The sequence below is a fragment of the Mytilus edulis genome, chromosome 11, assembly GCF_963676685.1.
Source record: "Mytilus edulis chromosome 11, xbMytEdul2.2, whole genome shotgun sequence".
NCBI classification, from domain to species: Eukaryota; Metazoa; Mollusca; class Bivalvia; order Mytilida; family Mytilidae; genus Mytilus; species Mytilus edulis.
The window spans coordinates 80,153,526-80,225,614 of NC_092354.1; the positions used below are offsets into that span (position 1 = coordinate 80,153,526).

Consider the following 72,089-nt stretch of genomic DNA (forward strand, 5'->3'; position numbering starts at 1 on the left):
TTTACATTTACAAAAATATGCTAAATTCTACTCTACCACATATGTAATAAGAATGTATCATCCACATGAAGGGGCGCAACTCCTAATACCATTCTGTCACACTTAACGGATCTTAACCCGATCTGAAAGTTTTGAAAGTAACTTTGTATTAATGGTCTGAATTTGACAAAAACAGTCTTAAAAGACTGGATTTAACTCTAGGGCTTTCCATCTTGAGTATCTTGACATGATTAAACAGACTGAACAAGACATATCTGAACAGCGTCTTAAAATCTTAACGTTTTTCTCTAGCGTTAAATTAAGTCGAATAAGACTTGATCAGACCAAAATGACCGTTTCAGACTTAAATCTGGCTACTAGTGTTATAAAATTGAGAATGGAAATGTGGAATGTGTCAAAGAGACAACAACCCGACCATAGAGCAGACAACAGCAGAAGTCCACCAAACGGTCTTCAATGCAGGAAGAAATTCCCGCACCCGGAGGCGTCCTTCGGCAGGTCCCTAAACAAATATATATACTAGTTCATTGATAATGAACGCCATACTAAACTCCAAATTGTACATACGAAACTAAAACTAAAAATAATACAAGACTAACAAAGGCCAGAGGCTCATGACTTGGGACAGGCGCAAACATGCGGCGGGGTTAAACATGTTTATGAGATCTCAACCCTCTCCCTATACCTCTAGCCAATGTAGAAAAGTAATCGCAGAACAATACGCACATTAAAATTCAGTTCAAGAGAAGTCCGAGTCTGATGTCAGAAGATGTAACTAAAGACCTTACCTGACAACAGTACCGTATCTATATCCCTTCTTAATAAGTCAATTTAAAGGTTTTGTTAGCTTCTGAGGTGAATAATGACATTTTTGTGCTTGATAAAGAATATTTCCATAAAATATTGGATGTGAAATACCTGAACGTATAACATGTATAAGAAGTCTGCATGTTGAGCTATATTTACAAATGATGTCTTTATACCGATGATAAAATTTAGTAAATGTTTTGACTAGTTTGTGATATCAAAAACCCTGGTGTAATAAATGGGTTTAGTATCATACCATCATAATATATATGAGAAGAACATAACCCGTGTTATGTCAACAACTGGTTTTTAAATAAAGGTGTTTAGTTCCAATGCAAAGACCCTATAGGTGAATCAATTCTTACGCCAAAATATTCAATCTTTAATGACCTGACAACAGTATTGTATCTATATCCCTTCTTAATAAGTCTATTTAAAGGTTTTGTTAGCTTCTGAGGTGAAAACTGACATTTGTGTGCTTTATACAGAATATTTCCATAAAATATTGGAAGTGAAATACCTGAATGTATAAGAAGTCTGCATGTTGAGCTATATTTACGAATGATGTCCTTATACTGATGATAAAATTTAGAAAATGTTTTGACTAGTTTGTGATATCGAAAACCCTGGTGTAATGATTTTTCAGTAATACATACATTTCTATTGTTAAAATCTAAAACATTGTTACAATACATGAGCGAATCGTAAAAATTGAGATATATAAACACTGTAAGATGGTGACAAAGGAACGTCACCATCTAAAAATAGATAATTAACGATAGGAAATGAGAAATCATCTTTTGTATCATAAATTTTAGTATTAAGCTTTCCGTTAAATTAAATGATATAAATATCAGGATCGAGGAAAGGGCAGTGTTCATTGTTAGTATTAGCTTTATTTAAAGTAAGTTAAACAGGATACACTTCTTTAGTATACATACTGAAGTCGTCATTACTGAAGCCAAAATATCATCCAAATATCTAAAAGTATTATTAAATTTGTGTATCAGAAGTTGTTTCGATTGGTCTTTGCTGATTTTTGTCATAAATTGTAACTCATAGCAATACAAAAACAGGTCCGCAATAAGTGGTGCACAGTTAGTCCCCATTGTAATTCCGATAACCTGACGATATACGGAATAACCAAAGCGAACACAAATGTTATCTAGTAAAAATTCAAGGCCTATTCCGTCTGTTTTGTTCACGCATTGTTGTAAATATAACGGAATTTGAAACGACTGTCATACAAGTGAAAGGTTTAGCGCTATAAATTCAGGTTCAATCCATTACTACATTTGAAAATGCCTGTACTAAGCAAGGAATATGACAGTGGTTGTCCATTCATTTGATGTGTTTTATCATTTGATTTTGATATTTGATTAGGGAATTTCCGTTTTGAATTTTCCTCGGAGTTTAAAATGTTAGTGATTCACCATTTTTCTGTTAACAATTAATTGTGACTAAGCTGGATTATAAATAACACATCAAAACGGTCATGGTGTGATCATTAAGAGTATAGTACTCTAATAAAGTATATCCTGATATATATTAACTGTGACTAAGTCGGATTATAAATGACATAAACCGCAGAACCCCAAAAATCATATTTTTTACATTTCAAAACATGACAACTAGCAGGAGAGATAATAAGATATTAGTTATTATCAATGGGTATTCAAAATTATATAAATGGTTAAAAGGCATATTGCATGTTTTTTACACGGTTTAGGTGAACATCATTGATGACAACTATATATTACCACGTCAAATGAATTATTTCAAAGAGAGTACATCAAACCGTTTTAGAAGCAAACCTTTGAACGAAAAACAATTACAAAAATCACACATGTATCCGTATATATGTAAAATGACACATGTATCCGCATATATGTAAAATGACACATGCATCCGTATATATGAAAAATCACACATGTATCCGTATATATGTAAACTTGATTAGGGATTTTACAAAATCACTGAAATACTAAACATCTTTTGTACAGATTTCCTGATTAAATTCAGGGAATTTGTAAAAAAAAAGGTGATTTCTTTTATTTACAAACCCTTATAAAAAAAAAGTCCACAGCAGTAACTTAACAAGTTTGAGGTTAAATTAACCTTTGATATTAATACTAAATGAGCAATGTTCACCAAACAACTGACAAACTGAGAAAAATTACTCATGGAGATATGTCTCTTAATCAAGAGCAAAAGTTTCTCGCAAGAGTTTAATTCGGTGCCAATATAATGTCCAGTTATTATAAATAATAGAAAGCATATTTCCTCCATATTGATTCGTTACAGAACATCCACATTTTGAATGCTTGTAGAAAAGATATATACCTATTAATTGATAAAAGGTTCCTTCCTATTTTTACCTGGTGATATATATGTTACATTTTTATTTTCCCTCAATAATCAAACATAACATCACAAAAATACTGAACTCCAAGGAAAATTCAAAAGGTAAGTCCCCAATCAAATTGCAAAATCAAAAGTTCAAACACATCAAACGAATGGATGACAACTGTCATATTCCTGACTTGGTAAAGTTATTTTCTTATGTAGAAAATGGTGGATTGAAGCTGGTTTTATAGCTAGCTAAACCTCTCACTTGTTAGACAGTCGCATCAAATTCCAATAATATCATTTACATTTTTTTTTGTATTTCAAAATCATATATATGTACTCTTAGTACCGCCAAAGCCAAAGAGTACTTTGGGTTTGCACTCCATCCGTCTGCCGTCTTTCCATCCGTCAGTCCAGCAAATTAGTTTTTCACATGTTGCTATCATGCTTGAAGATATTGATTTGAATAGGATGAATTGTTTTATCTTGGAAAGTTATAGATCGTGTTAGAATCTTCTTCTGGTCTTGGGATTTAATGCAGAGTTATTATGCTTGAAGGTAGAAAAATAACTCAAAATACAATGTTATGCATTTGATTCGGTCATGCTTAAAGGTATTGATTTGACGATTGGTATATATGTTTTATCATGACAAGTTACAGATTCATTTCGAATCTTGGTTCGGACTGATGATTTTGTTATGGTCACCATGCTTTATTATATTTACTTTAATTTTGTTATATGAATTACACCATGAGTTATAAATCAAGTCAAAATTGGGTTCGATAACAATTACCAAAAGGGGACTATGTGAAGCCAGGCAATACGCAAAGCTAGAATGTGAAACCAGGCAATACGCAAAGCTAGAATGTGAAGCCAGGCAATACGCAAAGCTAGAATGTGAAGCCAGGCAATACGCAAAGCTAGAATGTGAAGCCAGGCAATACGCAAAGCTAGAATGTGAAGCCAGGCAATACGCAAAGCTAGAATGTGAAGCCAGGGAATACGCAAAGCTAGAATGTGAAGCCAGGCAACACGCAAAGCTAGAATGTGAAGGGATTTTACAAACGCACTGAACGTTCAGGGATTTTACAAACTCACTGAACTTTCAGGCATTTTACAAACTCACTGAGCTTTCACAAATTCACAGTAACATATACACTCCACCATGAGTTAAGCACAACGTAAAGTTATTTCAATATATATATGTTGTCGTTAATGGATTATTATAGTAAACAAATTATTTGTACTAAAACTGTAATCAATAGGTAGCATGAAAGCGCGATGTTTGGCTAGCCGCAAAACCAGGATCAACCCACCATTTTTGTTTCTGAAAATGTCCTGTACCAAGTCAGGAAAAATTGCAGATATAATCTTATAGTTTCTTTCTTTGTGTGTATTGTATTGTCATTTTGGTGTTTTGTTGCACTTCAGTGTTTATGTTGTTTCATTGTTTTCCTCTAATAGTGAATGTGTTTACCTCAGCTTTAGTTTGTAACCCGAATTTGTTTTCTTTCAATCGATTGATGACTTTCGAACAGCGGTATACTATTGTTACCTTAATTAAGAAACCTGTCTTGCAAGTTTGTCTTGTTACAGTTAAAAAAAACTGTGCAGGTATAGGGGATCTTAAGCTAGAAAACAAACACTAATTACGTTAGAGTAGTATGTAAATGGGCTAAGGATCTTAACGCTACTGAATCAACGTCAACGGACTGAACGCTTCTGGTAATTTCTCTACAAATATTTTGTTTTTACGATAACTGAAAATTGATATAGTTACCTCCCCTTAAAATGCAAATTTCAAAAAAATATACAGTTGTAAAAATAGTAATATTTATAAGTTTTATCTTGATAAAAGAGTGACGAAAGATACCGGAGGGACAGTCAAACTCATAAATCGAAGAAAAAAACTGGCAACGCCATGGCTAAGAATGAAAAAGACAAACAAACAAACAATAGTACACATGACACACCATAGAAAAAGCACTACGAACCCCACCAAAAACTAGGGTTGATCCAGGTGTTCCGGTAGGATAAACAGATCCTGCTCCATATGAGGCATCCGTCGTGTTAAAATTAGTTTTTTTAAATGAAAATTCACATCAGTTATCTCTGTATTTGGCAATCCAAGATGTCGAAAGACACCCGTATCACCTTAATAACAGTAAAACTATACTTTTAAGAAAAGTGGATATTTCTATCATTGTTCGAAACTAAAAATAGTGTAAAAACAAATTCATAAATTAAAACTTGTACAGGTTTTTTAACTTCTTGTTTGAAACTTAAATTGAGAGTTACGTTTAAAAAAAAATTACCTTTAATTGCTTATTGAAACATACTGGTTCCCAAACGTTGGATAATATACAAAACGGTACTTCTGATTTAAACAACAGGGAGAATGTCACATTTCCTAATGTAAACTAATATACCTCTTTATTATTCCGAAGACACATTTAACAAGGGTTATACGATGATCCCAAGTCCCTAAGCGTTGATCTGATACAAAACAACCCGAACACTAGTAGGAACTATTTTGTTTGAAATATGTACTACGGTCTTTTATGTTCTAATTTATCTTTGGCATATGAATATCCGGTTTAAAGCGTCCTGGTGATGGTTAATCCAGAAAAGTTTGTCAGACAAATGTCACTTATAAAGCGATATATGAAAACAGTAAATACATTTCTTGTATTGTTCGTCAATTTCTCCCTTTCTGCACCCATTAAATTAACTATTTAATCAACGTGTGGTTCGTTAGATCTCAGCTCTTCGTTGGTTAAATTCCAATTATGACGTTTAATTTTCTTGCTTTCCCTGAATTTCATATTGCGACGGCACACAAACAAGAGGACCATGCCTGATGACGTAATAAAGAAAGAACACATATGTTTGCAGACCATTCAAAAAGAAGGAATACGTTTTCCTGCGTATTGTTTGTAAACTCATTAGAGAAACAGATTATATCACCAAATCTCGTGTAATACGATATTTATCGACAGTTATGCCTCGCGTTTAAAATTAAACTGTCTCCGAGTGAATAAATATGGTATCACACTGGATGAGTATTTTTTTTCAATATATATAGAGCTGTTATAAGTTGGTTTAACACAAACGTGCACGGTTTTAAGTGTGTGCATGGTTATTTATACTGTTCATGGTTGTTTCTTTAAATATTCTGTTGTCTATGATGTACTAGTATATTCAAGCCTCAATGAGGACACGGTGTTAAAGGTATTATACCATCCATAGACTTTCTGATGTCTATACTCAAAAACCTTTTTCAGTAAATATTGGTACTACATGTACTAGTCACACATATAAACGATACCCAGCCTTTTTACATATAATACTTTTTAATAACAAACAATTATGTATTGCGATGATGTATGTTCCAAAAGAGTCATAGGTCTGTATATTACTGTACTTTTGTTTTTGTTCTTCCAGAAAATAACGTCATTTTAACTTATTATTTTTGAATTTTGAGCGGAACCACATTTTTGTCGTCGGAACTCGGGTTTTAAATTTAACGAGGGTGATTAAAAATCCGGTCAACACAGGTAAACACAAGGCGATTTAAAGTGACATCCAAAAAAGCCGGTTTTGAATGCCTCATCTACGTCAAAATTAGCGTGATAGAGCAGTGGGATTAGTACAAGCTGGCATAAGCCATATTAATGTTGCAAACAATTTTGGTGTTTCATAATTGACAATAACAATATTAATGAGTCGTTACAGACAGACTGGGTCCTCTAATGACAGACGATGTAGTGGGCGTCTAAAAGAAACGATGTAACGCCAAGACCGTCGATTAAGATTCACTCATCTCAGGGATCGATTTTTGCCAGCTACAATTACCGCAAGACAAACACCTTGGAGGCATAATTCAAGGATATCCGTCCAAACTGTACGTAAAAGGCTAATACAGTCTTGTTTGCGTTCACAACGTGCAATAGTAAGAGCCATTTGAAACCAGCGTCATCGAACTGTACACCTACGTTGGGCAAATACACGTTTGTATTGGAACCGTGTTAGTGATGGCAGAATGAGAGTATACAGACGTCAAAATGAACATTATGCAGACCCATGTGTGCAAAAATGTGATAGCTATGGTGGTGGTGTGATGTTTTGGGCTTGAATCTCGCATTGTGGACGCACTGACTTCACATTTATAAACGGAAGTCTTACTAGAGCTCGTTATCGTGACCTCTGTCCAATTGTACAACAATGCCTTGCAAGGCATGGAAATCGGCATACTGTCCAACAGGACAATGCTAGGTGCCACGTTGCACGTGTATGCATACAATATCTTTGGCAGAATAACATTGACATTCTTTAATATAAAGCCTTATTCCCAGATCTATCACCCATTGAACATTTATGGGATGAACTTGACAAACGTGTAAGCAGACATCATCAGCTACCAGAGTCAGTCAAACAGCTAATTAGATCTATGCGTCAGAGATTGACTGCTGTTATAAACGCAAGAAGTGGCCATACGCGATATTAACTTTTCAGCTTTTGGTTTTTACAATGACATCTTCAAACAGATTATGTGATTGTGATATGTTATATTTGTTAAGTTTGTATTCTTTTATGTTATTGTTCCACAAAATACAAAACTAAAATAACATCGTTGAAAAATAAAATGGAAATTTTTGATAAAAATCTCGGTATCGTTTCTTGTTGTTGCTAGTATATAAATAGAAAAACATAGCCCGTAATATTATATAATATAATTAATTATTACATGGGTTCCTCATTGTTTAATTGACTATAACAATGGGTCGTAACAGCGGTTTTGATGGGGAAAAGTTAACGAGTTAATACTTAGAGACATTATTTGAAGTTTCAAACTAACTGTCAGATAAAAGCGACAACTGATGAACGTTAAGAAAATTTCGTGCATAAGGAAGAAGTTTCATTTAATCTCTGTGGGAAATTTATAAATCAACAAAAGTAAAAATAAATATAATACGTGCAATTGGTGAAAAAATATAACACCCATTATGCAGGTCAAGCTTGAAAAAATTAAATATGCAAACTAAATTTTATTGAAGAAATTCCTTGCACTGTATTCTTCATTTGGGTGTCCTATAAAAGAAAGAGAAGAAATAACTAACGTTTAAACAAGTAAAATGATGTCGTTACATAAGGTAATGCACTTCTTAACCATGTTGATAATGATCTCAAGAATTGCAATAGTGATTGTCTTTATTGTTTTTTGCTCAAGGTATATGTTTTTATAGTTTTCGTACCATAGTCTGAAAATATTCCGCTACGACATGCTTATTTCTTATAATAACTTACAGAAAATTTCGTCTAGAAAATTTCCCTGAGAAAGATGCAGTTCTTATTTCTGTACATTTTAATAAATCAATTTAACGTGTGCAAGCTAAATATAAACACTATGTCCTTGTCTAGAAAACACATGTCATTTTAACATTTGATGTTAAAAACACAACTTTTCTTCAGTGCTGTACAACTTTGTACTTTTTTTCGCTTTCGATCTTTTATATCTGGGCGTCACTGGTGAGTCTTGTGTGGACGAGGCGCGGTTTTTTGGCGTATTAAATTTTAAACCTGATGCTTTTTGTTATTCATTAATCATGTGTTTCTTTGTCTAATACGTTTTCCTATTTATTTGTATTGTAGTCCTGTAATATTATGTTGTCATTTTTATGTTATATTTAAGCATTGCCAATAAAGTGCGAGGTTTGGCATGCCACAAAACCAGGTTCAACCCACCAGGAATATGGCCATTGTTATATTATAGTTCGTTTCTGTGTGTGTTACAATTTAACGTTGCGTCGTTTGTTTTCTGTTACTTTTTAGTGTAAATTGACATTGCGATAAGACGTGTAACGGTACTTGTCTATCCCAAATTCATGTATTTGGTTTTGATGTTATATTTGTTATTCTCGTGGGATTTTGTCTGATGCTTGGTCCGTTTCTATGAGTGTTAGTTACATTGTAACTCTCCTCTTATATTTATGCGTTTCCGTCAGTTTTAGTTTGTTACCCCGATTTTGTTTTTTGTCCATGGATTTATGAGTTTGAACAGCGGTATACTACTGTTGCCTTTATTTAACAATCATATAATTACGATCATCACATGTCACATTTTTCGAAAGATTTGACATAAGTAATATAAATGCAACGGCACATTGTGAGCGCTTCTGGTTGTTTTTCTTATACTTCTATACGTTAAAGTTATCAAAGGCGTTAATGAAAATATTTGACTGATATGATAAATAGAGTCTTGTATGAGCATTATTATATGTGTTTTGAAAAAAAGCTGTATGTTGACCTTCCGATTCTAAACAGTTATCAGCACATTTGCTTTCGCTCTTTAATATAGATTAAGATAAGTCTACAATATCAGATATTAGTACGTGACTTGTCATGTGTACAATAACTTCATATCTGTGACACATGAAAACACATATATGTATATGTATAATTTGAATTGTACATACCATTCAGCTTAATATGCATTTTTTCCACCGCCATATCCGCCGCCGTATCCGCCACCATATCCACCACCGATTCCTACTCCTAATCCACCACCGATTCCACCTCCTAATCCACCACCGATTCCACCACCGATGATGCCACCACCGCCGATGATTCCTCCACCGATGCCACCACCAATACCGCCGCCAATACCACCACCAATTCCACCTCCGTAGTTACGGCTGGTTACCCACCATGGGAACCATTGGCAACATGTATTCCATTGCCATGGGAACAATGGTGTTAGTCTGCATTTTTTGTCCAAAGTAAGCTCCCCTTTACGGCAAAGACCGGGACGGCAGGTACACCACCAACGTCCAGCTATGATGTAGCAAATAATGTCTTATATGTTTGCCTCAGACAGAAACTATGATAATGACTATGCAGACCAATGTAAAAATAAGGAATTGTCTTATCAATGCCTACGATACAAGTCTCCACTTAATGTTTAATGAAATAGGTGTAAGTAAGTTAAGGTAACCGTGGAACCTTCAGTACTAAACAGAAACCTTTATGATATATTCGGCTATAAATGGCCCGACATAAACAATTTAATACAATTCGAAACATTAAAATTTGAGTAAACATGTTAAATATAAGTCTACAATATTTTATACACACTGCACTCCTTTTTTCAGGATAAAAATTTAACAGAATTTTAGTTTGATGATTTCATTTAGCATGAACGACAAACATCAAAATTTTATATTTGGCATGCGTTCAAATAAATTTTTCCGATTTTTCTCTCATAATACCACATATTTGGGTATTAGAGATATCACCAAAAACAACATGAAAACAATACTAAAATTGACCTAAGGTCAGCTTAACTTAGAAATAGTGTTACTTTAGTTTTTTGCAAACAATAATATACATGATCGACTAAAGAGCCCAGCATTAGCATTCACTAACCTCCTCCTCCAATAAGGCCTCCAGCAACACCTCCTCCTCCAATGAGGCCTCCAGCAACACCTCCTCCTCCAATGAGGCCTCCAGCACCGCCTCCTCCTCCTATAAGGCCGCCAGCACCACCACCTCCACCTAGAGCAATGAAATTTCCACCTCCACCTCCGCCTCTACCACCGCCATAACTGCCTCCATAGCCATATCCGTAGACAGTTCCAACAACAGCTACCAACAGTATAGTTAAAACTCCCATGGTTACTCACTTTGGATTTATTCAACCTGATATGATACGTCTTTGAACAGTTTTATTTATACCACCAATGTTTGGAAAAAAATGACCATGCATTGTAATAAACCAATGATAAACGATGAATAATTATGCATTTTTGTTATGTTAGTGGTTTTAAAGTCGATGATTAAAGCAAAAAATGTGACGGAGTAGTCATGTATTGCCGTGTAATCAAAATATATTTCCCGTTTTTTTGATGATGCACAATACGATTCATTTTACGCATTTTTTTTATAATAGACGACAACTACCAATTGTGAACGGTTTTATCGGACCAAGCTACAAAATAGCACAGTTTATTAGACAAAGAAAAGTTAATTTGAATAAGATGCATTGCATAAATTTTATTCCTGATTTAGAAAAAGAACGCATTTTGATTGCAATGGGAAAACAGAAATAGGTAAGATAGAAAGGAAAATCATTTAAGGTAGCACAATACAAAGATTTGTTACTTCCAATCACTAACCTTTGAAATGCTGTAACTTTCTTATGAATGCATATAGAATAATAAAAGAGGTATATATAGATAGATAAAAGATTAATCTTTTAAATGAATGCAATATTTTTATTATGCAATCATTATGTAATCAATTATTATGTAATTAGTGGCAAAATCTGGGTAAGTTCACTTGAATGAATTTAGCTCTATAATCTCTTTAACTATACAGAAAATTTTAACGAAATCTTAATCAACACCTAATGGGCTTCAAAATTGGTGTCTCAGATTGTCTCTATTGTATTCCATTCTCTGATAAATCTCTAATTAGTGTAAACGTCCTAACCACATGAAAGAAGATAATGTTTAATTAGGTGTAAAATTTGTTCTATACATTCTATCTGAAATCTGAGACATCCTTTTGTAGATAATGACCATAGCTGTTACATAACTGTTGCATAATACTAACATTGCATTTTTTTAAGGAGTTATCTGTTAGCTATCCAAAACTACCACTTTTATAAATTTTCAAGCATTATTCAGAAAGTTACAGCATTTTAAAACTTGGGAGTTGGAGTAATAAAATCTTTGTATTGTGCTACCTTAATGACCAAGGTAAATAAATTCCATAATTTTCTAACACTATGTGGTAACTATTTCTCACCAATCATAATATGAATGTTGTGCGTTTTATTTTTTCATTTAATTGTGTTTATTTAAAGATGACAGATTAAAACATCTATTCAAATTCTACCACATTCATAATTCTTTAAAAAAAACAACCATGTCGATGATACATAGGGAGTGTATATGTTACAGGCATTTTCTAAATTAAGGCATTTTGTAAAATGATTGAATTTTTAGGCATTTTCTAAAATGCCTAAAGTTGACAGGCATTTGACAAAATGCGTAAAAAAACCTAGTCATTTTGTAAAATGCCTGAAATTTTTAATAAAAATTTCTCAAATTGCCTGGTCTGTTAAATAATTTCAGGCAAATTGTGTAATTATGAAATATATGAAGGCAATGTTTGGCTGTGATGGTAATTAAAGACTATTGTCATCATCACTACCTCAAGATATTCTTGGGCCTTTACAGACTGAGGAAGATCTGATTCAGCATTTTCAAAGCTCTGATAAGCCAGATGAGACAAACAATGGCAAGCCAAATGAGTTAAGCTCTGATAAGCCTAACGAGCATGACGAGGTTAGCCAGCTTAATGCAGCCTTGAATCTATCCGAATTTCAGGAAACAGAACTAGATGTTCATGTGTGTGCCGTGTGTGGAAATCCATGTTTTTCGAATATCCAGTGTTCGACTTGTGCAACAATACATACATGAGCTGTGTTCAAAAGAAAACATGTCTGATACTATTACTTGTCATCTGTGTTCAAATGAAGAGGTTATCAGACATGAAAAAAGCTTGCATCATAATCCATGACAACATCAGCTGTCAGGATGAGAAATCTATCAGAAATAATTTTGACAGAGATGGAAGTAGGAGCGAATGTGTTAGTTGCAATTCCCCATGTTGATTGTATGGCTGTTGTTACTGGAAAGAACATGGTTATCAAATGGGAATTAAAGATGGAATACTACGTGGACTTTACACCAGGAATCAGTTTAAACTGTCTGACAGTAACTTTATTGCTATTCAATCTGAAAATTATGATAATGAAATAAGCTTTAAAAAAGCTGTCAGTTAAGTTTCTTTATGTGATGGTCAGGGTTACACAAAACGTGGATGTAGTGCTTGTGGTAATACTAGATGTAACACGAAACGTTGTCTTTGCAAAAAGTCAGGACAAATGTGTAACAGTCGATGTCATCCAAAATGAAACATTAGATGTAGCAACAAATAATTGTCATCTTTGGTGTTAATGTAAATGATTTAATTACAATTATAAAACTGTAACTGTATAAATTGCATGCTATATGTAATGGTAAAATAAAATTATCTATTTGATATTTCCAGTCGTTAAATTTTGAGTACATTCCATTCAGTTTTAGTCTTTTAGGCATTTTGTAAAATGCCTTACAAATTTTTACAACAGTCATTTTGTAAAATGCCTTTAACATGTTCTAAAATGCCTAAAAATTTCAGTCATTTAAAAAAATGCCTAAATTTAGAAAATGCCTGTAACATATATATGTCTTAGAAAAATGATTTTCAAATACATTTAGTTGTTCTCAATGTACCAATTGAATTGCATTCCAGGTTTTCTGGTCCGATACAATTATCGTACTCAAACTTAATATTCCATTATCTAAAATGTTGTAATAAGTGCTTAAAGCAACAATTGTGCACTCTGCGTAAACATAAAATTCGATGACTGAGAGCAATGCTGTAATTGGTGTCTAGAAAACAAATTGTATATTTCGATAAAAAAATCATAGTTATAAGACCAAAATCCCATTACAAAAATTAAGTCATCTGCAACACAGCATGTCAAATATTTAACTGCATACCTGAATCTTTATTTAAATTTAATTTGCATTTATTATTGACACATAGTTGTTCAATATACCGCGATTCGAAGCACATCCAACAAAAAATGTTAGATAATGAAATTATCTAGTTACTGTAGATTCATTATTATTCGTTGGATACCAATTTTCGTGGATTTCGTTGATAAAGGTGAACCACACCATTAAGTGTTCACCGAAAGACAAATTTCCTATAGGCTTGTATGCAAACTTTGGCAAAACCACGAAATTAAATATCCAAGGACATGTAAGTTTTCCTTAATCCACGAAAGTTGGTACCTACGACAATAAGTGAATCCACAGTATCCATTATCATAAGTTACAAACGTATTTTAGAAAGTCTTGTAAATTTTCTTAAATAGGTACAAACGTTTCTTATTCGACACAACAAGCGAACAGTTTGCAAATGCTATATAATTAAGACATTTTTGTTCTTATGGATCAACATCTGCAACCAAACTACATTTTATTATGCAATCATTAATGTAAGTTCAGGCCCTCTTTCATTATGAAGAGAATATATTCAATGAGATAAATTACATAGTATTATCCGATTAGTTAACATTTACTCATATCATGTTTAGACTCTCTTTGAATATGAAGATAGAATATATTAAATGAGATGTTTTAAATGTTTTGTTAGTGTTCAAAGCGTGATGGTGTTTCCAAAATAGCGGGAGCATTGATATGACAGACATATCAATTCCACAGAAAATCTTAAAAGGAGGGGCAAAAGATACCAGTTGGACATTCAAACTCATAATTAGAAAATTAGCTGAAAATGCAATGGCAACAATAGAAACAGACAAACAGACAAACAAAAGATAAAAAAAACATAACATAGAAAAAAAGACTAAACGAAACCATTAAAACCTACGAGTTATCGCATGTGCTCCTGAAGGATTTTAAGTATTATAGACTCTTTAGGCTATGACTAGATCATCGTATATGCATTATGCTGAACTTTGACGAACTATGTGTTCTTAATGTTTTCAAACTCGCACTGTTTAGTCCTTTTGATCTATTTGACTAGTGCATTACTACTGGTACATCTGGTACACAAAATGACAAGGTTGGTTTCACGGAAGAATAAATAAAGAGAAAAGTCATTTTAAATGTAGTATCAAATCAGAAAGAACGTTTTATTTGTTTATTTGTCATTCATTATGGTATCTCATCAATTATGCTTGCAAACAATGAGAGAAAAAAAGAATTAGATCGATTCTTCAAACTGCAGTGAACTCGTTCTGTGTAACCTAGAGGAGAACTTGAATAGTATTGCACCTTTTTAATAGTCATTCAAGTGATAAGGAAAATATGATCTTTTAGCCTTTTTCTCTGCAATATCGTTTTAGTACATAATCAATTTTGTACCTATTATGTATGTCGTAGTGTTATGCAGTTTTTTTTCTAAATTGGCTTGAGGTATAGGGAAAGGACTGGTATATCAAAAAACATGTCTAAACGCGCCGCATTTTTGCTCCTGTCCCAATCCAGGAATCTCTATCCCTTGTTAGTCTTGTTTTTGTTTTTAATTTTTGTTTCTTGTTCATAATTTGAAGTTAAGTATGACGTCCATTATCACTAGTGTACATATTCGTTTATGAGCCAGCTGACGGATGCCTCCGGGTGATGGAGTTTCTTGTTGCATTGAAGACTCATTGGTGGCCGTCGGCTGTTGTCTGCTCTATAGTCGGGTTGTTGTCTCTTTGACACATGCCTCATTTCCATTCAAAATTGTATGCCAATATAATGAACACATAATACGACTGTCATACGAATAAGATTTGCTAGGCATTAAAGAAGTAATCTATTATTTTCAACAAGAACAAAATGTCCGTACTTAGTCAGGAATATGACAGTTTTCTTCCATTCGATTGATGTGTTTGAGTTCATCTTTTGTCATATTTTACATAAAGGCAACAGTAGTATACCGCTTCATTTTTGTATTGTTTTATTTATATTTCTGTTAAATTAACAGATTTAGTAAAAGAAAAGTATTCAAATATATGACTGTTATGACTTTCACCACTCCAAAAATTCGTCCAACAACAACTATTATTTTTGTTGATGACACACGTTTTTAGTAACTAAACAAGGAACATGATATTTTTCTGACATTATCAGTTAATTTAATAGAGAACAAACACACAATTAAAGGTGACATTCGACAGTTGTTACATTTTATGCACTAAGAACTTATACATGACATTTGAATAGTTATTTTTGTATAAGGTTTATACCCTCAACATTGATAATGACAGTAGTGCCATTGATGGTTAAAAACCATAACAAAGATACCAGGATTCATACTGTGTTAGCTAGAAGCCAGTTCATCTGCAAAAGAAGGACAACCGATACCAGAGTGATATGCAAACTCAGAGATGACAACGCCATGGCTATAGAAGAAAAAGACCGACAGACACACAAAAGTACAAATAAACACAACGTAGACAAATAAAGACTAAGCAACACAAACCAAACACAAAACTGATACTACGGAATGGTTTCCAGATCAGGCTTCTACATGTGGCGCCAATCGTGATGCTTATGTTATTATAAATCCGGTAAATGGTCAAATATCTGATATCATCTTTGAAACGGATATTTCAAAACGATGAACGAACTCGTGAAGACGTTCGTAAAATTTACGAATGGATGATTTCAACTTCACATTAGGAACTCTTGGTTTAAAAACTTCCTTGTGATTGCAAAATACTCAAGTAACATCAAGTCAGAAATTTAAAATGACCAAATAAGGTAAAACGTTGAGAGGACACAACCCCGAAAGATATTTTTTTTTGTATTTTAAATCAATTCAAATTTTGTAAACAGTTATTTATAAGAATGACCAGATAATGCTTCAAAGATATATGTAGTACATTCAAACCATACTGTGTTTCGATTACAAAAAGACAAAGGTATACTAAAAATAAGCTAGCAAACACCAAATAAAAACAAATCTTATTTTTGCGCCTTTTCTACTATAAATATATACTTTTCTGATGCACAAATCATTTAATTTATGTCTAATTGCACTTCAAGTATACCATTATTCCTGTGCATATTTATTATAATGATTTGGCCTTGTATGTAAGTTTGTTTTTATGTTTTTTTTTTATCTACAAGTTAATTACAACCAAAATGAATGACAGGCGAACATGTATACAAAACTTAATGAATAATTGAAATCAGGATATTTGCTTTATTTCGAAAAGGTTTGTGTTAAAGGAAGAAAAATAAAAAAAAAAAATATGTGGCGCTTATACGCTTCCGAACTATACCATTGAAAAAAGCTTGTTTTGTTTTAAATTGCACAACTGTTCTGAGATATTTATTTTCATTTTCAATCATTAGTAACAGCTACAATTAATTGGCTATTACAGTAATATGTATTTCAATTTAGTCAATATTAGCTCGGATACATCGCTGATGAATAAATCAAGTACAAGTGAATACTACCAAATTATTGAATCCGTACCCTTCAATTTAACCCAATAGCTGGTGATGAATTTTCATAAGCTAAGAGTGTTTGGATATCAAAAGGAAAAGGATTGTCCAAATTGAAATTGAGACAATCGTTAACCTTTCGGTTTACCGATTAGAACCACAAATAATTATTTGTATAAAATAAAAACGTTGATTAATAAAAATGTTCCACCTACAATTAAGGAACGGCTGTGCAATTGATTATATTTAACATAAAAAATTGGGGTGAACACTAAATAATCCGCGTAGAGTGTGGTTTTAAAATGTGCACCACATATGTTATGTTATTTCGAATAGATAGAAAAAATGTTGCTGTCATTTTTTAATTTAATTATAAATTCCATATAAAACCGGAGTAAACCATGAAAAAAACGTTGATGACGTCACGGTCACATGACAAAATTAAGTCTATGATAAACACAACAACGTCAGCCAAGCAGAAAACACGTTACATCCAAAATTAAATTATTAGGGAATCAACAGACCTAGAGGAATTGGGGAATAAGACAGCTAACTGTACAAATCAAATTATGCTGGTATAAAGCAAAACTAATTCAGGACAATTTCAATCATTAGATATCAATTTACATTGGATGTTCATTAATAATGGAGAGTAATAAATCACTGCTGTACTGGTAAACTGCTTAATGTAAACAATGTTAAAATGATTTAAATTGATTACGACAAAATTGTTGCAAATAAAAAAAAAAAGTCATGTTTGATGAAGACATATCAGTTATGTGTATAACCGTTCATATTGTTAAACGATACAGAAGATGTTGTTCTGAAATGGGATTACCACTATTGATGCTATATTGTGGACTAATTACAGCCTTTGAAGCTTCGGTAATTATCATTGCTAACAATTTTTGTTATGACCATAACAAAATGTTTGTATGCCTATACTTACAATCATTGGTATGAAAAAAAAAATGTTTAAACTAAAATACCGATCTGTTGTTTGAAGTTACTTGACTTGTTTATTTAAATTCTGCAGCCGATAAATTTTGCTATATCATGGCGGGTTTGCTTCATTGATTCGAAGCTATGAGTTGACACAATAATGACCACCGTTAAATATTTCCATGTACATATTTACCTAGACTATTTTATATACATCAATTTCATACACATGTATATAACTGTATATTTTAAAAGATACATTATAAATTATATTGGTTATATATTATGAGAAAAAGCTTCATACTGACATTCTAAATAGTTATCAAAAGTACCAGGATTATAACTGTCCCATCTTTTTTTTAAATTGTCCGTTTCCGAATTTTGAAATTATTTTGAATAATAAGGTTTTAATTGATTTTGTTGTTGTTAGGTCCAGTTGGTCGTATATCCTTCAACTATTTTGAGCTTGGCTTACAATTATTTTGCACTGAGCGTTCCTTTCGCAGGGAAATAAAAAAAATGCTTTGATCAGCATATTGCATTCATTACGTGTTATTTTCAAATTCTTTTGGAACATGATGTGTATACTCAATCAAATACAAGGACATGTACTTTATACTCGAACATGTCAAACAACATTGCTATAATTAGGCTGAGACAGTGTTTACACTATAATGGATTGTGATACGCAGTAAACTCTAGTTAGAACCAACTAAGATGTTCTATTTAGAATTGCATGTAAAAAACCGTTAAGTGTTATACATTATCGTAAGGTTAAATAAAAAATGTATGTAAAACAAAGTCAGCAAATTATCTTTAAGTAGCTAACGTGTCATACAAACATGTATGAAGAACTTTGCGATGAATATTGAAAGTTTGATTATGTACTCTAACTAGTTAGGAAAAAAATGCCATATTTAAGTATATGTGTTTTTTTTCATTCTGTAATTATATTATATAATTGTATTGTAAATTAAATAGTTTTAACATGAATAGGAAATGCATTAACATGCTTTGTAGTATATTTGTTTTTAATTTGCTTTGGTCGGGTATAATTTTTGTTCAATTGGTCAACTTATATTACAGAATGAATTATCAATTACTATAAGACAACTATATACAAAAAAACAATCAAACAAACACTAACTAAAATAAAAAAGAAGCAAACAACAACGTATTGTAAATAGAAGACGAGAAGAGAAGACGGACACCATTCCACAGTATATACAATTAGAGCATCAATGATGGAAAACCAGACACCTAAGTATAAATACGGCTCGCTATCAAACAAAATACATACTTTAAGATATATTTAATCTAAGATGCATTAATTTTTGACACATATTTGTTCAAAATAATTTAATATAATTCACAGCATATCCATCCAATGTTAGATCGTGTAATAATCGAGTTATTTTATGTTCAAATCACTTTTAAGTGTGAGTTGTAAATTTTCTAAAACAGTTAAAAACCTTTCAACTTCGAGACAAAAACCAAACAGTTTGAAACTGTTGTTTAATTAAGTGACCATTTACCTATTCTTCTGAATTAAAACCAAATTTTATTATCCATTTATATAACATTTACTTAGTTAATAGTGTGACAAAGAGGAATATTTAGTAAATGAGATGTGTTAATGTCTTTTATTTCTATTTTAGAAAAAAATGGAGTTGTTTTCCAAATTCTTTGGCAATTTGATGTTGATAAATAAAGGTATTCCATCAATTATTCTTGAGGAAAAAAATGTGGATATATCTAGTTCATGTAGTTTTTGGTGGGTCTCGTGTTGCTCAGTCTTAAGTTTGCGATGTTGTTTCTTGTGAATTTGTCTGTTAGTCTCTTTCATGTTCAGCCATGGCGTTGTAAGTTTATTTTCTATTGATGTGTTTCACTGTTCCTCTTGAAACTTGTGTCCCTCTTTTAAAATTGAGAGCAAGGTTACATACATTAAAATTCTCTTATAGTACACTATAGTAAACAAACTGAGCTTCTCTTAATTTTAAAAGTGGGGCGAAAGATTCAAGAGGAACAGTTAAACACATAAATCGAAAAGTACAGTACAAATATTATGGACTTTTCGTTTTGAATTTTCCTCGGAGTTCATTTATATGATTTACTTTTTATGATAAAGAATGTTAAAATTGCAAAACGGTTATTTTGAAAACACAAAAGGCAGGACAATGCAAATGATTCGTTTATACTGGACACACATATTTTACAAACACTCTAAAAAGGATACTAGTTAGTCAATATTAGTCGGAACGTCCTAATGATAAACTGCATCACTCTCTGAATGTATTTTTGCATTTACAGTTTCATAGAACTCAGTACAAATGGCGATATTTGTCTTTATTAAAGTTGAAATCCGTACTAAGGCCTATATCTGCTAATTTTGTCGTATTTGGTCACATCCATTTTTTGGTTTATTCGAAAAAAATGTTCTGATGAGATATATTCAACAAGAGATTTCTATTGTATGTTGATTTATAAAGGGTATTAGATAAGATAAGAAATAACAAAAATAGATATTTATTTAAATCTGTAATCATTAATGAAAGTGATACAGAAAACAAACAAACTTTTCTTTTACAGTCATGTTTGTTTTAATTTAGTCAATGTAAGGTCTGATACATCGCTGATTAATAAATCATGTACATGTGACCAATACATAATTATTAAATCCTTTACCATGTGACCAATACATAATTATTAAATCCTTTACCATGCGACCTTTAATTTACCTGATAGCTAGTAATGGATGTTTATCAACTAAGAGTGTTCGGATATTAAAAGAAAAATCATTGTGCAAATGGAAATAAAAGAAAGGTTAATCATTCGGTGGACTGATTATATCTATAAATAATAATTTCTATACAGTAAAAACGTTGATTAAAGGAAAAAATGAAACCTATTCAACAGACCTAAAAGAAAATACTTTTGCACGTGTTTGTTATATATTTATAAAAGAGGGACAAAAGACACCAGAGGGACAGCCAAACTCATAAATCGAAAATAAACTGACAACGTCATGGCTAAAAATCAAAAGGACAAACAAACAAACAATAGTACACGTGACACAACATTAAAAACTAAAGAATAAACACCACGAACCCCATCAAAAACTAAGGGTGATCTCAGGTGCTCAGGAAGGGTAAGCAGATCAAGCACACGAAACGTTGATACATATGTTCATTCCAACCATCGTGTATTGTCTCTTTTTTTTTTCTTTATTAATTAGATATTTGTTGTGATACTACATAAATTCAATATGATAAATTTAGTAAAATCAGGGAATTTGACAGATATTGACCAAATAAAAATGTGTGAACAGTCCTTACATGTTGCTATCATATGAAGTCGTTTGGTAACTGTATTTAGAAAAAAAAATAAGAAGATATCATAGAGTGCATTGTTTTAATCGAAAACATAGTGGTGGATTTTTATTTCAAGAGAAATATGAAAAAGGTGCTGTCCGAATGGAAACAAATTATTTGACCGTACTTATCGAATTGTGTTTGTGCGCGTATGAAGAAAGTGAATTCAGATTAACGTCTGTCAGAAATAGTTGTCGAAGTTTTCATGCGTTTAGGGACTATAATCCAATTCACTCTTTAACCCACCAACGCCTGTTTTAGATTTAGTAAGGAACTTGAGATTCGTTATTTGAGCGCTCCTCCATGATGCTTTTATTCAAAACGTACCACATTTAATCAGCATACGCCTATAGGAGATTAAAGAAAGTGATATACCTTTAACTTAATTTAAGTATATATTTTGGCCACGAGCATCACTGAAGAGACATGTGTTGTCGAAATGCGCATCTGGTGCAGAAAAATTGGTACCGTTAATGTTATTAGTGTGGTTTAGTGTCTTACTCAATCACTTTCACCACTAAAACCACAATTCATCTCTTTTATATCAAACAAAACATGTACATTAGCAGTGAAAACAATTAAATATCTATTACACTGGATGGTCATTGATAGTAATGACAACTAATACATCACCATACATCATAATGTGTACAAGGTTAAAGTGATTGAAATCGACAACTACAATATTAGCAAACGCTCAATCATATTAACCGAATAGATAACAGCTTTCATATTCCTGACTTTGTATAGACATTTTCTTTTGTAGAAAATGTTGGATTAAACCTGGATTTATAGCTAGCTATACCTCTTAATTATATGAAGTGGCATCAAATGTAATCATATTGACCAGAGATTTTTTATCAAAACCAACAAATAGAAAAAAATATCTATCGGACTATTTTTAACCTTTTTAATTGTATTCGATGATGACTAATATCAGTTATATACATTTGATTATAATACACATGTGACGTATATATGTTGTTCAAACAAAGTGGTCACCCATTAAAATAAATCTAAATGGCCTACCACTATATATGATGCAAGATAAACAGTTGCTACAAATGTTTTTTTAATGTATCGTAGAAGTGAAATGAACACAAAAAATAGTAATATAAGCAAATATATTTTAATTGCAAATTCTTATTCCATCCTATACAATGTAGTATTGTTTCCCATTTCTTTTCTGCACATCTACAAAATATTAAAAGTGTATAGCAGGTGAATTTAAGTAATTTGGAATAAATCAACATAATTCAATGATAATAACATTAAATATGTGTTTCACGATATTCTGTTTGTTTGATTGCCTAACAACAATTGCTCGTAATTCAAAGAATAATCTTCATATCAACATGAAGATTTTACATTCGCTATAATACATGTTCATCATAAAAGTGCACAGATAATTAAAAGATAAACTTGATATTACTTTTTGTTCATGGCTTTATTACCATAAAAGATGTAATTATAAAACAAAAATTGCTTTTTTTGTAATTTTATCGGGATGAAAAATAGTTTTTAATGCAGCCCAACATTTTAACACCACAGTACAATTACAAATGGAAGTGTTATTATGTAAATGTAAAAAAAAATATTCGTATTACCGTTATCAAACCAATCTCCTTAAAATTCAAAACGTTAATCTTGATTTGATAAACATTGGCAGTATGACTTCATAAGTGAGTGGTTTAGCTAGCTATAAAACCAGGTTCAATCCACCATTTTCTACATTAGAAAATGCCTGTACCAAGTCAGGAATATGATAGTCGTTATCCATTCGTTAGATGTGTTTGGACTTTTGATTTTGCCTTTTGATTTTTGACTTTCCTTTTTGGATTTTCCTCGGAGTTTAGTATTTTTGTGTTTTTATTTTTTTCAATGTATACATACATAGTACAAGAAACACAAAACAATCTAGATGACGTACTATGTATATGGTGTAGATACTCGTTGTAACATTTTAAAGATAGTACTAATTTGAGGGGTATGCATACAATTTAATTAAGGCATCTTTCAATTATTTGACAGGTTTACAATACATGGTTTACAAAATCGTCAAAGATTATTAAATTTATTCACTGTTGTTTCGATATGAGAAATATGGCAAATAGTACAGTTATTTCGACAGTGTAACTGACGTTACTAGTGCATCATTTCTATGTGTTTAGCATAGAAGATGTCTTTTGGTGTACAGCATAGTATATAAAACTACCACTTGACTTGTACCCGATACGGTTGATAGACAAATATCTTTTTGCAAAATCCCGTATATTCATCTTCGTAGTGTTACGAGTAATAGGCATGTCAATGAATAATATCGAATCCGAATTCTCATGGTTATAGTTATAAATAAAATAAACATCAAATAATAGAGATTAAATACATATACAATATTTGGATTTGTGAAACATACAACAAAAATTCAAGGAATAAAGTATAAAAAAAAAGATTTTACAAACCATTCAGATTAATATGACTTTTTTCCTCCGCCATATCCTCCGCCATATCCACCGCCATATCCTCCGCCATATCCACCGCCTAATGCTCCGCCTAATCCTCCGCCTAATCCACCTCCTAATCCACCGCCTAATCCTCCTCCTAATCCTCCTCCTATTCCACCTCCTACTACAACTCCCCCACCGATTCCACCGCCAATTCCACCGCCGATTCCACCGCCGATTCCTCCACCGATGCCACCACCAATGCCACCTCCGATGCCACCACCGTAGTTACGGCTGGTTACCCACCATGGGAACCATTGACAACAGGTATTCCATTGCAATGGAAACAATGGTGACAGTCTGCATTTTTTGTCCAAAGTAAGCTCCCCTTTACGGCAAAGACCTGGACGGCAGGTACACCACCAACGACCAGCTATTATGTAACAAACATTATTTTGTATCAATGTTCAGTTTGTATAAGGGAATTCATACAACAAAATACTTAAAACTTATGTACCAAATTGTTCTATTAAAAAACAAACTATTTATAATATACATGTAACAGTATACATTCACTTTAAATAATTAGTCAAAATAGCTTGCATATTTTTTGTTTCAAACGCCCAGAATAATTTGAATGAATTTTAATAGTTGCACTTATGGTATGTGTGTTAAATTTAGTTTAGACCAAATATTACAGAACATATTGATGTTAAACAGTGTATAATTCCCAATCAGAAAACTATCCACCAATATTTAAATGCAATTGATGCAAAAACTGTTAGTCAACAGTGCAGAATTTGATAGTGAGAAAGGCATATACGACCTGAACAGTTGAGTAGATAAATTAAAAAAGAAGAAATTAACAAAGTTTACAAATATATTTAAGGTCAACTAAGCGTTAGGAACTTTTTGAATGTCACTGATAATGAACCCAATATTAACATTCACTAACCTCCTCCGATTAAACCTCCAGCAACACCTCCACCTCCTATTAAACCTCTGGCACCGCCTCCTCCTGCGCCACCTCCAATTATACCTCCATCTACACCTCCGCCACCAAGAACTCCTCCTCCGCCACCGCCACCTCCACCTAGAGCAACGAAATCTCCACCTCCACCTCCGCCTCTACCACCACCATAGCTGCCTCCATAGCCATATCCGTAGACAGTTCCAACAACAGCTACCAACAGTATAGTTAAAACTCCCATGGTTACTTACTTTGGATTTATTCAACCTGATTTGATCGTCTTTAAACAGCTCTATTTATACCACCAATGTTTGGAAAAAAATGACCATGCATTGTAATAAACCAATGATAAATGATGAATAATCATGCACTTTTGTGGTTTTAAATTTAACGATTCAAGCAAAAACTGTGACAGAGTAGTCATGTGTTGCTGTAACCAAAATATGTTTCCCGTTTTTTTATATGATTCACAATACGATTCATTATTTTCAATTTTTTTTACTTCAATATACGAAAACTACAAATTATGCACGTTTCTATCGGACCAAGCTATAAAGCAGCACAGTTTCTAAGACAGAGAAAAGTTACTGTTATTAAATGTAATTTATACCTTTCATTCCTGATTTAAAAGAAAAATGCATTTAAATTCCAATGGATGGAAGAATACAAATATAAAAGAAACGACAGAGAGAACACACACTTGATACGTGTCGTGGTCACTTGAAATTATCGGGCTTTTTCACATTTATTATGAAGCCAAATTTGAGAAAATGTAATCAACAACTGTCTTGTGTCGTATATAAATCGACCTGTATGCAAATTAATACATACATATACATATTTAACAGTTGAATACTTTACAAAGATAAGTTCTCAAGACTCAAAATACGAAAACAGTTGATTTTATGAAGTTCATTGTACTATAGTATTAATGAATGGGTGTTTTATAGTGGCCCTGTTATATGTCCAAGGTTTGTAATAATGGTCGAGGAAGTCTGTAATGGCCCGAGGCAACGCCGAGGGCCATTACAGACTTCCGATGCCATTATTACTGACCGAGGACATATAACAGGGCCATTATAAAAACACCCATTTCTTAATACATTTATTAACCAACTGAACAAAAGTGTATGTGTTACTGCCAACTTGATGTACTCTCTTCTTTTTTAATGACAGTTTAATTTTGAAAAAAAATACTTTGTACTTCACCATAATAAATCTTTTTATATACCAAATATCTAAGATATTAGATTGACAGAAGTTGTGTGTTGATAAGAAGTGAACAGTGATTTCTATATATGGTTCCTCTAATGTTGGTTGCTGGTCACTAAATTAAATAAAATACAAAAAAAAGTCTTGTAATTATATTATTTTTAAAACATAACTAAATTTAATATAACATTAACAATAGTAAAGTTGGTTTGAAAATGTCTATTCCTGTGATGACTCAAATTATTTTTTTCCGGAAAAAATGTTAATGTTTACAGTTCCACCAGTTACAGATGCACCACAAAGAATATTAAATGGGTTTGTTTCCTGTCGATTTTTTACTGCTAATGTGTTAGAGTTAAAACTGTGGAGCTGTGAAGGTGTACAGTACCTCTCAACTGTAATATCATCAGTTATATTAAAGCTTTCATCTCTGACAGCAGTATTACATGTAACATCAGCATTTTCTATATTTGATGAGTGTTCATTTATACTGTTTGTATCTTCATTCAAATCTGGAATAGCAGTGTGTGCTATGATGTTGGAAGCCATATTTTGTTGTTTAATAGAAGGAGTGTTGTAATGAGTGAGGGTAGAAACACTTTTCCATCCTCCTAACTGTGCCACTTCTGTAATTGGCCGTTCCGACTGCAGTAACGAAGAGGCAAATGTTTTCCTTGTTGAGTGGTTTACTTTTCTACCAGACAATTGAGCCTGATTAGCCATCATTTTCATCATTTCCCCCAACTTGCTTTTTCCTAATGGTTGATGGATGTACCAAACTTCAGTATCCACATTAACATTGACAAGTGGTCGTAAATAGAATCTTGAGTTTGGGTCATTTTTCAAATCTGATGGACGCTTTGACAAGTACAGTTTTAATAACCTTATAGGGCAATTATCATTATCTTCTTGTGCAAACATTTTTGGGGCCACAGGTCTTTCATCTCCAGCCTTTGCTCCGGTGCGGGTTTTTGTTGTTCTTTCTGAAATAAAATAAATTTCAATGCAAAACAGTTATTGATAGTTGCAATATAGCTTTTATCATTTGTTCACATCAAAATATGCAGATTAAAATGACCCGAAAACAATGTTGAAGTTATGCAAACCTAACATGCCTAATAAAACAAAAAAAATAAATAAAAATATACCAGCAATCAGTTTCAATTTGTCTTCAATAACCTAATATCAAATAGACCGCCCGGTTATAGGGTCTGTTTTAAAATTGCAAAAAAATTACGGTGAGAAATCTATTTTTCGGTATAACATATAACCTCAACTTTCAAGATATGGAACTGCAATAAAGTCAATGATCCTTTTCTGTAATTTTTGTCTTGTGTATGTTTCGGATTTGTGGCGATTAGAGATTATAGTTTCTTAACCATAAGACAAAAAAAAAATATGTGTTTACTGTACCCTTTCCCTAAATTTTGTTTGACTATTTTTGATTAAGCACTGTTAAAGTCACAATGTTGCTCCCATAGACTCAATGTAAAAAAAATACCTTACCTACATACCCTATTTTTTCAGCATGTAACAGTAAACACACATACTTTTTTGTTTGGCCTAATATAAATATCAATATAATATCTTACCATTAAATTCAACAAATTCTAAGCCTTTTGCATTTTTTTTTATCTCAAGATCACCTAGTAGTAAGGTTGAATGTTCTTGTCGTCCACGGAATGCGAAGAAAACTCCATTATTAAACCAGACAGTATTCAACAAGGATGTTGGATTAGCTAAAAATAGAAAAATAGTACAAATATGTAAATTTTAGGAGTGTGTAATGAACATGTTATAATAACAAAATTTAATCAACAGTTTGAGAGACATTTTTAAATGTGTGCAGAATATAAAAATATCATATATCAGCTTTTTTTTTAAATGGAAATTCAATTCACATAAATCAGTAAAAAAAAATGTTATTCCATGTACTTTTCTTACTTTATAAATGTTACAGCAAAACAACCATACATGATAATGATTGATTTTTTTTAGGCCGACTTCATCAATGTTTTAACTACATTTCTATATAAAAATAAAATGTGGCGAGATCACAATTCAAATTCTTATCCATCCATGAGGGAACTTAAGATTCAGTTAGGAGTAAAATTAGGAACGTTTATCATACAAAAAATATATCTAACATCCAAACTAAAACAAAACAAAATTTAGAATGACATTATAGACATATCAGCTCCAAGTATCTGTTTATTGTACAACAATTTCACGTCTTCAGGCTCAACTGCTTCTGCTCTGTTCTTTTTGTTGCCTTTACCCTGGCCTTTTAACTCCTTACGTTTAGTTTCCAATATTTTTCTTGAGTGGTCAAATAATTTGTCTTTCTTAAAGTCGATCATGCTCTTATTGTCTTTTAGATGCCGATCTATACTATTTTGGACACCAGTTAGAGTCCCAGGCTCAAACTCCTCTCCATCTTTTCTTCGAACTCCTAAAATAAAAAAAATCACATGGATCTTTTTTTTGTACAATCATGCTTACATAAAAAAAAGAGGTACATGTACATGTAGTTACATACAATTTGGGTTCAACACATTTAGTTATTTGATATTTTTTTTGCCTGTTGATTATGGATGTTAAATCCAGTAAACAAATATCAGGTATATTCAAGAGGAGAACAAGTTATAAATTATTAAAGAGATAGGGATTATTATTTTTGACTGCCACGACGGTGGGGCTGAAAATATCATGCATTTTACTGTTTAATGACATGTTTATTAAATGTGTACGTTTGAATAAAACAATAAATACCTATATAAAAACGAGATAGCAACACATCAAGCTCCTCTGCTGGAACATCTTCAACCAATCTTAAATTTCCATTTGATCTACACCAGTCATAAAACATCTTCAAGTCAGAGTTTGTTTTGTAGGTGGTATTTTTGTTTTTGTTGTTTTGGAGGAATTTGTCAGTATCCTCCAAAGTAACTGATTTATAGCGTGTATTTGACACTTGTGGCAGGACTTCTTCCTCTTCCGTAGCTACCACCTCCTGTGCATCGCTAACTGGAACTTCCGTGATAGGCATGACCTTTAATTCTACAAGTTTTACGACATTATCAGTGTTTTCAACTTTGTCGCCATGAATCAAGGCTTCCAATACCATCATTTTATCCATTTCGGCTAAACTTTCATACCGCATAATGTCATCAACTAAAATATCCATCATTTCTGCGCCTGATTTTACCCCTCTGTCCGATTTTCTAGGCGTAATTGTAGGAAACTTAGATTGCCGAGCAAACGAATTTCCTTCTCCTGCATTGCCAGCCATGATCGTCTGCAAAATGTCAACTTCCGGTTTTAAGGTCAATGCAACTAGGTCAACTTATAGTCTACTTCAGAAATATTGATTTTACGAAACCATTGCATTACCGTATCTTACAGAATAAAATTAGGATGACTTTTTTTTTCGAGGCGATCCGTTTTGAAAATCGGCGGCCATGTTAAATTTATTACATTTGATATTAACACTGTTTTCCTGTAATGGCCCTGTTTTTCTGTAATGGCCCTGTTTTTTCTGTAATGGCCCTGTATTAATGCCCGGTTTGTCTATATTAAGCACAGTTAGGATTTTTAATAAATAGTCATTTTTGGCAATAATGTACTTAGTTGGTTAATAAAATGTTGTATAAGGTCAGTTTCTATCCGATACAGCTTACATATTTATGTACACAAACTGTAAAATGCTTCTGATTTTTGAATAGTGATATATTGGATTAATTAACATTGATTTCAAATACAAAAGCATATTCACATGGAGGAAAGAGTTATTCATCGCGCTAATCGTCACGGACTTTTACATGCAACATTATGGTTTACATGTTATATATACAATTCGTTTTGGTCAATATTTGTCGTTAAATACAAGTTCGGAATATGGAATTAAAAAAATACTCTTTTTGTTTCGGTAAATATGAAGTTTAATTGATTTCTTAAAATATTCTTCACTTCGGTCGTCGGCCTCTAAGCATCTTAACAACAACCATAAAAACCCTATTTCGCGTATCAAACATAAACTAAAATAACTAGTCAAGGAATTTGTTTTTGTCCCGGCTGATAAAGCTCCTAATAATATCCTTATTGTTTGACGTAATATTATATTGAGGTTTTGCAAAAGGAAATCACGAATTCACCAACATTCCAACTGACTTCTTTTTCGGAAAACGACAACTGTAACAAACACATACTTGTAGTCACTTATTTACTAGCAGAACCAATACAATGCAATTTCCAACTATCTGCTAGCTTTCGAAGCTACACAAAAAACCTTACAAATATAGATTTTGTTCATCTTCAGGCCATTGTTCTACTAATAAATGTCTATTCTACTTTTAAATAGTACACTTGGTACAATAAAATATCTGATAATAAATTGTGTAAATAAGGCCTTTGACAATAATTACTTTTGGAGTGTCAAAAATTCGTTAGAAGTACTTGCATAAATTGCATGCATATATTGGTGATTTTGAATTTGTTCATTATTATGTCACCCGATCGACAATGTCGGGTGACATATTGCTTTTCTTATGTTTCTTTGTTATTAAGTCACCAAAACGGAGTTTTTGGCGACTTATTGTTTTTGTATCGTTTCTTATTATTATGGCACCCTCAACGGAGTTGGGGTGACATCTTGTTATTCTACGTTTCTTTTTTTTATGGCACCCTCAACGGAGTTGGGGTGACGTATTGTTATTGTACGTTTCTTTTTTTTTTCTTATTATGGCACCCTCAACGGAGTTGGGGGTGACGTATTGTTATTCTACGTTTCTTTTTTTTCTTATTATGTCACCCGATCGACAATGTCGGGTGACATATTGTTTTTCCTCCGTTTCTTTGTTATTATGGCACCCTCAACGGAGTTGGGGTGACGTATTGTTATTCTACGTTTCTTTTTTTTCTTATTATGGCACCCTCAACGGAGTTGGGGTGACATATTGTTATTCTACGTTTCTTTTTTTTCTTATTATTATTTTTCTTCTTGCAACAAATTTTGTCCAGGGGATTTCTTAAAATCCAATGGACCAATGTTGATGGAACTCTACTATAATAAGGACCCCCACGTGCAGAGTTGCAGTAAGCATGGAATGGTTCAAGATGGCTACCGTTTCCATGGAAACAGAACAAATGTGAAAAAATCTAGGTTTTGGTTTTGGTGAACTGTTTGGATATGCTTTAACTCAGAATCATTATATTTTAATACAATGGAGGTGCCCACTATATACAGGTTTTGGATGATTTTGGCTCACATTGGAACTACTCTGTTGCCATGGAAACTACACCAAAAATTCCAAAAATCTCAAAGTGCTCCAAATTTAATGAAACTTCACAGTAACGATGAGCAACATTGTAAGATGTGGCATTTGAAGTTGGAATTTCCAAAATAGCTGTTGTTACCATGGAAACAATGCAAAAAGGTCAAAAATTTCAACACAAAAATTAATATGCTGCAAACTGGATGAAACTTTACAGGAATAGTAGCTAGCATAAGCAGAGTTGCATTTTGAAGTTGGAATTTTCAAAATGGCCGCCGTAACCATGGAAACAGCAAAAATTTCAAAAATTTCAAAATGCTTTTAACTTAATGAAACTTTGCAAAAAGGTTACTAGACATCTGTAGATGCACTCTTTGACTTTGGAATTTTCAAAATGGCTGCCGCTCACCTGGCAATGGGGGAAGGGTGCCATCCGTTATTGCTAGCAATTACAAATCTAGCTATTATTATTTTTCTTCTTGCAACAAATTTTGTCCAGGCGATTTCTCGAAATCCAATGGACCAATGTTGATGGAACTCTTCTACAGTAAGGACCCCCATGTGCAGAGTTGCAGGAAGCATGGAATGGTTCAAGATGGCTACCGTTTCCATGGAAACAGAACAAATGTGAAAAAATCCAGTTTTTTGTTTTGGTGAACTGTTTGGATATGCTTTTTCTCAGAATCATTATATTTTAATACAATGTAGGTGCCCACTATATACAGGTGTTGGATGATTTTGGTGATCATTGGAACTACTATGTTGCCATGGAAACTACACCAAAAATTTCGAAATTCTCAAAATGCTCCAAACTTCAGGAAGCTTCACAGTAACGATGAGCAACATTGGAAGATGTGGAATTTGGCGTTGGAATTTCCAAAATATCTGTTGTTACCTTGGAAACAATGCAAAAAGGTCAAAACTTTGAATTTTCACAGAACATTCCAGAACATCAATGTTAAATTTATTCTAGAGACATCAAATGGTATGTGATTGTATATGATTATGGAGGGAAAGAAGTTGGAATTTTCAAAATGGCCGCCGTAACCATGGAAACAGCAAAAATGTCCAAAATTTAAAAATGCTCCAAACTTAATGAAACTTAACAAAAATGATATTTTGAATGTGTAGAATCATTCTTTGACTTTGGAACTTTCTAAATGGCTGCCGCTCGCCTGGTAATGGGGGAAGGGTGCCATCCGCTATTGCTTGCAATGGCAAATCTAGTTATGGCACCCTCAACGGAGTTGGGGTGACGTATTGTTATTGTACGTTTCTTTTTTTTCTTATTATGGCACCCTCAACGCAGTTGGGGTGACATACTGTTATTCTACGTTTCTTTTTTTTTTTCTTATTATTATGTCACCCGATCGACAATGTCGGGTGACATATTGCTTTTCCTCTGTTTCTTTGTTATTATTATTATTCTTCCAACTATTTTGTCCGCCACTTTTCTCGGAGCCAATGGAACCAATCTTAATGATAGTTAAGTATAATAGGGAACACAAAATTGCGGGTTGCAGTAGGGTCTAAGACCATAAAAAATGGCTGCCGTTTCCATGGAAACGGAACAATTGGGAAAAATTCCACTTTTTGTGTTTTTGGAATAATTTGGAGATGCTTAAACTCAGAATCATCATATTTTAATACAATGAAGGTGCCACCCATATACTGGTTTTGGATGATTTTGGCAATCATTGGAACTACTATGTTGCCATGGAAACTACACCAAAAATTTTAAAAAATATGAAAATGCTCCAAATTTTTTGAAACTTTACCATAACGATGAGCAACTTTGGTAGATGTGGAATTTGGTGTTGGAATTTCCAAAATGTCTGCCGTTTCCATGTAAACAATGCAAAAAGGTCAAAATGCTCCAAAAACTTCCGGGTTTGGTGAATAACTTTGGTATGCTTGAACTTAAAATCATCAAATTTTTACACAATATAGTTATCCACTATATACAGGTTTTGATTGATTTTGACAATCATTGGAACTACTCTGTTACCATGGATACAGGATCAAATATCTCAAAAATTTCAAAATGCTCCAAAATTGATGAAACTTAATATGATAGTTGACTGGCAAGTCTGGATGAGACTTTTGACTTTGGAATTTCCAAAATGGCCACCGTTGCCATGGAAACTGCAAAAAAGTCAAAATTTTTCAAAATGCTTTGAACTTGATGAAACTTGATATTATTGTTAACTGCCAAGTACAGATGACACTTTTGACTTTGAAATTTTCAAAATGGCTGCCGTTGCCATGGAAACGGCAGAAATGTGATTTTTTTTAAAATGCTCTGAATGTACTGAAAATTTACAGAAAGATGTATTGCCATAAATATATGTGCATTCACTGTTTAACCATTTTGAAATGGCTGCCGGTTAGTGGCAATAGGGGAAGGGTGACATCCGCTATTGCTTGCAATGGCAATTCTAGTTTTTATTAATCTTCTTCCACACATTTTGTCCACGCTAGTTCTCGGAATCAAATGGGTCAATGTTAATGGAACTCTACTATAATGAGGACCCCCATATGAAGTTGTGCATCTTGCTATGGAATGGTCCAAGATGGCCACCGTTTCCATGGAAACGGAACCAATGTGAAAAAATACAGTTTTTGTTTTTGGTGAACTGTTTGAATATGCTTGAACTCAGAATCATTATTTTTTAATACAATGTAGGTGCCGACTATATACAGGTGTTGGATGATTTTGGCACTCATTGGAACTACTATGTTGCCATGGAAACAACACCAAAAATTTAAAAAATCTCAAAATGCTCCAAACTTCATGAAACTTCACAGTAACGATGAGCAACATTGGAAGATGTGGCATTTGGAGTTGGAATTTCCAAAATGTCTGTAGTTACCATGGAAACAATGCAAAAAGGTCAAAAAATTCAAAAATAAAAAAAAATCCTGCAAACTGGATGAAACTTAACAGAAATGGTCACTGGCATAAGCAGAGTTGACTTTTGAAGTTGGAATTTTCAAAATGGCCGCCGTAACCATGGAAACAGCAAAAATGTCCAAAATTTCAAAATGATCTAAACTTAATTAAACTTTACAAAAATGATAATTTGCATGTGTAGATTCATTCTTTGACATTGGAATTTTCAAAATGGCTGCCGCTCGCCTGGCAATGGGGGAAGGGTGCCATCCGCTATTGCTTGCAATGGCAAATCAAGTTTTTATTATTTTTCTTCCACCTAATTTTGTCCAGGAGGTTTAATGAAATCCAATGGACCAAAGTTGATGGAACTCTATTATATAAAGGACCCTTAGGTGAAGAGTTGCAGGCACCATGGAATGGTTCAAGATGGCTACCGTTACCATGGAAACGGAACAAATGTGAAAAAATCTAGTTTTTTGTTTTGGTGAACTGTTTGGATATGCTTTAACTCAGAATCATTATATTTTAATACAATGTAGGTGCCGACTATATACAGATGTTGGATGATTTTGGCATTCATTGGAACTACTATGTTGCCATGGAAACTACACCAAAAATTTCCACAATATGGAAATGCTCCAAATTTTTTGAAACTTCACAGTAACGATGAGCAACATTGGAAGATGTGGAATTTGGCGTTGGAATTTCCAAAATATCTGTTGTTACCATGGAAATAATGCAAAAAGGTCAAAACTTTGAATTTTCACAGAACATTCCAGATCATCAATGTTAAATTTATTCTAGAGACATTAAATGGTATATGATGGTATATATGATTATAGAGGGAAAAAATTACACTTTTGGAATATTCAAAATGGCCGCCGTTACCATGGGAACAGCAAAATTATGAAAAAAATCAAAATGCTTTAAATTTAATGAAACTTATAACACACTTTGCCTAGCTTATGTAGACTTAACTTTTGAGTTTCGAATTTTCAAAATGGCCGCCGTTGCCATGGAAATGGATGCCGCTCACCTGGCAATAGGGGAAGGGTGCCATCCGCTATTGCTTGCAATGGCAAATCTAGTTATTATTCTTATTCTTCCAATGATTTTTGTCCGGCAGATTTTTTGAAGGCAATGGAACCAATCTTAGTGATAGTCAACTATAATGAGGAACACAAAATTTCGGGTTGCAGTAGGTCATAGGACCATTAAAAATGGCTGCCGTTACCATGGAAACGGAACAATTGTGAAAAATTCCACTTTTTGGTTTTAGGGAATTATTTGGAGATGCTTAGACTTAGAATCATTATATTTTGATACAATGTAGGTGCCCACTATATACTTGTTTTGGATGATTTTTGGCATTCATTGGAACTACTATGTTGCCATGGATACTACACCAAAAATTTCCAAAATATCAAAATGCTCCAAATTTAATGACACTTTACAGGAACGATGAGCAACATTGGTAGATGTGCAATTTGGCGTTGGAATTTTGAAAATGTCTTGTGTTACCATGGAAACAAGGCAAAAATGGTCAAAACGCTTTAAAAAACCTTAAAAGTGGCATTTACTTCCTTAAAATGGTAGGTCAAATTCATTGAAACTCTGATGGTATGTTCCCTCCCATGTACCAATGGAGTATCTGCCATTAAAAATTTGGAATGGTCTGTGTTACCATAGAAACCAGCCAAAATGTCAAAAATTTCAAAAACTTCAAAATGCTTCAAACTTGATGAAACTTAATATATTTGTTGACTGTCAAGTCTGCATGAGACTTTTGAAGTTGGAATTTCCAAAATGGCTACCGTTGCCATGGAAACTGCAGAAATGTCAAATTTTTTCAAAATGCTCCAAACTTAATGAAACTTAATATTATTGTTTACTGGCATGTATAGATGAGACTTTTGACTTCGGAATTTTCAAAATGGCTGCCGTTGCCATGGAAACAGCAGAAATGTGAAACTTTTGACAATGCTCTTATTGTACTGAAAATTTACAGAAAGATATATCGCAATCAATAGATCTGCATTCACTGTTAAGTTGTTTTGAAATGGCTGCCGCTTAGTGGCAATGGGGGGAAGGGTGACATCCGCTATTGCTTGCAATGGCAATTCTAGTTATGGCACCCTCAACGGAGTTGGGGTGACATATTGTTATTGTTCCGTTCTTTTTTTCTTATTATGTCACCCGATCGACAATGTCGGGTGACATATTGCTATTCCTCTGTTTCTTTTTCACTATTATTATTATTATTATTATTATTATTCTTCCACCTAATTTTGTCCGGCAGTTTTCTCAGAGCCAAAGGAACCAATCTAAATGATGGTACACTATAACAAGGAACCCTGACTTTCCAGTTGCAGTGCAACTTTGGAACTAAAAAATGGCTGCCATCACCATGGAAACCGAAAAATAATGGAAAATTCCAGTTTTTGGTTTTGATGAATTATTTGGAAATGCTTTAACTTAGAATCATTATATTTTGATACAATGTAGGTGCCGGGCATATACTGGTTTTGGATGATTTTGGCAATCATTGGAACTGCTATGTTGCCATGGATACTACACCAAAAATTTCCAAAATATGGAAATGCTCCAAATTTTATAAAACTTCACAGTAATGATGAGCAACATTGGTAGAGGTGGAATTTGGTGTTGCAATTTCGAAAATGTCTGCCGTTACCATGGAAACAATGCAAAACAGGTCAAAATGGTCAAAAAACCTTTAAGTGGCATTTATTTTCTTAAAATGGTAGGTCAAATTGATTGAAACTTTGATGGTATGGTCCCTCCCATGTACCAATGTGGTATATGCCATTTAATTTTGGGAACGGTCTCTGTTACCATAGGAACCATCCCAAATGTCAAAAATTTCAAAAATTTTAAAATGCTTCAAAATTGATGAAACTTAATATGGTTGTACACTGACAAGTCTGAATGAGACTTTTGAAGTTGGAATTTCACAAATGGCCACCGTTGCCATGGAAACTGCAGAAATGTCAAATATTTTCAAAATGCTCCAAACTTAATGAAACTTAATATTATTGTTAACTGGCATGTATAGATGAGACTTTTGACTTTGGAATTTTCAAAATGGCTGCCGTTGCCATGGAAACAGCAAAAATGTGAAATTTTCTAAAATGCTCTCGATGTACTGAAAATTTACAGAAAGATGTACTGCAATGCATATATATATATGTGCATTCACTGTTAAACAATTTTGAAATGGCTGCCGCTTAGTGGCCATTGGGGGAAGGGTGACATCCGCTATTGCTTGCAATGGCAATTCTAGTTATATTTATTCTTCCACACTTTTTTGTCCATACTATTTCTCGGAATTGGCTTGAACAATATTGATGGAACTATACCATAATGTAGACCACCACATTCTATAGTGCAGTGGGGTATGGCACCATCAAGATGGCTGCCGTTGCTATGGAAACGAAACAAATGTGAAAAAATCCTGTGTTTTGTTTTGGTGAACTGTTTGGATATGCTTGAACTCAGAATCATTATATTTTGATACAATGTAGGTGCCCACTATATACAGGTGTTGGATGATTTTGGCACTCATTGGAACTACTATGTTGCCATGGAAACTACTCCAAAAATTTCAAAAATCTCAAAATGTTCCAAACTTAATGAAACTTCACAGTAACGATGAGCAACATTGGAAGATGTGGAATTTGGCGTTGGAATTTCCAAAATATCTGTTGTTACCACGGAAACAATGCAAAAAGGTCAAAACTTTGAATTTTCACAGAACATTCCAGAACATCAATGTTAAATTTATTCTAGAGACATTAAATGGTATATGATGGTATATATGATTATGGAGGGAAAAAATTGCAGCGGGGGTTTGACTTTGGAATATTCAAAATGGGCGCCGTTACCATGGGAACAGCAAAATTATGAAAAACTTCAAAATGCTTTAAATTTAATGAAACTTATAACAAATTTTGCCTAGCTAATGTAGACTTAACTTTTGAGTTTCGAATTTTCAAAATGGCCTCCGTTGCCATGGAAACAGCAAAAATTTTCTAAATGGCTGCCGCTGGCCTGGCAATGGGGAAAGGGTGCCATCCGCTATTGCTTGCAATGGCAAATCTAGTTATTATTATTTTTCTTCCACCTAGTTTTGTCCGGCAGTTTTCTCAGAGCCAAAGGAACCAATCTGAATGATGGTGCACTATAACAAGGAACCCTAACTTTCCAGTTGCAGTGCAACTTTGGAACTAAAAAATGGCTGCCATCACCATGGAAACCGAAAAATAATGGAAAATTCCTGTTTTTGGTTTTGATGAATTATTTGGAAATGCTTTAACTTAGAATCATTATATTTTGATACAATGTAGGTGCCGGGCATATACTGGTTTTGGATGATTTTGGTAATCATTGGAACTGCTATGTTGCCATGGATACTACACCAAAAATTTCAAAAATATGGAAATGCTCCAAATTTTATAAAACTTCACAGTAATGATGAGCAACATTGGTAGATGTGGAATTTGGTGTTGCAATATCGAAAATGTCTGCCGTTACCATGGAAACAATGCAAAACAGGTCAAAATGGTCCAAAAACCTTTAAGTGGCATTTACTTTCTTAAAATGGTAGGTCAAATTGATTGAAACTTTGATGGTTTGGTCCCTCCCATGTACCAATGTGGTATATGCCATTGAATTTTGGAAACGGTCTCTGTTGCCATAGGAACCATCCCAAATGTCAAAAATTTCAAAAAATTCAAAATGCTCCAAAATTGATGAAACTTAATATGATGGTACACTAACAAGTCTGAATAAGACTTTTGAAGTTGGAATTTCCAAAATGGCCACCGTTGCCATGGAAACTGCGGAAATGTCAAATATTTTCAAAATGCTCCAAACTTTATGAAACTTAATATTATTGTTAACTTGCATGTATTGATGAGACTTTTGACTTCGGAATTTTCAAAATGGCTGCCGTTGCCATGGAAACAGCAAAAATGTGAAATTTTCTAAAATGCTCTTAATGTACTGAAAAGTTACAGAAAGATGTACTGCAATGCATATATGTGCATTCACTGTTAAACAATTTTGAAATGGCTGCCGTTTAGTGGCCATTGGGGGAAGGGTGACATCCGCTATTGCTTGCAATGGCAATTCTAGTTATTATTATTTTTTTTCTTGCAACAAATTTTGTCCAGGTGATTTCTCGAAATCCAATGGACAAATGTTGATGGAACTCTACTATAGTAAGGACCCCCAGTTGCAGAGTTGCAGGAAGTATGGAATGGTTCAAGATGGCTACCGTTTCCATGGAAACAGAACAAATGTGAAAAAATCCAGTTTTTTGTTTTGGTGAACTGTTTGAATATGCTTTATCTCAGAATCATTATATTTTAATACAATGTAGGTGCCCACTATATACAGGTGTTGGATGATTTTGGTGATCATTGGAACTACTATGTTGCCATGGAAACTACACCAAAAATTTCAAAATTCTCAAAGTGCTCCAAACTTCAGGAAACTTCACAGTAACGATGAGCAACATTGGAAGATGTTGAATTTGGCGTTGGAATTTCCAAAATATCTGTTGTTACCTTGGAAACAATGCAAAAAGGTCAAAACTTTGGATTTTCACAGAACATTCCAGAACATCAATGTTAAATTTATTCTAGAGACATTAAATGGTATATGATTATGGAGGGAAACAATTGCAGCAGGGGTTTGACTTTGGAATATTCAAAATGGCCGCCGTTACCATGGAAACAGCAAAAATATCCAAAATTTCCAAATGCTTCAAACTTAATGAAACTTTGCAAAAATGTTACTAGACATCTGTAGATGTACTATTTGACTTTGGAATTTTCAAACTAGCTGCCGCTCACCTGACAATGGGGGAAGGGTGCCATCCGTTATTGCTAGCAATTACAAATCTAGTTATGGCACCCTCAACGGAGTTGGGGTGACGTATTGTTATTGTACGTTTCTTTTTTTTCTTATTATGGCACCCTCAACGGAGTTGGGGTGACATATTGTTATTCTACGTTTCTTTTTTTTCTTATTATTTTTATTATTCTTCCACACATTTTGTCCATCGTGTTTCAAAGAATTGAGTGATCCAATATTGTTGGAACTATAACATAATGAGGACCCCCATTTGAAGTTGTGCACCTTGCTATGGAATGGTAAAAGATGGCCACCGTTTCCATGGAAACAGCACAAATGCGAAAAAAATCAAAGTGTTCCAAACTGGAAGAAACTCCACAGGAATGTTAACTGGCATCTCCTGATTTCCAGTTTGACTTTGGAATTTTCAAAATGGCTGCCGTTACCATGGAAACAGCTAAAATATCAAAAATTCTAACTCTTTCGTTATAAGATCCAGCTGGATGAAACTTTATGAAAATGTTCTCCAGTATGCCAAGATGTCAAGACAATATTTGGATAGTTCAAAATGGCCGCCGTTGTCATGGAAACTGGGGCCCAGTTTTGCATTGACCCTATGGAAAAATGCATAAAATCAGCATTTTCTCAGAGAGTAGTGCACCAAAGTCAATGAAACTGTATTGATATATAACATGACATGTGGCAATGAGACGTACGCTTTTAGAATTTTGGAATTATCTACTGTAACCATGGTTGCAGCACAAATGTTCAAAATTTCCAAAAAAAATTAAGTGCTGCAAACTGGATGAAACTTTACAGGAATAGTGACTGACATGTGCGGAGTTCCATTTTGAAGTTGGAATTTCCAAAATGGCCGCCGTAACCATGGAAACAGCAAAAATATCAAAATTTTCAAAATGCTTCAAACTTAATGAAATTTTGCAAAAATGATGACTTGGATGTGTAGATGCACTCTTTGACTTTGAAATTTTCAAAATGGCTGCCGCTCGCCTGGCAATGGGGGACGAGGGTGCCATCCGTTATTGCTAGCAATTACAAATCTAGTTTTTCTTATTTTTCTTCCACCTAATTTTGTCCAGGAGGTTTAATGAAATCCAATGGACCAAAGTTAATGGAACTCTATTATATAAAGGACCCTTAGGTGAAGAGTTGCAGGCACCATGGAATGGTTCAAGATGGCTACCGTTACCATGGAAACGGAACAAATGTGAAAAAATCTAGTTTTTTGTTTTGGTGAACTGTTTGGATATGCTTTAACTCAGAATCATTATATTTTAATACAATGTAGGTGCCGACTATATACAGATGTTGGATGATTTTGGCATTCATTGGAACTACTATGTTGCCATGGAAACTACACCAAAAATTTCCACAATATGGAAATGCTCCAAATTTTTTGAAACTTCACAGTAACGATGAGCAACATTGGAAGATGTGGAATTTGGCGTTGGAATTTCCAAAATATCTGTTGTTACCATGGAAATAATGCAAAAAGGTCAAAACTTTGAATTTTCACAGAACATTCCAGAACATCAATGTTAAATTTATTCTAGAGACATTAAATGGTATATGATGGTATATATGATTATAGAGGGAAAAAATTGCACTTTTGGAATATTCAAAATGGCCGCCGTTACCATGGGAACAGCAAAATTATGAAAAAAATCAAAATGCTTTAAATTTAATGAAACTTATAACACACTTTGCCTAGCTTATGTAGACTTAACTTTTGAGTTTCGAATTTTCAAAATGGCCGCCGTTGCCATGGAAATGGATGCCGCTCACCTGGCAATAGGGGAAGGGTGCCATCCGCTATTGCTTGCAATGGCAAATCTAGTTTTTATTATTTTTCTTCCACCTAATTTTGTCCAGGAGATTTCTGGAAATCCAATGGACCAAAGTTGATGGAACTCTATTATATAGAGGACCCTTAGGTGAAGAGTTGCAGGCACCATGGAATGGTTCAAGATGGCTGCCGTTACCATGGAAACGGAACAAATGTGAAAAAATCTAGTTTTTTGTTTTGGTGAACTGTTTGGATATGCTTTAACTCAGAATCATTATATTTTGATACAATGTAGGTGCCCACTATATACAGGTGTTGGATGATTTTGGCATTCATTGGAACTACTATGTTGCCATGGAAACTACACCAAAAATTTCAAAAATCTCATAATGCTCCAAACTTTATGACTCTTCACAGTAATGATGAGCAACATCGGAAGATGTGCCATTTGGAGTTGGAATTTCCAAAATATCTGTAGTTACCATGGAAACAATGCGAAAAGGTCAAAAAATTAAAAAATAAATAAAAATCCTACAAACTGGATGAAACTTAACAGAAATGGTCACTGGCATAAGCAGAGTTGACTTTTGAAGTTGGAATTTTCAAAATGGCCGCCGTAACCATGGAAACAGCAAAAATGTCAAAAATTTCAAAATGCTCCAAACGAGATGAAATTTTACAACAACGTTAATAAACATGTGTAAAAGCGCTCTTTGACTTTGAATTTTTCAAAATGGCTGCCACTCGCCTGGCAATGTGGGAAGGGTGCCATCCGCTATTGCTTGCAATGGCAAATCTAGTTATGTCACCCCTTTGAAAAAGGGGGGATATATTGTTATTCTACGAATTTTTTCTTCCACACTTTTTGTCCAGCCGATTTCTCGGAGATGCCTTGACATATATTTATAAAACTGCACCATAATGACAATCCCCATGTGCAAAGTTGCAGTAAGCATGGAATGGTTCAAGATGGCCGCCGTTTCCATGGAAACGGCAAAAATGTAAAAAACCGAAAAATGGTCCAAATTTAATGAAACTTTCAGAACTAATAACTCATCGTTAGAAGGCGTGACATCCATCTTAAGAACTTTTAAAATGGCTACCGTTGTCATGGAAACGGTCCAAACGTGAAAAAAACGAAAATAAATCCTTAATTAATTCATAGAAAATAAACCGCTACAGATACGGCAAAAAAAACCGTCAGTAGAAAACAGCAGTATAAACTGTAGAATTCATTGCCGTTGGAATTTTTAAGATAGCTGCTGTTACCATGGAGATAACGCTAAAAGTGCACATTGGACCCATATGGTAAAAAACGTCAAAGTAACATTTTCGTACAAATTTTAAGCTCATTCCCGTTTAAATGCTATTGTATTGTCATCTGTCTTCGAAATTTTCAAAATGGCCGCCGTTGCCATGGAAACAGCCTTAAAAAAAAAAAAAAAAAAAAAAAAACTCGAAAATTTGAGACAAAATTCTGGGATGAAGACTATGTGCAAAACATCTTCTAGAATATGCTAGAAGAAAACGAATATATAATTTAACGTGCTTCTTTCTATTCTATACAAAAATCGTGTTCTGAAGAGAAAATCGCCACTGAGAGAGAGAGAGAGAAACATGAAGAGTACACATAATTGACATTTCTGCACTTGCATTAAAGTACACATCCGTTAATCGAACACCTGCAAAAATATACACATTAGCTGAAATCAATCGATAAGCGTGTAATTAAATTGTACAAGATAAAATACTTGTATCGTGTGATACGCGTGATATTGAAGAATAAAATGAACAGTTAGTATGCCGCTCCGTCAATATATACACATGTTGTCTGTCCAAGGTTCCCTCTAAAAAGAATAGTAATGTACTAACTCCACGATAATATACTTCAGTATCACGTGACAGCACCTTTCTTCCTCAAGCGTGTGTCTAATTTAAGATTTTAAAGAGTTCCCCAACTATAAATAGACATCACTCTTAGTCTCCGAGAAGAGAAAAGGGGGGGGGGGTCAAAGGCATGTATACTAGACGTGCCATGTGACTTTGATACACTCAAACTGGTTGCTGCTACTGTGACAATGTCAAGAACGGGGTGACATCCTCCGCTATTGCTTGCAATGGCAAATCTAGTTATGGCACCCTAAACGGAGTTTGGGTGACATATTGTTATTCTACGTTTCTTTTTTTCTTATTATTATGTCACCCGATCGACAATGTCGGGTGACATATTGCTATTCCTCTGTTTCTTTTTCACTATTATTATTATTATTATTATTATTATTCTTCCACCTAATTTTGTCCGGCAGTTTTCTCAGAGCCAAAGGAACCAATCTAAATGATGGTACACTATAACAAGGAACCCTGACTTTCCAGTTGCAGTGCAACTTTGGAACTAAAAAATGGCTGCCATCACCATGGAAACCGAAAAATAATGGAAAATTCCAGTTTTTGGTTTTGATGAATTATTTGGAAATGCTTTAACTTAGAATCATTATATTTTGATACAATGTAGGTGCCGGGCATATACTGGTTTTGGATGATTTTGGCAATCATTGGAACTGCTATGTTGCCATGGATACTACACCAAAAATTTCCAAAATATGGAAATGCTCCAAATTTTATAAAACTTCACAGTAATGATGAGCAACATTGGTAGAGGTGGAATTTGGTGTTGCAATTTCGAAAATGTCTGCCGTTACCATGGAAACAATGCAAAACAGGTCAAAATGGTCAAAAAACCTTTAAGTGGCATTTATTTTCTTAAAATGGTAGGTCAAATTGATTGAAACTTTGATGGTATGGTCCCTCCCATGTACCAATGTGGTATATGCCATTTAATTTTGGGAACGGTCTCTGTTACCATAGGAACCATCCCAAATGTCAAAAATTTCAAAAATTTTAAAATGCTTCAAAATTGATGAAACTTAATATGGTTGTACACTGACAAGTCTGAATGAGACTTTTGAAGTTGGAATTTCACAAATGGCCACCGTTGCCATGGAAACTGCAGAAATGTCAAATATTTTCAAAATGCTCCAAACTTAATGAAACTTAATATTATTGTTAACTGGCATGTATAGATGAGACTTTTGACTTTGGAATTTTCAAAATGGCTGCCGTTGCCATGGAAACAGCAAAAATGTGAAATTTTCTAAAATGCTCTCGATGTACTGAAAATTTACAGAAAGATGTACTGCAATGCATATATATATATGTGCATTCACTGTTAAACAATTTTGAAATGGCTGCCGCTTAGTGGCCATTGGGGGAAGGGTGACATCCGCTATTGCTTGCAATGGCAATTCTAGTTTTATTTATTCTTCCACACATTTTGTCCATGCTATTTCTCAGAATTGGCTTGAACAATATTGATGGAACTATACCATAATGTAGACCACTATATGAAATTGTGCAATCGGGGTATGGCATCATCAAGATGGCTGCCGTTGCCATGGAAACTGATAAAATGTGAAAAAAAATGCAATTTCTAAATCTTTTATTATACGACCTAGCTGGATGAAAGTTTATGGTAATGTTCCTTGGTATGCCTAGATGTTGTGACAATATTTGGAAATTCCAAAATGGCCGCCATTGTCATGGAAACAGGGCGAAAGTTTCACATTGACCCAATGGGAAAACATATTCAAGCTGCATTTCCTGCAAGAATATTAGATCAAACCTTCTACAACTTAATGAAAATGTTACATGGCATGTCCCAAAGTGGCACCTGTCTTTGGAATTTTGGAAATGGTATCCGTTACCATGGAAATAGCAAAAATTTCAAAAATTTCAAAATGCTCCAAAATTGACGAAATTTTACAAAAATGTTAATTGGCATGTGCATATGTTATCTTTGACTTTGGATTTTTCAAAATGGCTGCCGCTCACCTGGCAATAGGGGAAGGGTGCCATCCGTTATTGCTAGCAATTACAAATCTAGTTATGGCACCCTCAACGGAGTTGGGGTGACGTATTGTTATTCATCGATTCTTTTTTTCCTTATTCTTCTTCCACACATTTTGTCCACGCAGTTTCTTGGAATTGAGTTGACCAATGTTGATGGAAGTATACCACAATGTGCACCAGCATGTGAAGTTGTGCACCTGACTTTGGAATGGTCAAAATGGCTGCCGTTTCCATGGAAACAGCAAAAATGCGAAAATATTCAAAGTGTTCCAAACTGCACGAAACTTCACTTAAATATTAACAGGCATGGCTTGAGCTGCATTTTGATCTTGGAATTTTCAAAATGGCTACCGTTACCATGGAAACAGCTAAAATATCAAAAATTCTAACTCTGTCGTTATAAGACCCAAGTGGATGAAACTTTATAAAAATGTTACCCAGTATGCCAAGATGCCAAGACGATATTTGGAAACTCCAAAATGGCCGCCGTTGTCATGGAAACTGGGGACAAGTTTAACATTGACCCTATGGGAAAATGCATAAAATCAGCATTTTCTCAAAGAATATTGCACCAAAGTAAATGAAACTGTATTGATATATAACATGACATGTGGCAATGAGATGTCTGCTTTTAGAATTTTGGAATTATCTACTGTAACCATGGTTGCAGCACAAATGTTCAAAATTTCCAAAAAAAAATAAAGTGCTGCAAACTGCATGAAACTTTAAAGGAATAGTAACTGACATGTGCAGAGTTTCATTTTGAAGTTGGAATTTCCAAAATGGCCGCCGTAACCATGGAAACAACAAAATTGTCCAAAATTTCAAATTGCTCCAAACTTAAAGAAATTTTACAAAAATGTTAACTTGCATGAGTAGATACACTCTTTGACTTTTGAATTTTCAAAATGGCTGCCGCTCGCCTGGCAATAGGGGGACGAGGGTGCCATCCGTTATTGCTAGCAATTACAAATCTAGTTATGGCACCCTCAACGGAGTTGGGGTGACATATTGTTATTCTACGTTTCTTTTTTTTCTTATTATTTTTATTATTCTTCCACACATTTTGTCCATCGTGTTTCAAAGAATTGAGTGATCCAATATTGTTGGAACTATAACATAATGAGGACCCCCATTTGAAGTTGTGCACCTTGCTATGGAATGGTAAAAGATGGCCACCGTTTCCATGGAAACAGCACAAATGCGAAAAAAATCAAAGTGTTCCAAACTGGAAGAAACTCCACAGGAATGTTAACTGGCATCTCCTGATTTCCAGTTTGACTTTGGAATTTTCAAAATGGCTGCCGTTACCATGGAAACAGCTAAAATATCAAAAATTCTAACTCTTTCGTTATAAGATCCAGCTGGATGAAACTTTATGAAAATGTTCTCCAGTATGCCAAGATGTCAAGACAATATTTGGATAGTTCAAAATGGCCGCCGTTGTCATGGAAACTGGGGCCCAGTTTTGCATTGACCCTATGGAAAAATGCATAAAATCAGCATTTTCTCAGAGAGTAGTGCACCAAAGTCAATGAAACTGTATTGATATATAACATGACATGTGGCAATGAGACGTACGCTTTTAGAATTTTGGAATTATCTACTGTAACCATGGTTGCAGCACAAATGTTCAAAATTTCCAAAAAAAATTAAGTGCTGCAAACTGGATGAAACTTTACAGGAATAGTGACTGACATGTGCGGAGTTCCATTTTGAAGTTGGAATTTCCAAAATGGCCGCCGTAACCATGGAAACAGCAAAAATATCAAAATTTTCAAAATGCTTCAAACTTAATGAAATTTTGCAAAAATGATGACTTGGATGTGTAGATGCACTCTTTGACTTTGAAATTTTCAAAATGGCTGCCGCTCGCCTGGCAATGGGGGACGAGGGTGCCATCCGTTATTGCTAGCAATTACAAATCTAGTTATGGCACCCTCAACGGAGTTGGGGTGACATATTGTTATTCTACGTTTCTTTTTTTTCTTATTATTTTTATTATTCTTCCACACATTTTGTCCATCGTGTTTCAAAGAATTGAGTGATCCAATATTGTTGGAACTATAACATAATGAGGACCCCCATTTGAAGTTGTGCACCTTGCTATGGAATGGTAAAAGATGGCCACCGTTTCCATGGAAACAGCACAAATGCGAAAAAAATCAAAGTGTTCCAAACTGGAAGAAACTCCACAGGAATGTTAACTGGCATCTCCTGATTTCCAGTTTGACTTTGGAATTTTCAAAATGGCTGCCGTTACCATGGAAACAGCTAAAATATCAAAAATTCTAACTCTTTCGTTATAAGATCCAGCTGGATGAAACTTTATGAAAATGTTCTCCAGTATGCCAAGATGTCAAGACAATATTTGGATAGTTCAAAATGGCCGCCGTTGTCATGGAAACTGGGGCCCAGTTTTGCATTGACCCTATGGAAAAATGCATAAAATCAGCATTTTCTCAGAGAGTAGTGCACCAAAGTCAATGAAACTGTATTGATATATAACATGACATGTGGCAATGAGACGTACGCTTTTAGAATTTTGGAATTATCTACTGTAACCATGGTTGCAGCACAAATGTTCAAAATTTCCAAAAAAAATTAAGTGCTGCAAACTGGATGAAACTTTACAGGAATAGTGACTGACATGTGCGGAGTTCCATTTTGAAGTTGGAATTTCCAAAATGGCCGCCGTAACCATGGAAACAGCAAAAATATCAAAATTTTCAAAATGCTTCAAACTTAATGAAATTTTGCAAAAATGATGACTTGGATGTGTAGATGCACTCTTTGACTTTGAAATTTTCAAAATGGCTGCCGCTCGCCTGGCAATGGGGGACGAGGGTGCCATCCGTTATTGCTAGCAATTACAAATCTAGTTATTTTTATTATTCTTCCACACATTTTGTCCATCGTGTTTCAAAGAATTGAGTGATCCAATATTGTTGGAACTATAACATAATGAGGACCCCCATTTGAAGTTGTGCACCTTGCTATGGAATGGTAAAAGATGGCCGCCGTTTCCATGGAAACAGCACAAATGCGAAAAAAATCAAAGTGTTCCAAACTGGAAGAAACTCCACAGGAATGTTAACTGGCATCTCCTGATTTCCAGTTTGACTTTGGAATTTTCAAAATGGCTGCCGTTACCATGGAAACAGCTAAAATATCAAAAATTCTAACTCTTTCGTTATAAGATCCAGCTGGATGAAACTTTATGAAAATGTTCTCCAGTATGCCAAGATGTCAAGACAATATTTGGATAGTTCAAAATGGCCGCCGTTGTCATGGAAACTAGGGCCCAGTTTTGCATTGACCCTATGGAAAAATGCATAAAATCAGCATTTTCTCAGAGAGTAGTGCACCAAAGTCAATCAAACTGTATTGATATATAACATGACATGTGGCAATGAGACGTACGCTTTTAGAATTTTGGAATTATCTACTGTAACCATGGTTGCAGCACAAATGTTCAAAATTTCCAAAAAAAAATAAGTGCTGCAAACTGGATGAAACTTAACAGGAATAGTGACTGACATGTGCGGAGTTCCATTTTGAAGTTGGAATTTCCAAAATGGCCGCCGTAACCATGGAAACAGCAAAAATATCAAAATTTTCAAAATGCTTCAAACTTAATGAAATTTTGCAAAAATGATGACTTGGATGTGTAGATGCACTCTTTGACTTTGAAATTTTCAAAATGGCTGCCGCTCGCCTGGCAATGGGGGACGAGGGTGCCATCCGTTATTGCTAGCAATTACAAATCTAGTTCTTTTTATTATTATTATTTTTATTCTTCCACACATTTTGTCCACGCTATTTCTCGTAATTGGTCATACCCATGTTGATGGAACTATTCCATCATATGAACCGCCATGTGGAGTTGTGCAAGAGACATTGGAATGGTAAAAAATGGCCGCCGTTACCATGGAAACAGAACAAATGAGAAAAAATCCAGTTTTTAGTTTCGGTGAACTGTTTGGTTATGCTTTAAGTCAGAATCATTATATTTTGATACAATGTAGGTGCCCACTATATACAGGTATTGGATGATTTTGACACTCATTGGAACTACTATGTTGCCATGGAAACAACACCAAAAATTTCAAAAAAATCAAAGTGCTGAAAACTTAATGAAACTTCACAGTAACGATGAGCAACATTGGAAGATGTGGAATTTGGCGTTGGAATTTTCAAAATATCTGTTGTTACCATGGAAACAATGCAAAAAGGTCAAAACTTTGAATTTTCACAGAACATTCCAGAACATCAATGTTAATTTTTTTCTAATGACATTAAATGGTATAGGATTATGGAGGGACTAAATTGCAGCAGGGGTTTGACTTTGGAATTTTCGAAATGGCCGCCGTAACCATGGAAACAGCAAAAATGTCCAAAATTTCAAAATGCTTCAAACTTGATGAAACTTTACAAAAATGATAATTTGAATGTGTAGATGCACTCTTTCACTTTGAAATCTTTTAGATTGCTGCCGCTCACCTGGCAATAGGGGAAGGGTGCCATCCGCTATTGCTTGCAATGGCAAATCTAGTTATTATTCTTCTCTTTCTGACCCCTTAAACTGTCCTACCATTTTTTGGGAAGCAGTACAGGATGGAAAATTTATATTTATTCTGGGTATAGGTCTGCATCATGGGGGTTGCAGAACCCAATGTCCATGATACCAGGGTGTCATCTTGGCATAATTAGGGGGGCTCAAAGATGGGTGGGGTCAATTTTTTTTTGCATTTCATCAATTTTCTGCTGTAAATAGAGTAGATGGTATTATATTTTCTTTTATGAATATTTAGAGACACATGTCAGCTTCAACTTGGAACTAATTTTATTTCAGTAGGGGGTCTCCTTGGCATAATTTTAGGGGGGTGAATTTTTATGGAACATTCCAGAACATCAATGTCAAATTAGTTCTAGAGACATTAAATGGTACATGATTGTATATAATTATGGAGGGAACACATTACAGTGGGGGTTGGACTTTGGAATATTCAAAATGGCCCCCGTTACCATGGAAACAGCAAAAATATGAAAAACTTCAAAATGCTTCAAAATTATTGAAACTTATAGCAAATGTTGCCTAATGTATGTAGACTAAACTTTTGAGTTTGGAATTTTCAAAATGGACGCCGTTGCCATGGAAACAGCAAAAATGTCCAAAAATTTCAAAATGCTTCAAAATTGATGAAACTTAAAACAAATGTTGCCTACCATATGTGGACATTACTTTTGACCTCAAAATTTCCAAAATGGCCGCCGTAACCATGGAAACGGCAAAAATGTTAAAATATCAAAATCCATTCGATTTAATGAAACTTTACACATAGGTAATTTGGCATCATTGATACCGCAGAACAAACGATTTGGGGTCCGTTTTGGTGACTTTTGTGTTAGCATCCTAACACAGGATTACTTGTTATTATTATTCTTCCACCTTTTTTTGTCCGACAGGTTTTTTGGAGTGAAATGGAACCAATCTTAAAGATAATTCACTATAAGGAGGAACACAAAATTTCGGGTTGCAGTAGGGTCTAAGACCATAAAAAAATGGCTGCCGTTTCCATGGAAACGGAACAAATGTGAAAAATTCCAGTTTTTGGTTTTGTGAATAATTTAGAGATGCTTGAACTCAGAATCATCATATTTTATCACAATGTAGGTGCCAGCCATATATTGGTTTTGGATGATATTGGCAATCATTGGAACCACTATGTTGCCATGGAAACTACCCCAAAAATTTCAAAAAATTCAAAATGCTCCAAATTTTTTGAAACTTCATAGTAACGATGAGCAACTTTAGTAGATGCGTAATTTGGCGTTGGAATTTCCAAAATGTCTGATGTTACCATGGAAACAATGCAAAAAGGTCAAAATGCTCCAAAAACTTCCGGGTTTGGTAAATAACTTTGGTATGCTTGAACTTAAAATCATCAAATTTTAATGCAATATAGTTGTCCACTATATCCAGGTTTTGAATGATTTTGACAATCATTGGAACTACTATGTTACCATGGATACAGGATCAAATATTTCAAAAATTTCAAAATGCTCCAAAATTAATGAAACTTAATATGATTGTTGACTGCATCAGACTTTTGAAGTTGGAATTTCCAAAATGGCCACCGTTGCCATAAAAACTACAGAAATGTCAAATATTTTCAAAATGCTCCAAACTTAATGAAACTTAATATTATTGTTAACTGGCATGTACAGATGAGACTTTTGACTTTGGAATTTTCAAAATGGCTGCCGTTGCCATGAAAACAGAAGAAATGTGAAACTTTCATAATGCTCAAAATGTACTGAAAATTTACAGAAAGATATATCGCAATGCGTTGATCTGCATTCACTGTTAAATTGTTTCCAAATTGCTGTCGCTTAGTGGTAATAGGGGAAGTGTGACATCCGCTATTGCTTGCAATGGCAATTCTAGATTTTCTTATTTTTCTACCCTATATACATGTACCACTTTGCCTCATGTTCTTATTTAAGAAAAATAACATCCCTAATTAACGGGGCATTTAAAAAGTCAGAATGCGAGTACATATGTTCAAACGCTTTGAGGTATTTTTTTTAGTAGCAATAAACAAAGAAACTATGCCAATAGGACATGCTTTGATTCTATATATATGCGCTTGAATTTTTACTTGATAACATTTTTGTTCGCTTTGGAGATTCCATATATCGTCAAGTTATTGAAATTTTAATGGGGACTAACTGTGCACCACTTATTGCGGACCTGTTTTGACATTGTTATGAGTTACAATGTATGACTAAAATTAGCAAAGACCCATCGAAACAATATTTGATACAAAAATTCAACAATACTTTTAGATATTTGGATGGTATATTGGCTCTCAATAATGATAACTTCAGTATGTATACTAAAGAAATTTATCTTGTTGAAATTACTTTAAATAAAGCTAATACTAACAATGACCACTGCTCCTTCCTCGATCTCGATATCTATATCATTAACGGGAAGCTTAATACAAACAATTATGATAAAAGAGATCGTTTTTCATTTCCTATCCTAACGACGGGTGCCACATGTGGAGCAGGATCTGCTTACCCTTCCGGAGCACCTGAGATCACCCCTAGTTTTTGGTGGGGTTCGTGTTGTTTATTCTTTAGTTTTCTATGTTGCGTCGTGTGTACTATTGTTTTTCTGTTTGTCTTTTTCATTTTTAGCCATGGAGTTGTCAGTTTGTTTTAGATTTATGAGTTTGACTGTCCCTTTGGTATCTTTCGTCCCTCTTTTATCATTCATTTAAGATGGTGACGTTCCCCTGTCACCATATTATGATGTTTATATATCTTAACTTGTACGATTCTGTCGTGTATGTAACAACGTATTAGAGAGAAATTTATGTATTTCTGAAAAATTATTACACCAGGGTTTTCGATTTCACAAACTAGTCAAAACATTTACTATTTTTTATCATCGGTATAAGGAAGTGATTCGCAAATATAACTCAACATTCAGACATAGTATACGTTCAGGTATTTCACAACCAATCTTTTATGGTAATATTCTTTACAAAGCACAAAAATGTCAGTATTCACCTCAAAACTTACAATCTCTTAAACAGACTTAGTACGAAGGGATATAGTTACGATACTGTTGTCAGGTCTTTAAAGATTGCATATTTTTGCTTTAATATTGATTCACTTATAGGGTCTATGCATCGGAACTAAACACATTTATTAAAAAAACAGTTGTTGGCATGACATGGGTTATGTTCTCATATATTTTATGATTGTACAATACTAAACCCCTAACGTGAGGGAGTGTACCTGATATTCATGTGATGAAGACATAATCTTTCAATCAGTTTAATTGAGGTCTGGAGCTGGCATGTCAGTTAACTGCTAGTAGTCTGTTGTTATTTATGTAGTATTGTCATTTTATTTATTTTCTTTCTTCTGGGATCGGACTCGGACTTCTCTTGAACTGAATTTTAATGTGCGTATTGTTCTGCGTTCACTTTTCAACATTGGCTAGAGGTATAGGGGGAGGGTTGAGATCACATAAACATGTTTGACCCCGTCGCAAATTTTGCGCCTGTCCCAATTCAGGAGCCTCTAGCCTTCGTTAGTCTTGTATGATTTTTAATTTTAGTTTCTTGTGTATAATTCGGAATTTAGTATGACGTCCATTATCACTGTACTAGTATTCATATTTTTAAGGGGCCAGCTGAAGGACGCCTCCGGGTGCGGGAGTTTCTCGCTACATTGAAGACCCATTGGTGGCATTTGGCCGTTGTTTACTCTATGGTCGGGTTGTTGTCGCTTTGACACATTCCCCATTTCCTTTCTTAATTTTATAGTGAATGTCATTTGTGTTTAAAAGTCAATAGAGTCGCATTTGTACCTCATTAAAATACAATAATTATATAGTTATATTGAATTAGTTGTATACGGTCATAACATTATATAGTCCCCTGATATATGATGATAACTTATTTTTTTGCAAAAATGGACTTCTTGCGCACTTTTCCAAATGATATGTCTGCATGCAAAATATTTGAACAGATGTTGTCATATTCTAAAATATTAAATATGTAAAGTAGAGAAATGTCTCTATTCTTTGCTGTATAATTAGACGAGTCACTTAAAATATAGTCATAAGAAATAAATAGTGGTTGTCCAACCAATACATATAAGGCAATTGCAACTAAACATATACATTTGTTGGTATTTTATAATGTCAATCCCCTTTTGTTGCCTTGTAACAGAGTTTGTTATTGTTTTGGAATCGATCAGTATTGATGCATTTTATGACGACTGAACTTGCTTTGATAGTTTCAAAAGCAATCTTCTTTTCCCGTTGTTTTCTTACAGAAACATATCTAGGTAACGATGTGATGATGTAAATGGAATGATATTGGGACAAATGTAAAGTGAATCCATATTTTCCAAGGATATATTGACAAAAACCTTATTGTCTATGTAAATATGTTGATCAAAATATGACAGATTAAAACAGTTAATCAAATTTAACAACACTTGTTTTTCATAAATCGTAGAAAACTTGTCTAGATTACATTAACAGTCATACATATATGTTTGCACTTCAGTTTGTCTCAGTACACCAATTGAAATTACATTTTAGGTCTTGCCGTTATCAATTTATCGAGTACAATAACCGTACGTTAACTTAAAAACGTAACTTATCAAACTATTATATTATACTCCGAGTACAACATAAAAATTCTTGACAGAGAGCTTAGGAATTAAATGATGTTATCGGTCAGTATAAACAAAACTTCGAATAGTTAACTCAAGTACAACGTCTGAATTTAAACTTCAACAACAGTGGAACATTAATTTACAAAGACAATAACAGTAGTCAATATACAATAAAACCATTATACAGAATTTCAACGAAAGAGTACCAACCCAAGGAAACCCGCGGATAACAATGCAGACAACTAAATATAAATTCAGATCTATCTAGAACAAAAATAACATACTTAACCTACATTACTAGTTTGGATGTTTTTTTTCTATATGGGTCGAGACGCTATATTAAAGTCACCAAAATTCGCGAAAAGGTACGCGATAGTCTGCCATTTTTGGAAGGAAAGACAACGCGGTATATAACAATACATGTTGCGCTAACAGTGCACTGAAACAATAGGTTGTGTGGTATTTGCGTGAATTAAAAAGGAACATAATATCTTGTTTAAATCGATTGCAAATACTGATTTTGTATAGTTTGATGTCTTTTTTTTAGTAGAAGGTTTAGACATTAACAGAGATACATGATTCATAACATAACCACACAAGCCGAAAACTTGTAACTTTGTTACTTGACTCAGGTTCTGTCACGTGACATATCACTACGTAACAATAAAATACAGTTTCCGTCAGTTGTTAAATTTGATGTTCTAAGAACTTATGTGACATTTGATCAATCGTCCTTCTTTATAAAATTTGACGCCCTCAACATTTAAAATGGAAGTATTACGACCGATGGTTAAATAATTTGTCAAAGATAAAAGTATCAACATTGTGTTCGCTATATGCCCATTTCGTCTACAAAAGACGCATGTGTAACATTACATCAGATAGTTATAAAGAGCATATCAAGTGCAAAGGTGAGAGAACAAACACTTCCTAAAGCTGGACTTAATATGTCTCGGGTACAATATTCCAGGGGTTGACAAGTTTGTTGTATTTTGAAGAAAACAAAACACTCAAAGTTGTTCAACAGTTGGTTATGACTTAGGCCATATAAATAGTTGTAAACACAGAATCGTGACTTCTAGACTGCTGATACCGCGAGATAAATAAAAACTCCACCAGTAATGGCATCGGTCCACCATTTGTAAAAAGAATCATCAAATATACCAGAATAAAGGGTATAGCAACCGACATGTCTAACTCAAACGATACATTATGAACCAGATGAATAACAAAAACAGGCGCTGAATCTATGATGATCATAGCTACTTGGTCATCGATATTTAAAATAAACGACGAGCAATGATATCACGTTTGTATAAGACATATGATATTGTGATGCTTTCTCGATTCTCCAAAATGAACACATATAGTTCTGGTCAAGCAGACAATGCTTTTAATAATAATATAAATAAAATATTAAATGATACATACACATAATAATTATTATGAGCCTCTCGTTACAGACTACATAATTTACAACAAAGATGATAATTGTACATAAACATCTAGACTATTTAAAAATAGAGTTTGTTTTTTTTTATTTTCATAAACTATGTATTCTCCTTTGAAATGTTTTTTTTACAGGACAATGCAAAAGTTTCTTTTTTATATTTTATACATACGCTTTAATAAAAATCTAAAAAAAAAAGAGCAATATCTAATCTAATCTAATCGGGACGTCCAAAAAGTAAACTGCACAACTTTCTAAAAATTGATATTGCATTTTTTTTCTACACCTGTATAGGCATTCTTGTATATGGGGGATATTTGTCTAACTAATGTGAAGTCGAAGGGTGGCCTTAATTTGTTAACTATCGGGTCCTTATTGGTCCAATCTTTTTTTTATATTTTTTAAAAGAAATATATGTTAATGGGATTTATTCAACCTGCGATTTATTGCATGTGAAATCTCAAAGGTGTACCAATGGTGTACCACCACTAATTCGGGCCCGCCAGGAAAGAACATAACAGAGAGTAGTACAGTTTTCACACAACACAGTTCTTACGCATGGATTTAACTTGTAAAATGTGTATAATTTTAAGGTAATTTTGGTATCAAATGGACAATGATGGAAGCTGAATGATTGTGAAAATTGAAAAACACTTGACTTGTAATTTTGAAGTTTTGGGAATCAGTTCTGTCTTATAATCAGTATGCTGATTTTTTTCAGTAGAAGACACCATCAAGTGTTGCTTTGATATGCATTGTTTGTCATTTTATTTGAACTAGAACATGTTTAAACAAAAGCTGGGCCTCAAAGAAATTGAGGAGTTTGTCACAGACATCATTGGGTATAAAATAATTGGTGTACTTATAAAATTAACTACGAGATAACAAAAACCGGCAGAAATATTTTTTTTTCAAATATAAATGAACGTAAACCAATTTTGAAATACATCACTTTTATAGGCTGCTTTGATTTATTTTTGTTAAATTAAGCTATGAAACAACTATTATAAATTCATCACATACGGCCTTCAATTTAACCCCTTAGCTTGCATTAGATTACGCATAAACTAAATGTTTTCGCGTCTGCTAATATGGGTGGCCTACAATTTGAAAAGAAATGTGGTATCCCAATAGTAACAAAACGTAAAACCACACAAATTATAGTCTCGAATTGTTTGTTGAACCCATATGACGCCACATTCATTCAAAAATAAGTTGATCATAGTAAGTTGTCATATTTATATACGTTTGTTGAATACAAAATATATTCAACCCGTGACCCTAAAACATTTTTTTATTTAAATTTAGAGAAAAATAGGAAGACTTTTTAGTTGGACTCTCCTCTACCATTCAAATAATGCAATGCATATGCCTATAGACGACTTACAAAAACGAGAAACATCCAACGTATGTAAGGATAGTGCTTTTACTTGATATACATACTAAGGGCTTGCTTACTATTTAAATATATCACCGTACAAAGGTTTAATGTGATTTAGAGTCTCACTCAATCATTTTAACCACTAAAACCACAATTCATCAGTTTTATAAAAAAAACATGTCAATTAGCAGTGAAACCAATAAAATATCAATTACAATGGATGTAAACTCATAGTGATAAGTAATACATCACTATTTTACTGGCAATATGAACAAGTTTGAAACTAACGACACTGATAAATAAGATAATAAACTGTCGTATATTAATAAAGACATATCAATCATATGTATAATAGTAAAAGGGGATTTATTTCTGAATTAGTCCTGTTAGTATCGATACTCTTGATTCTAAATTGTGGAACAGTAACAGCATCATACGGTTCTGTGTTAGCAGATTCATTCTAATTATTTGATTTTTTGTAATCTAATAAACAGAAGTATTTATATAGATATAAGAAGATGTGGTATGAGTGTTCATGAGACAACTCTGCATCCAAGTCAATCTTCATAAAAGTGAACGATTATATGTCGAAGTACGGTTTTCAACACGGAGGTGAATGACTGATTTCGGGTGCGTTATTAAAAATAAGTAATAAGTCGATCTTCATCGGAGTGGCTAAACAAATTTGAAACTTTAAACTCTGTGTATAGATGAACTAAGTAACGTTATCGGTAAAAATACATTAAATCAATGTGTTTTTCCCATCCAATCGATTGGCCCTTCCTCTGAAACACCTCACATATAAACATCCACCAATGAATCCACTAAAACATTAACAAGGGCTAACCCGTTATTTTCTAGTTATACCTGGCCTGTGTACGCGTGTCAGGCATGAAATATCTTAATATATATTAAAATATTAATGTAAACATTTTGATAGTGAGATCAGACCCTGCTGGTGCCAAATGCTTCCGGCCTCAATCTAAAATGACTAGAATTGATTATACTCCTGTCAAAAAGCCATAGTTATATTTCAGGATACCGGCTCCTCAGCCAATTAACAATAGCTTTATAAAATGGCCACTTATTTGACAGTCGCATCAAATCTTAATGTTTGTTTCTATTTATTCGTATATATTTGTTTGATTATGACAATACTTCCTGTGTGACAAACGCGCGAACCCATATTACATTCAATAAAACAAAAATCGATCCCCAAAACATGTTAGATAAACTATGATTTTTTGGGGCATACATTGATACGGTATCCTTTTATATTTGTTTTTTTCAACTTTTACGGCAAATTCAAAGACATCTACATTATAAAGATTATAATTATGTTATATCTATGATATGTTTTTGAGATTGATTTGTAAAGGGATACTTAGCACCGATTGAAATGTAGTCATGGTAAATACTCTAAGAACCTATTAACCTATTGATAAGTTTGCTTGGTGAAATAAAAAGTGTTATTGTTATATTATTTCCTTAGATATTAGTGAGTATGAACCAAAGACAACTACTTAAAGGTAAAATTCCAATCTGTTGTGTGTGGTTGTTTTGCTTGTTTGCGTTAGAGCCACATTCGGTGACTTTTGCTATATAGTGTCGAGGTTGTTTCATTGATTCAGAAGGTAAGAACAACAGGTCAAAAACAACCATTTACACAGATAAAATCGCTTCTCTAAGTTTTGAGTTAAATATACTTAGCCAGTAAACAATAGTAAAGGGTTTATAATAACTACGTTGACACAAAAATTACCATATTTGACGACTACGTGTACGTATTACAATAAACCTACTACTATATAAATCCTGAACTTTTAAAATAAAAAAAGGTGGGTTATGATTGAAAATGAAACAACGTTAAGTTTTAAAATATTTCTCACACAATTCCTTAACTATTTATAATGACGGAAGACCTTATAATGGCATCTTAATTGACACCCGCACGTGACTAAATGTAAAATTGAATCTGTATTAATCCATTATGTATCTTGCAAGTTTTAATCACTCTTGTGTTGTTGTTTTTAAAGTGTTCCTTTCATATTAATGTATTTCTAACGATGACATATTACTATAAGTGGAAATTGTACTATTCATTTGCATTAGTTATAGTTAGGTAACATAGTCTAACATTTTGTCATGTTTGATTTATTTTAGTTTAATCGAAGTAAGGGAAGTAACTACAAATCATTGTAAAAGTAAATTAAAGTAAAAACAAAGGGCTAAGCCCTACTTTGAAAAGAGAAGGGAACATAATAACATCAAGGGACGAGACACACATAGATAATAATGAAATAGAAAAGGAAATATATGATATATATTAGAAAAAATATATAAAGAAAATGTAACAGGAACTCAAGTGAGTTCTAGAGAAAATTTTGTAAAACTCTGTAAAATCAGCTAAACGTTTATATTACGTTGTGTTGTTGAGGGAATATGAAGCTATTCAATGATCAAAATTAGTTTTTGTCAACATTATATATAACCAGTGTAATTGTTCTGATAAAATGATAAACAAAAATTGACATGTTTATATTTTTGTAAAAGTGTCAAAGTAAATACTTTGTCAAAATTTCATGAAAATTAAACGAGCCAAATCAATTCAAGTGAAGGTGTTGGGTACACCTTAAACAAAGATTTAACAGAAACATACAACTGCTATGGCATTGATACAAAATTAGAATATAAAGTTGATGCACATGATAAACTTATTTACGTTTGAACGATAACAGTGGAGGAATGCACACATATTATCTATAAATTAGAATTAAATAAATGTCCAGGTCGTGAAGAAAATACAGTAAAGTTTAATAAAAATGTGTTGATATATACTTAAATTAGTTTTGATAAATGTATTAAGTACAGGATACAATATATACAATCTTGCTTTTTCACAACGTACTAGTATATTAACTTTGATATTACAACAATATGATATTTCACTTTCGGAAAACTATTGTGCATTAATAAAGCATTTTCTATTTTTTGCACACTTAAAGGGTGCTCTCTTTAATGCTTTAATGCTTTATTTTGTAACTGTCATTTACAAGCCAAGTTCAAGTCACTGGTTTTCGAAAAGGTGAGCACATATATACATGAAATAAAAAATATAAAAAAATCCACCCATGGTAAAATAGTAAAAATAACCATATTTTTCACTTCAAAACCCCACCAATTTTTACAAAACCAATGTTGGGTATATATCAAACAAAATATGATGTTAAATCATTTTAAATGTTCAATTTTGAGATATTCAGATAAAAAATCTTTGCAAATGTATAGCATCTGCATAAATTAGACATTGTAACTTTCACCGATATAATTGTCATCATGAGTTATCTCCCTTTAAATTGTTCTCCATACTACTATAAAGAAGGTAACTGCTCAGATGCTGACTTCCCTGAAACTAGCAACTAAGCTTTTTAGTGATAGTAGCACCTTACAAAAGTTGTTTGAGTGGCATAAAGATGCATAACATTTTGTATTGATATCAATGTTGCAATATATGAAGAGACAAGTCAAGAGTTTGTTCTCAAATTTTATCAGCTTAGTGCTTCTGCACGAAAATGTCCAGTGGCTGAGTGTCAGATAATGAGATATTACAGAAACGTAGAGCTGATAGTGAAGAAAGAATTTAGTTTGCTGTTGCTATTATGACAACAACGAACGTCAAGTTTAAAGCAGGTCTTAAACTTCCGTACAGTAAACTGAACAGTCGCATTCAGTATGTACAAAAGATCCATAATAACATATAAAATATAACAAATTAATCATTGTCTGCATATCTAACATGTCTAATATTTAAAAGAACTTAAGAAGGGTCTGCCAATACACCCCCGTCATAGCCAGGGGATTCAAGGGGTACGTACAAAAGTAAGCCTACCCCATCCCCCTGGATGATTGCATCGTGAGTCGAATGTAACCTCTCCTTGGGAATTCCTGGCTACGGAGCAGGGACTGTTATACAATATCTATATTTTGAAAGAGATTTAGCCACAGCTGTAATCCTTGTACAGTTTAGGATTCCAAGTCCAGAGTCTCTGATGAACAAAATTAAGAAAATATATCTATGGGGGATTTCCTGGGTAACAGTCACCAGGGAAGTATATACTGTACTAGACATTTAGTGACAAATACATATACCATCATGTTAATGTCATGAATGTAATGTTGGCAAGATATATAATAATACATGTAAATTTAAATTCTTCACAATTGGCAATACTTTTTTAAATGCTTGTTATGGGACTTATTATGGTATAAATTTGCCTGTAAGTCCAAACACCATTTTTGAAACAGCAAGAGACCATCATGGCAAATCTGATCATTCGTCTCTTACATTGCAAACATACATGCCATATGTACCAAAACCCAGTACTAGGAATTACATTTCTGTATAATTTTGGATTAATAATGTTGCAAGATTTGTTTAAAAAAAAAGGGGCTCAAATAATTTACAATCAATTACATGAAATAAATAAAAGGGGTAATAAAACTAAAAGTCAGCAACCTAATTACAAAAGTTTCAAAAATCAAAATCAATGGTGATATATTGATTCTTCGTATGTATTATCAACATGCAGATTACAATAATAGGTATAATACATGTATCATCTATGTCAAGCTTTAAATTGTTCCTTATGTTTTGTATGAACTGGGAATAAATTTAACAGAAACAGTGGTTGTCATTGGGTCTTGTCTGTCAATATATATGTTTTGTTTTTTTTATAAATTGTTTTGATATGAAAATATGCTGTTAGTTTTCTCAGTCGACATTAATTCTTCATGTCGAAAACATCGTTATAACTAGCTATTCTGTATGAGTATCGTTTTTTCTCATTCTTGAAGGCCAAATGGTTGCCTATTATTGCTTATATGCACTTCATTTGAATTTTGGTGGAAAGTTGTCTCATTAGCATCCATACCACGTCTCCTTGGTATTATTTTATAATGATCTGCTTATAATCCCTCATTTACAATTGTCAAAATTTACACTTTTTGTTTAAAAAAATATTCATATTTTTTCTTCTCAATTGAGAGACCTTGATGTTTAGTACATTTTTACTAATTACTCTCTCTATCATGTTATATTGCATTTTCTGTCTGTCTGTATGTCTGTCCTTCAGTTCAGGAAATCAGTTTTCTACACTTTTTTTTCTTGATGCTTGAAAATATTGATATGATATTTGGTCTCTATTTTTATCATGATAAGTTACTTGAGTTACAGATCTAGTTAGAATTCTGTTCTGATCCGATGATTTTGTCTAGATTTGTTGTCAATAGATTTCATAAATTAAATCAAATTTTCAGGTTTTCACACATGTTTTAATCTTCCATGAAAATAATGATTTTATAATTGGTATATAGTGTTATATTGACAAGTTAGAGATCAAGTTCGCACTTTGTAATGATCTTATGATAATGTCCCGAGAAATATTCCTTGTACTTAGAAAATTCAAACAGATAATCAGTTTTACACCTTCTTAGCTCACCTGGCCGAAAGGCCAAGTGAGCTTTTCTCATCACTTGGCGTCCGGCGTCCGCCGTCGTCGTCCTGCGTTAACTTTTACAAAAATTTTCTCCTCTGAAACTACTGGGCCAAATTTAACCAAACTTGGCCATAATCATCATTGGGGTATCTAATTTTAAAAATTTGTCCGGGGACTCGCTCAACCAACCAAGATGGCCGACATAGCTAAAAATAGAACATAGGGGTAAAATGCAGTTTTTGACTTATAACTCAAAAACCAAAGCATTTAGAGCAAATCTGACATAAGCATTATTGTTAATCAGGTCAAGATCTACCAGCCCTGAAATTTTCAGATGAATCGGACATTTCGTTGTTGGGTTGCTGCCCCTGAAATGGTAATTTTAAGGAAATTTTGCTGTTCTTGGTTATTATCTTGAACATTATTATAGATAGAGATAAACTGTAAACAGCAATAATGTTCAGCAAAGTAAGATCTACAAATAAGTCAGCATGACCAAAATGGTCAGTTGACCACTTTAGGAGTTATTGCCCTTTATAGTCAATTTTTAACCATTTTTCGTAAATCTTAGTAATCTTTTAGAAAAATCTTCTCCTCTGAAACTACTTGGCCAAATTTAACCAAACCTAGCCATAATCATCATTGGGGTATCTAGTTAAAAAATGTGTCCGGTAACTCGGCCAACCAACCAAGATGGCCGCCATGGCTAAAAATAGAACATGGGGGTAAAATGCAGTTTTTGGCTTATAACTCAAAAACCAAAGCATTAAGAGCAAATCTGACGGGAAGTGAAATTGTTGATCAGGTCACGATCTATCTGCCCTGGAATTTTCAGATGAATCGGATAATTGGTTGTTAGGTTGCTGCCCCTGAATTGGTAATTTTGAGGAAATTTTGCTGGTTTTTTTGTTATTATCTTGAAGATTATTATAGATGGAGATAAACTGTAAACAGCAATAATGTACAGCAAAGTAAGAACTAAAAATAAGTCAGTATGACCAAAATAGTCAATTGACCCCCTAAGGAGTTATTGCCCTTCATAGTTAATTTTTAACAATTTTCTTAAAATTTGAAGATTTTCAATAACATTTTCCACAGAAAGTACTGTTATAGATAGAGATAATTGTAAGCAGCAAGAATGTTTAGTAAAGTAAGATCTACAAACACATCACCATCACCAAAACACAATTTTGTCATGAATCCATCTGTGTCCATTGTTTAATATTCACATAGACCAAGGTGAGCGACACAGGCTCTTTAGAGCCTCTAGTTTATAATTGGTACATATACATGAACATATATGTATGTATGTTTTTTAATGACAGTTTAATTTTCTTATCCCAGGCATAGATTACCTTAGCCGTATTTGGTACATTTTTTTGGAATTTTAGATTCTCAATGCTCTTCAACTTTGTACTTGTTTGGCTTTAAAAGATTTTTGACATGAGCGTCACTGATGAGTCTTATGTAGACGAAATGCGCATCTGGCGTACTAAATTATAATCCTGGTACCTTTGATAACATTTTGCAGATCATGTAAAAATGTTGTTCCGGTCTGATTCACTCAAACATGTCACATAATCAGTTTTTTTATCATGCTTTTAGATATTGACTTGATATTTATTACAATAAACCATGCCACGTTATAGATTAGATTAAGTATAGCATTTTGTTCCTGTATAATGAATTTTTAACCGAGAGGGGACTATGTTTTGCCATGCATGATACTATAATCTGTCACTCTCATAAGTATTGTCATGATTGAAATTCATTATTCGAAAAATAGGTAGAAGTAAATTAAAAGTTAGATTAACCAATTATGTTTACATTACAATGTTACCATGCAGGTGAAATCGCAATTCTTCTCAGGGCCATAATACATGTATTTTTAAGGTTGAAATTTGGAATTTTTTTAATTTTTTATGCACACATCATGCACATAAGTAAAAAGGGATAAGGATTATATCTCAATTGAACAGCATTTAAAATTTTATGTTGGTAGAATTGAAACGTTTCTATTTACAACATTTAAATGATGATTAAAATAGAGCAGTACGCTAGTATTTGTGTAGTGGTATAATGCAAAGGGTCGTTTAATGTACTTAGTTCCGTAAAAGCTAGTTGTAGTAAAAGGTGATACACCTGACAACATTAACTATTTAACTTTGATTTTATTCATGAAAATGTATTACTCAGTTGCATATTGTCAATTATAGTTACAGTAAAATAATATATTTGTATTAATACATTGTTTTTGTTGAAAAAAATCATGCTAACCGTTAAATTTTCAAAAAAATATTTGTTTATGTGTCGGTGGTTTTCATTCACTTCATTCTTTTATTTTTTTATTTATTAAATTTTTCCAAGACTTAAACACATGCATTCACATTAAAATAGGATGGTTTTCCTCTGCCATTTCCACCTTTAAACCCAATTCCACCCGATGCACTGCCTACAACAGCGCCATCTCTGGATCCAGCTCCTGATCCACCACTTGATCCACCACCGGATACTGCCAAATCCGCTAGACCAACTGTTTGATCAACTACTACCAGATTCACCATTAACGATTGATCTTCTGAACGATCCACTACCAACACTAGATGCACCACTAAATCCGACAGTTAGCACAACATGTGACATAGCCCATTTTCTGTTAATGGACATTAAAGTCATTTATAAAAGGTTTACTTTGTTGTATAGATAACACAACCGTTTGATATTGCCTCTCTTTTTGGTTTGTGTGTCTCCTATATCATTCAAATGTATACTATATATATCCCATGAATGTTAGACAATTATTAGTAAACAAAAAATGATCAATATTAAAACGTAGGGTTACTTGGTCAAGAACATGACAGATACAACTCAGATAAAGTGATGTAAATAAATCGTTAGAGCATACTGTGTCTGTCATTGTCAATTGGTGAAAAGTACAATAACAATAATACTGAACTCCGAGAGAAATTCAAAACGGAAAGTCCATAATCAAATGACAAAATCAAATGATAAAACACATCAAACGAATGGACAACAACTGTCATAAAACCTGACGTTGTACATAAACTTCGTAAACTATGCATAGTAATATCGATAATACATACCTCTTCCCATCATACTTAGTCCTTCACCCCCTCCGCCCATATCTACACCAGAACTTCTTCGATCTCTAGATGAACCAACTCCAAATCCAGGACCACCCAACGTTATACCACCAGCAAATCCGGAACCTTTTCCATTTGAAACTCCACCAAGTCTTCCAGTCAAACTTCCCCTAGAACCCCCACCAAATCTTCCTCCTGTACCCCTTCCATATCCTCCGAATCCACTAAAGGCTCCGTAACCTCTATATCTTCCAATATATTGCCGTCCGTACACATGTTCAACAATGGATAACAATAGTACAGTCACAATTACCATGGTCATTTTGGATCAAGACGAACTGCAGTAAAGACAAGGCTGTGATTAGTGCTATTTATTTAACTTTAAAAAAAGGATTGATGAGGATTTAATTGATTTTAGTTAGTTTTCTTGATCATTAAAAATAGATAATTGAAACAAAATTATGACAAATAGGACATTTAAAACGGGGAACAATGTGTTTCCTTCTTTTTTCTGATGCTTGAAATTGTATAGAGATTTTGTTTCGACGAAAAGTACATGTCACGTACTAAGAGTACAGTAAATCATTTAAGGATAACATACAGTACAGGCAGGCAGTCAAAGATAAAATATAGTACAATTATGCAGTCAAAGATAAAATACAGTAAAGTCAAGCAGTCAAAGATAAAATACAGTACAGTCAGGCAGTCAATCATAAAATACAGTATAGTCAGAGTGTCAAAGTTAAAATACAGTACAGTAAGGCAGTTAAAGATAAAATACATTTGAGTCAGGTAATCAAACATACAGTACAATACAGTCAGGCAGTCATAGATAAAATACAGTACAGTCAGGCAGTTAATCATAAAATACAGTACAATCAGACAGTCAAAGATAAAATACAGTACAATCAGGTAGTTAAAGATAAAATACAGTACAGTCAGGCAGTCAATCATAAAATACAGTACAGTCAGACAGTCAAAGATAAAATACAGTAAAGTCAGGCAGTCATAGATAAAATACAGTATATTCAGGCAGTTAAAGATAAAATACAGTACAGTCAGGCATTCATAGATAAAGTACAGTACATTCAGGCAGTTAAAGATAAAATACAGTACATTTAGGCAGTTAAAGATAAAATGCAGTACAGTCAGGCATTCAAAGATAAAGTACAGTACATTTCGGCAGTTAAAGATAAAACACAGTACAGTCAGGCAGTTAAAGATAAAATGCAGTACAGTCAGGCAGTTAAAGATAAAATGCAGTACAGTCAGGCATTCAAAGATAAAGTACAGTACAGTTAGGCAGTTAAAGATAAAATACAGTACAGTCCATAAGTCAAAGATAAAATACAGTACAGACAGGGAGTCAAATATAAAGTACGGTACATTCAGGCAGTCAAAGATAGAATACAGTACCGTCAGGCAGTCAAAGATAGAGTACAGTACAGTCGGGCAGTCAAAGATAAAATATAATACAATCAGACAGTCAAAGATAAAATACAGTACAATCAGGCGGTCAAAGATAAAATACAGTACAGTCAGGTAGTTAAAGATAAAATACAGTACACTCAGGCAGTCAAAGATAAAATACAGCACAGTCAGGCATTCAAATATATAGTACAGTACATTCAGGCAGTTAAAGAAAAAATACAGTACAGTCAGGCAGTTAAAGATACAATACAGTACAGTCAGGCAGTCAAAGATAGAGTACAGTACAGTCGGGCAGTCAAAGATAAAATACAATACAATACAGTCAGGCAGTTAAAGAAAAATACAGTACATTCAGGCAGTCAAAGATAAAATACAGTACATTCAGGCAGTTAAAAATAAAATACAGTACAGTCAGGCAGTTAAAGATGAAATGCAGTACAGTCAGGCATTCAAATATAAAGTACAGTACATTCAGGCAGTTAAAGAAAAAATACAGTACAGTCAGGCAGTTAAAGATACAATACAGTACAGTCAGGCAGTTAAAGATAAAATGCAGTACAGTCAGGCAGTCAAATATAAAATACAGTACAGTCAGGCATTCAAAGATAAAATACAGTACATTCAGGCAGTTAAAGATAAAATACAGTACATTCAGGTAGTTAAAGATAAAATACAGTACAGTTAGGCAGTAAAAGATACAATACAGTACAGTCAGGCAGTTGAAGATAAAATGCAGTACAGTCAGGCATTTAAAGATAAAATACAGTACATTCAGGCAGTTAAAGATAAAATACAGTACAGTCAAGCAGTAAAAGATACAATACAGTACAGTCAGGAAGTTAAAGATAAAATGCAGTACAGTCAGGCAGTTAAAGATAAAATACAGTACATTCAGGCAGTTAAAGATAAAATACAGTACATTCAGGTAGTTAAAGATAAAATACAGTACAGTGAAGCAGTAAAATATAAAATACAGTACAGTCAGGCAGTTAAAGATAAAATGCAGTACAGTCAGGCATTTAAAGATAAAATACAGTACATTCAGGCAGTTAAAGATACAGTACAGTACAGTCAGACAGTCAAAGATAAAATACAGTACAGTCAGACAGTCAAACATAAAATACATTACAGTCAGGCAGTCAAAGATAAAATACAGTACAGTCAGGTAGTAAAAGATAAAATACAGTACAATCAATCAGTCAAAGATAAAGTACAGTACAGTCAGGCATTCAAAGATAAAGTACAGTACAGTCAGGCAGTTAAAGATACAATACAGTACAGTCAGGCAGTTAAAGATAAAATACAGTTCAGTCAGGCATTCAAAGATAAAGTACAGTACAGTCAGGCAGTTAAAGATAAAATACAATACAATCAATCAGTCAGTCAAAGATAAAATGCAGTACAGTCAGGCATTCAAAGATAAAGTACAGTACATTCAGGCAGTTAAAGATAAAATACAGTACATTCAGGTAGTTAAAGATAAAATACAGTACAGTTAGGCAGTAAAAGATACAATACAGTACAGTCAGGCAGTTAAAGATAAAATACAGTACATTCAGGCAGTTAAAGATAAAATACAGTACAGTCAAGCAGTAAAAGATACAATACAGTACAGTCAAGCAGTAAAAGATACAATACAGTACAGTCAGGAAGTTAAAGATAAAATGCAGTACAGTCAGGCAGTTAAAGATAAAATACAGTACATTCAGGCAGTTAAAGATAAAATACAGTACATTCAGGTAGTTAAAGATAAAATACAGTACAGTGAAGCAGTAAAAGATAAAATACAGTACAGTCAGGCAGTTAAAGATAAAATGCAGTACAGTCAGGCATTTAAAGATAAAATACAGTACATTCAGGCAGTTAAAGATACAGTACAGTACAGTCAGACAGTCAAAGATAAAATGCATTACAGTCAGGCAGTCAAAGATAAAATACAGTAAAGTCAGGTAGTAAAAGATAAAATACAGTACAATCAATCAGTCAAAGATAAAGTACAGTACAGTCAGGCATTCAAAGATAAAGTACAGTACAGTCAGGCAGTTAAAGATACAATACAGTACAGTCAGGCAGTTAAAGATAAAATACAGTACAGTCAGGCATTCAAAGATAAAGTACAGTACAGTCAGGCAGTTAAAGATAAAATACAATACAATCAATCAGTCAGTCAAAGATAAAATGCAGTACAGTCAGGCATTCAAAGATAAAGTACAGTACATTCAGGCAGTTAAAGATAAAATACAGTACATTCAGGCAGTTAAAGATAAAATACAGTACAGTCAGGCAGTTATAGATACAATACAGTACAGTCAGGCAGTTAATGATAAAATGCAGTACAGTCAGGCATTCAAAGATAAAATACAGTACATTCAGGCAGTTAAAGATACAATACAGTACAGTCAGACAGTTAAAGATAAAATACACAGTCAGACAGTCAAATATAAAATACAGTACAGTCAGGCAGTCAAAGATAAAATACAGTACAGTCAGGTAGTTAAAGATAAAATACAGTACAATCAATCAGTCAAAGATAAAGTACAGTACAGTCAGGCATTCAAAGATAAAGTACAGTACATTCAGGCAGTTTAAGATAAAATGCAGTACAGTCAGGCATTCAAAGATAAAGTACAGTACATTCAGGCAGTTTAAGATAAAGTACAGTACATTCAGGCAGTTAAATATAAAATACAGTACATTCAGGCAGTTAAAGATAAAATACAGCACAGTCAGGCATTCAAAGATAAAATACAGTACAGTCAGACAGTCAAAGATAGAATACAGTACAGTTAGGCAGTCATAGATAAAATACAGTACAGTCAGACAGTCAAAGATAAAATGCAGTACCGTCAGGCAGTCAAAGATAGAATACAGTACCGTCAGGCAGTCAAAGATAAAATACAGTGCAGTCAATATTCAAAGATAAAGTACATTACAGTGAGGCAGTTAAAGATAAAATACAGTATAGTTTAGGATTTAAAATAAAATACAGTACAGTTAGGCAGTCAAAGATAAAATACAGTACAATCATTCAGTCAAGGATAAACAATTGCAATCATACCTTCCCATGGCGTTATACATTACGATAATAAAGATACAACATACATGGACATTTCATTTCAAAGAATTTGCAAATATCAAAATCAAATTTGAAAAGGAAAATGCAAAAAAGGATTTAAGCAATATATTTGTGTAGATAATCCTCATTTCATACAATAGTTATGCAGGTATTGGGAAATGTTTTTTTCATTGATTTTTTTTTTTACATTCAGGTTTTTTAAATGTACATGTGCAAGTTGACCTTACATGTTTATGGGCAATCTTGTACCTGCCATTTAATTTTAAAACTTATAACATTGTATCGTTTTTCAACATAGATTACTTTCAATTAATTATATTTGAGAGTTCCTGTTGGAGAAACGAACTCAAATAATCGGTTCAGATGCATGACATTTGTATATATATATAGCCATTCCGATAGTGAACGAACATTGCGTAACTAAACTTAGTATTGCATTGAATAAGTTGGGTGCCTTTATAGAAGTATGCATCGATTTGTATATTCTGATTGTAATCTGACTTAATTGGTACACTGTACACAATAAGGGCAAAATTCTAGCGACATACAAAGCCTGTGCTATTTTGAACAGTTTTAGAAAGACAGTAGTTAGACGTTTACTCGTTTACTTAAACCAATTATGACCTGGAAGAACAGGTGTCTCATTTTCGATTTTTTTTTGTAATTTATTTTTATTTCATCTGAAAACACACCAAGTATTGTGATACATAATTATATAGTTAATTCATAATATATGTATTGATATTAAATTTTTCAATAAGAGTCTAAACTTAAAAAGTTAGTTATGATAATTGTTGTAAATTTTCTACTTGATCATACACATCCTTTATCACTCTGGATTAGAATACCTGAATATGCTGATAAGGTTAACAATGGCAACAGCCTTCTCCTCTAGCCACATGCATCACTGCCTATACAATGATGTTGAACATGAGAGGTACCAGGAGAGGCCATCAGAGATCATTAACAGATAACATAAAGGACAGAATCACATAATACATG

The 72,089-nt window shown here is 33.4% G+C and overlaps 5 protein-coding genes across 5 annotated transcripts; all 5 read right to left on the minus strand.

The window, feature by feature from the left end:
* Window positions 1–8,191: 8,191 nt before the first annotated feature.
* Window positions 8,192–10,876, minus strand: LOC139496375 (acanthoscurrin-2-like). The gene is made up of 3 exons (XM_071284949.1): window positions 10,584–10,876; window positions 9,635–9,992; window positions 8,192–8,249 (listed from the first exon to the last, which is right to left on the minus strand). Exons 1-2 carry the CDS (start codon window positions 10,828–10,830, stop codon window positions 9,643–9,645), a joined length of 597 nt encoding a protein of 198 aa, XP_071141050.1. The 5' UTR covers window positions 10,831–10,876; the 3' UTR covers window positions 8,192–8,249; window positions 9,635–9,642.
* Window positions 10,877–22,668: 11,792 nt separating this feature from the next.
* On the minus strand, window positions 22,669–25,253 carry LOC139496374 (acanthoscurrin-2-like). The gene is made up of 3 exons (XM_071284948.1): window positions 24,955–25,253; window positions 24,018–24,432; window positions 22,669–22,749 (listed from the first exon to the last, which is right to left on the minus strand). Exons 1-2 carry the CDS (start codon window positions 25,208–25,210, stop codon window positions 24,026–24,028), a joined length of 663 nt encoding a protein of 220 aa, XP_071141049.1. The 5' UTR covers window positions 25,211–25,253; the 3' UTR covers window positions 22,669–22,749; window positions 24,018–24,025.
* Window positions 25,254–26,421: 1,168 nt separating this feature from the next.
* Window positions 26,422–28,258, minus strand: LOC139494640 (uncharacterized). Its single transcript, XM_071282800.1, has 3 exons — window positions 28,240–28,258; window positions 27,774–27,920; window positions 26,422–27,164 (listed from the first exon to the last, which is right to left on the minus strand). The coding sequence occupies exons 1-3, from the start codon at window positions 28,256–28,258 to the stop codon at window positions 26,422–26,424; spliced, it is 909 nt and encodes a 302-aa protein (XP_071138901.1).
* On the minus strand, window positions 28,195–29,279 carry LOC139494995 (uncharacterized protein KIAA1958-like). The gene is made up of 2 exons (XM_071283111.1): window positions 28,954–29,279; window positions 28,195–28,633 (listed from the first exon to the last, which is right to left on the minus strand). The coding sequence occupies exons 1-2, from the start codon at window positions 29,228–29,230 to the stop codon at window positions 28,353–28,355; spliced, it is 558 nt and encodes a 185-aa protein (XP_071139212.1). The 5' UTR covers window positions 29,231–29,279; the 3' UTR covers window positions 28,195–28,352.
* Window positions 29,280–65,845: 36,566 nt separating this feature from the next.
* LOC139494641 (uncharacterized) lies at window positions 65,846–66,902 on the minus strand. The gene is made up of 2 exons (XM_071282801.1): window positions 66,581–66,902; window positions 65,846–66,087 (listed from the first exon to the last, which is right to left on the minus strand). Exons 1-2 carry the CDS (start codon window positions 66,900–66,902, stop codon window positions 65,846–65,848), a joined length of 564 nt encoding a protein of 187 aa, XP_071138902.1.
* Between the last annotated feature and the right edge of the window lie 5,187 nt (window positions 66,903–72,089).

Excerpts from the sequence above, each read along its gene's own strand:
- LOC139496375 (XM_071284949.1), bottom strand. The coding sequence starts at position 10,830 with ATGGGAGTTTTAACTATACTGTTGGTAGCTGTTGTTGGAACTGTCTAC. Across the intron at positions 9,993-10,583 it reads AGGCCTTATTGGAGGAGGAG|CTGGACGTTGGTGGTGTACC; the intron begins GTTAGTGAATGC and ends GCTACATCATAG.
- LOC139496374 (XM_071284948.1), bottom strand. The coding sequence starts at position 25,210 with ATGGGAGTTTTAACTATACTGTTGGTAGCTGTTGTTGGAACTGTCTAC. Across the intron at positions 24,433-24,954 it reads TGGAGGTTTAATCGGAGGAG|CTGGTCGTTGGTGGTGTACC; the intron begins GTTAGTGAATGT and ends GTTACATAATAG.
- LOC139494640 (XM_071282800.1), bottom strand. Across the intron at positions 27,165-27,773 it reads AGAATTTGTTGAATTTAATG|AAAGAACAACAAAAACCCGC; the intron begins GTAAGATATTAT and ends ATTTTATTTCAG.
- LOC139494995 (XM_071283111.1), bottom strand. The coding sequence starts at position 29,230 with ATGCCTATCACGGAAGTTCCAGTTAGCGATGCACAGGAGGTGGTAGCT. Across the intron at positions 28,634-28,953 it reads GCTATCTCGTTTTTATATAG|GAGTTCGAAGAAAAGATGGA; the intron begins GTATTTATTGTT and ends TTTTTATTTTAG.
- LOC139494641 (XM_071282801.1), bottom strand. The coding sequence starts at position 66,902 with ATGACCATGGTAATTGTGACTGTACTATTGTTATCCATTGTTGAACAT. Across the intron at positions 66,088-66,580 it reads ACTAAGTATGATGGGAAGAG|TGGTGCATCTAGTGTTGGTA; the intron begins GTATGTATTATC and ends TGTCGGATTTAG.